The sequence below is a fragment of the Arachis hypogaea genome, chromosome 18 (genome assembly GCF_003086295.3).
Source record: "Arachis hypogaea cultivar Tifrunner chromosome 18, arahy.Tifrunner.gnm2.J5K5, whole genome shotgun sequence".
In the NCBI taxonomy this organism is placed as follows: domain Eukaryota; kingdom Viridiplantae; phylum Streptophyta; class Magnoliopsida; order Fabales; family Fabaceae; genus Arachis; species Arachis hypogaea.
In genome coordinates this window covers 124962406-125034494 of record NC_092053.1, presented here as the reverse complement: position 1 = coordinate 125034494, position 72089 = coordinate 124962406, and the positions used below count along the sequence as shown (strand labels likewise).

The 72089-nt window shown below is 32.0% G+C and overlaps 3 protein-coding genes and 2 long non-coding RNA genes across 8 annotated transcripts; 4 read left to right on the top strand and 1 right to left on the bottom strand.

Moving 5' to 3' along the window:
* Positions 1-14978: 14978 nt before the first annotated feature.
* Positions 14979-21483, top strand: LOC112771248 (E3 ubiquitin-protein ligase BIG BROTHER). The gene is made up of 8 exons (XM_025815930.3): positions 14979-15456; positions 15955-16154; positions 17184-17412; positions 17795-17829; positions 19311-19355; positions 20210-20337; positions 20865-20973; positions 21057-21483. Exons 2-8 carry the CDS (start codon positions 16011-16013, stop codon positions 21105-21107), a joined length of 741 nt encoding a protein of 246 aa, XP_025671715.1. The 5' UTR covers positions 14979-15456; positions 15955-16010; the 3' UTR covers positions 21108-21483.
* Positions 21484-27559: 6076 nt separating this feature from the next.
* On the bottom strand, positions 27560-29274 carry LOC140181169 (uncharacterized). The gene is made up of 2 exons (XR_011875945.1): positions 28522-29274; positions 27560-28193 (listed from the first exon to the last, which is right to left on the bottom strand). It is a non-coding gene; the product is annotated as an uncharacterized lncRNA (long non-coding RNA).
* Positions 29275-46820: 17546 nt separating this feature from the next.
* LOC140173108 (uncharacterized) lies at positions 46821-49083 on the top strand. Of its 2 annotated transcripts, none has more exons than XR_011875943.1 (6): positions 46821-47132; positions 47484-47601; positions 47791-47849; positions 48394-48479; positions 48577-48673; positions 48917-49083. It is a non-coding gene; the product is annotated as an uncharacterized lncRNA (long non-coding RNA). The 2 variants fall into 2 exon arrangements; XR_011875944.1 differs by having other exon boundaries at positions 46823-47132; positions 47484-47593.
* A 1026-nt stretch (positions 49084-50109) lies between these two features.
* On the top strand, positions 50110-53913 carry LOC112771247 (uncharacterized). 3 transcript variants are annotated; one of them, XM_072224237.1, is made up of 5 exons: positions 50110-50360; positions 50440-50574; positions 50747-50853; positions 51575-52159; positions 53288-53913. In XM_072224237.1, the coding sequence occupies exons 4-5, from the start codon at positions 51602-51604 to the stop codon at positions 53771-53773; spliced, it is 1044 nt and encodes a 347-aa protein (XP_072080338.1). In that variant the 5' UTR covers positions 50110-50360; positions 50440-50574; positions 50747-50853; positions 51575-51601; the 3' UTR covers positions 53774-53913. The 3 variants fall into 3 exon arrangements, with proteins under 3 accessions (XP_072080338.1, XP_072080337.1, XP_072080336.1); XM_072224236.1 differs by having other exon boundaries at positions 51476-52159; XM_072224235.1 differs by having other exon boundaries at positions 51471-52159.
* A 6633-nt stretch (positions 53914-60546) lies between these two features.
* On the top strand, positions 60547-61566 carry LOC112770454 (uncharacterized). The gene has a single exon (XM_025814808.1). It carries the CDS (start codon positions 60547-60549, stop codon positions 61564-61566), a length of 1020 nt encoding a protein of 339 aa, XP_025670593.1.
* The last annotated feature ends 10523 nt before the right edge of the window (positions 61567-72089 follow it).

Sequence of the window (72089 nt, the reverse complement as noted above, 5' to 3'; positions counted from 1 at the left end):
GTCGGCCAGATTAGAACTAAAATCCCTCCCACACGTATGGTTATTTACAAAAGTTTTGATTTGATAGCAACAATCTCTAGAATTTTATGAGGTATAGATTAACCACAGATATCTTTCTTCAGCACACATCGTCCTAATTCTTTCCGGTTCATTCCTAATATATCGGCATTCCTTTTTCTCATAGACAAAGTAATCCTTCAAGCACTTCTTGAACTCAACCATTGTGTCAAAATCCATACCCAACTCAAAGTACACTTCTCCATAGCCATAAACGGTTTTGTGCTCTAGCCATTAGAGAAAATTTATGTACCTTTCCATCTAAATACTGCAACACCCCATTACTATCCTTCTCAAGTCTCCCACCATGGTTAAACACGAGTACTGCAAAGTTAGACATCTGCAACACCAACAAAAGACAAATTCAGCAGCCATAACAATAGTTAATAGATAGTTATATTTGAAAATAATGTAGATTATTTAGTAATTTTAATGATTGATAGTCATTTCTAACTAAACAGGTCAACGTGAATTATATATCAACTTATCTAAAATTCAGATAAATTAGTTCATACCAAATGATTTCAAGGTATACTTGCAAAATTTTAAATAAAACTATGCAATAAGTTAATAAAAATCTATGACTAATGAAACATTTTTGTGTGTGCGTATGTATGGTGGAATAAACACGATATTACATTGCAAGTAAGATTCAAAACAAACATAACAAGCTTATGAATAATAAGGAATAAGCAAACTTATGGATAAAATGCAATATTGCATTGCAGTAGAATAAAATGCAAACGTATGAATAATAAGGAATGGAAGCATCAACCTCAACAAAACACATAAGATTTTCGGTCAAAATATACAGAGCATATATATATATATAAATTGACAAACCTCCAAATAGTAAATTCAGCCCATCATGCAAAATTTAAATATAAACTATACTCCAAATCATAAATTTCAAAGCATATTCAATAGCAGAGAATGTGAATAAAAGTATATTCAACTTGATCATACACATGCAATGGCAGAGAGTGAATAACAAAGCTTACTTCAATAGTCAGTTCTTCCATCACGGTGCTGTCAACAGCTTCATCGGATCCAACTTCTTCCTTCAAGTGGAGCGTCGTCAACGAATTTTTGAAGGAGAAGATTAGAGTTTTTTGTAGTTCCAGAGAATGGAAGAGGACCTTTATCTCATCAGGGTTGAATCTTCTCTTTTTAATACAATTGTTAGAGACCGGATTGGATAATCCATTAATTTTTCTAGGTTGAATAAGATGCATATCAAAAAGAAGCTCGGATAAATTTCGGAGATGTTTAACCAAGTTGGGTTGGTCTAGTGGTTAGCTCACTAGTCCGCTTAAGCAAGTGTCGGGGGTTCGAATCCTGCCTTGTGCATGCAGCAACCCATTGGCCAGCGGCAAACCCTTAAATGGAGCTCAGTACCGCGACGGATTAGTCCTTGACCTGCCGGGTTGGGGGATACCGTGGAAAACCAAAAAAAAAAATTTCGGAGATGTGTGTGACTCCGGATCCATGATGACAGGTGGAGAGCAAGTGACGAACTCATAGTCGAAGGGTCATGAACGAAAGGATTCAAGTCTTTTGGAATCAAACAAGGCACTTGACAAGAATGATTAATTACATTGACCGAATAACTGTTGACATGTGTCTGTAAAATAGTGGTCGAAAAGATCTATAAATAGAAGTAACGTGAGACTGATGACAACGGGTTAGAACTTTAACCTATACATTCCAGAAACTTCAAACGGTTCACCAAGTTTGATCCTTTGAATAAGGCTCTTTCCATGATTTTATTTTATAGTCTTTATATTTTTGTACTTTATAGTTTCTTGTAAAGTTCTTTTCTAAACATTGTCAAATTCTCTTTTATATGTTGTTTTCGAAATTCTATATATATATATATAACTGAATTGTAACACTTTGAAGTTATTGTAACAACTATACACAAGTTATAATAATAGAATAATTAATTACTAATTCTTGTGTATGCAGTAATTTATTGACTAATAATAAATTTTTAAATAAAATTTAAATTTTATAATAAATTAGTTCTTAATCTGTTTGACTGAAAAATATAGTGAAAAAAGAGAATAATAAAAAAAATAATAGAAACTGTTAATTCATATATCAATTATTAGGTATATGAGTAACATTCCTTTTATTTAAGAAGTTGTCACCTAGCTTGGGGACCAAAACCTATGTAGTACCAATTTTTTAGGTCTACAACTGGGATTGTAAGTTATGGTAATAATTCAGAAAAGCCTTCGAGGACTTGCCAGTTGCCACAGCTGTATGTCACATAGCTAGTGTCTGTCACTACTAACTAGTATTATAGATTACTTGTTTTCTATTCTTTTTAACCTTTTCAATTAACCTACATTTATAACTAATATTAATTAAATGTTATATTAATTACAAAAATTATTTAATATTTTCATCAAAATTTAAGCCCCCAAAGTTTGGTACAGTTAGTAAAGAAAAATTTTATATTTAACAAAAATTTAAGCTTTTTTATTTATTCAATATTTAGAATCTTTCAATAAATAATTTTATAAGTTCAGTATCTTGTGTGGCCTAAAAATTACCTGTGCTCTAATAGAATAATGGACACAAAATTTACGTAAAACTTTCTTTTTACAGAAAATTCACGTAAATATTTGTTTATAAAAAAGAACCAAAATATAGAATTTCATTTTTTTAAAACTAAGTTGTTAATACTACACTGAATTTTGTTCGTACCTGTTTGCTGCCACACTTTACTTCTAGTATTAAAAAAAAAAAAACTAATTATTTTATGTGGCAAAAAGAATGTATAGGTTACGGAATTGGAAATGGCCACTACGGCACTGCGTGGTATTTACTATTTACATTTATTATGCTATTATTGAAATTAATTGATAAGTGCACGCAGACTGTGAAATAGAAAGATGTGATGCAAATCAGAAAGCACCGTTTTTATCAGGAAAAATTAAATTGACGTGCAGGCAACAATTCCATCTGCCTGGTTTAATTAGTTTTTCTCTATAATTAAAATTTTCCAAGATCAACTTTTTTATTTCTTTAATAGAAAAATGATGGATGGAGAAGTTTAGCAAAATTAGGCTTTAATTTTGATGGGAAAGACAAAAGTCGGAGCTTGAAAAAATAACCCAAGAATATTCTATTTGTGTGGCTGTTAATAATTTTTTTATTTAATTAATCTGTTGATTTTATAATTTTATTAAATTTATAATTAAATTTTTATTTTTTAATTAAATTTTTATATTATTTTTAATTTTATAATTAAGTTCTTATCAATGTAAAAATTATTAAAATTAATAGAATATATTTTTATAAATTAAAAGTACTTATAATTAAAAATTTAATTAGATATTTAGATTTAGGTAAAATTTTTACTTTTTAGAAGTATTTTATAAAAGTTAATTTTTAAAAGATGACTTTTTAAAAGTTGTTCATTTATGTTCGATAAATCAAATTAAAAATAGCTCTCAATAAATACAAGAAATAACAATTGCATTTAGTAAAATAGTTTTTAAAATTTAAAAATACTATAATAGACATAAATATAAATATTAAATTTGAAAATTAGTTAATATATGAGATTATATTAGATTTTTAAATTTTGAAAAGTACAAGCCAACTTTAAAAAGTTCTATCTTAGGTGCTTTCAAAAGTAACTCGATCTTTTAAAAACTACAAGTACAAGCACATGGTATTTTTTATTTACCAAACACAAAATGAGGAGTTTAAGCTTTTAAAAAGCACAAATATCTCTTCAAAAAATTTTACCAAACCAAGCCTTAATCATATATTTTTGAGAAGAATATTTTATTAATTTTAACGCTTTTGATACAAAAAAAAATCAAAAAATTAAAATTAGTATAAGAACTCAATTAAAAAAATATAAAAACTTAATTATAAATTTATAAAATTATAAAGACTAACAAAATAATTAAAATCATAATTTTTCACGTAACTATTATAATTTGAGTTAGTAGCCTACAAGAAGACCAATTTAAAATGAATTCTTAAATACCCCATGCCATTTTTTTTGTCATGAATACTTCATGCCATTTAGATCACTCCATAAGTGCAGCGGAGGCTTGGCATAGATGGAGGATTTGTATGCCTTTCATCAAGTTGCACTTAGGATCGATTCCCCGCAATAGTTGGGTATAGTGTGTGAGTGTGTATGTGTAAAAAAAAAATTACTCTTATAAGTGTTCCTTCTTCTTTATTCTTTCTTTCTTTGTTATAGGGACCTGATAACCACAATAATATTAATGCGCACTTCTATTTCTTCACTTACATCCTCATCTTTCAATTGCAGGGACCTGATTAGGATACCGAATTATATTTTTAGCAATATTTGATGAAGATCAAATATGAAAATTTGATGTTATAATTTTCTTAAGAACCACAATAATATTAATGCGCACTTCTATTTCTTCACTTACATCCTCATCTTTCAATTGCACCACCCGATCCTTTTCATCCTCCAAAGCTATCTTGTCTCATTTTCTATCTGCCACGCTCACAATGTGATCACACACAATTAGGATTTCTCTCACAAAATCCTAGCAGAGCACCTAACTAAACCATAGCATCTGGGCAATTTTCTCAACATCAATTTTGCTAAGCAGGCCCTATAACAAAAGAGTAAGTCACGTCACTCACCATGTTACTGTTCTAGTGATGGAAAATGGACATGAGACTAATGTAGTGCACTTTTATGAATTTAGGAGACTAAATTAGAGCAATTAAAATTTTGAGGACTAAATCAGTGAAACTCATGAATATCAGGGACCAAAGTGGAGTTAAAATCTACATATACATGTATCTCAGATACACCACACCTGAAATATGACATATTTGTAAAATTGAGTATAACATTCGACACTGCAAGAAATTCGTTGAATACTATTGGATTTACCGATGGAATAACGAGAAAAATTCGCTAATAAATATATTATTGTCGGATTTTATGTTGGATATAATCCGACAATAAACTCCTTGCCGATAACTATATACCAATGGATTTACTCATTTGACGGTAATTTGTGGTGGAATTAACAGCGGATGTAACTATAAATGTGATGAAAAATCTCTTGATGGTTATCGTTAGATAACGTCCGACAGTAAATTTGGCACCACTCGTTATGATTTCGCACCAGGTTACCATATAAAATCCGAAGGAAGCTTTATTCTTTATTTTTTTAATATTTAATTAAATAAATGTTATCATCGAATTTAGCCGATGTTAATCCTGGTAGCTTTAATTTTTTTTCTAAACGTGATAAAACCCGATAGTCAACAACTAATAGTCAAATCCCAATTAGTAAAAATTAAGTAGTAATTCATCTGAAAATAGTGATCTATATGTAATGTGAATTAAGTGTACAGAATCAAAATGCGAAGAAATAAAATTCTCTTAAACAAATCAAAACAAAACCCTAACGACTATAAGTCTTGATAATCATCGTCATCATCATCGTCATTCCCCTGGTCTTGTTGAGGCGGCGGTCTAGGTGGTGGTGTCGGTGCCTATCCTGACTCCTGTGTAGAGGAAGAGGAGTCCCCTCCAAGGCTCCACCAGCGGCGCTGCCACTAGCAGCACATCTGCTCGTAGTACATCACCATCTGTCATCGCATCTACTGAATCTACTCCAACTCCCGCCTGAGCTCCACCTTCAAGGACTCTGTCTCTGCATCACGAGCATCCCTCTCTTCCGTGCATGTGAGAATCTCGTTATATCTCTCCTCAAACAGATGCAGATGCTGAGCTTGGTCTTGAAGGCTCTTTGGGTGAGGTTGTGAACCAACTCCCACAAATCGACGACCTCGGGATCGGCAGGGCTAGTGCATGAGGTGGATGAAGCTCTCAAGGTCGAGGTGCAAAGGTTGCCGGCAAAAAATGTCTTCAACCCGTAGACACGATTCTTGTACAGCTCAAATGCGATCTCGCGCCACACCGCATCAGGATTGACAACGAAAGCTACAGAGGTGTTGCCGTCCTCCCCACTCCATTAAGATTGTTGGGTCAAGACCTCCAACCTCTGTGTGTAGGATTCCTACATATCACGATATATGCAAAAGTGATTAGGACGACAATTAATTGAAAATGAATATGTGTTATGATTTAAACCATGATGTTGGGATCCATGAAAGGATTCCAGCGTTATGGTATCTGTCACTGAAGGTGGCGTTGTCAAAATAGTGGGCTGCTGAATGAGTGGAGGAGTCCTGGTGAAGCAACATGACGACCTCCCGTAGGCGGTGGTGGCGCAGCAGGACCTACGTAATTAGGGTTAGGGACCGTGATGAACGGCTGTGTACTGGTGCCTATGACGTCCTAAGGGTAACCGAGGTAGAGGGCGATGAGTGAGAAGTCACAAAGGTGCCAATAGTCACCCTTCCTCTACCCTGACCACAAGGCCAGCTCAGGACACCTTTACATGTCGTCATGTCTACCTGAAACAATGTAATTATATCAATATATAATTAAACAATCACGTCACAATTCAAATCATATACTTTCTATAATTATATATTGGCACCTTTTCTTTTTAAAATCATACTTTGACCTATTTACTTTCAATAATGATATTTGAGGTCCATATAATGCCAAAAATCACATTCCTTACTCATTTACTCTTGAATTTGCAATCAGATTTACATACCCTTCAAAGACAACTCAATTTAATCTCATACTATGTTCTTAGATAACTAAACATATCATTCTCTTCTAAATTTTCTCAAATTGACCCAAATAATGCTTAGGTATATCTTAAGAATCAAACCACACTTTACACCATATGAAATCCATTCTTTTCAAATCAATAAAGATATTTCGAACCTAAATCATACATTTAAACTTTATTCTAAGTATGAGTATAAACTAATTGTCAAATTAGTGCCCTTTTAATTAAGTACATAAACTCTTTAAATTACTTTATCTTCAATAGGTCAGCAACCTATATTTTAAGTCCTAAGGATCATAATACCTCAAGCAAGTCACCCTCATCATTGATATTACATCATTAAGATTCTTAATAAGAGAACACTTAAATTTAGTAACACGTTTACTAATTAATTTCACCTACATTTTTTAAAATTTTTTGACAAAACCTCTCCTAAAATATAGGTATATCCACCTTTACGGTTCCCATAAATCCAATGAACCTCTTATTCCACAAGTCTTCAATCAAAACTCAATTAATTTTACCAAATCTTATAAACATAATATCAAATTAGAAAATACAATAATATATCCAAAGCTCAAATCTCCCTTATCAAATTAAAGAACCAAAGTCCCTTGGAGATTCAGATTTTACAAGTAGCCTTTCCTAATTCCCCAAATTCAAATAAAAAATATATATCATGATTTATTAACATCGGAAGATGCCATTTTTTCAAACTTTTGAAATATTAATAATTATAATCAAACTAAATTTATCAGAATAAAACTCAATATAATGCTCAACTACCACATTTTCTTTAACAAATTTAGTGTCAAAGTCTATGTAAATCTCGAAGTTAAAGCCAAATCCTTAACAAAATCTTAGGGTTTAACTACACTAAACTAATCAGTGAGTTATTTGGAGACAGTGGCAGCGTAAAGAACTTTTCTAACATGGTGGTGGCAGCACGGGCAATGCAGTCACCAACATGTAGGTCTGCATTCAGGGTTTTTTTTATATAAATGCAAATGGAAAATAGAAAAAAATAGGAAGAGGGAGGAGGACAACCTACCTGGAGGGAGGAAGGAGGCAGCTCCAACGAGTAGCTACGGCAACGACAAAAGTGGTAGTGAAAAAAGCAGAAGCGACATAGCAAACCACGTGACGCAAGGAGTTCCAACCCAGTCTGGAGGCTGTTAGTGGTGGTCGGTGCTTGCAGAGGAGCTACCAAAGGTGGTTTGGGGAGAGAGAGAGAGAGAGAGAGAGAAGAGGAGGTTAGAGAGACAGAGTGTGTTTCAAAAATGAGGGGGAGTGCGTGGATTTTGTATTTAGGGCAAGATTATGAATAAATCCAATGGTAATGCATTGTAAGTCACCAAAACGCTACATTCTACTAATTGGAAATCTGCCGGTAAATCTAACGCTAATTTTTAGGCCTATTTTTTTTGTTTTCCCTCCAACTATTATTGGTGAATTTACTGTCGAAAATATAAATCTTCCAGTAATAATTTGAATTGACAAATTTATTGCCAAGTCCACCGGTAAATTCGATGCTAATGTGCGACGCTAAATCCAACGAGAAATCCAACGTTATTTGGGAAGTTATCCCACATTGAGGTAGTGGTTGAGTTGTGGATAGTATTTGAAGTAGTGGTTGCCAAGATGTTGCTCGCCCATGCAAGTTGGGTTGAACATGGGTCATGGAGTTATTCAGCAATTATTGGGCTTTCTTAAGATGACCCAATCTTTGGGGCCCATGGTTCTAAGTTATCTTTGGCTAAGATATGAACAATTCTCCTATTGGAAGTCAGACTCAAAGAGGTCCTACTTCAAGCAAGTCGGAGGATCGATCTTCATGGTTGTTTTCTCTTTATACATGGAGATCGATTTGTAAATCTATACTCTTTCTTGAGGAACTCAACTCTTAACGTCCTTGTAAAGTGGTCAGGATTTCGACATGATGGTGAACAAATTAAATTCTCGACATATTTTAATAAAGGTACCGCTTCAATTGTTTGTGCATCTTTTTAGTTACCTTGGTAATTGTGCACAACATTTAAATCAAGACAAAATTACTATTTTGCCCTTATTAGGATTGTGTATATATATGGTTCCTCCCTCGTTTTCTTCTTTCTTTTCTTTCGTATCAATTGTCGCTTATTTTCCTATTTCTTTTCATTCTAAGTTACTTTAACGATTTGTTTATCACCTATATAACTTAGTTAAGAATATAATTTTGATACACTGATAGTGTATATCATCCTATAATTACATTTGTTCTTTTAGGCAACTATTAATACGTTAATGTGAAAAGTAATTATTTTTGTTATGTGACATTATATAATTAAATATATATATGTAAAACTACTTTATGTTGATAGGGTATTAAATTCAATAGTTTTTTTTTTTGTTTTCTACAGTATCTCCCAGCCCGACAGGCCTAGAACTAATTTGCCACGGTACTGAGCTCCATTTAAGGGTTTGCCACTGGCCAATGGATTGTTGCATGTGACAGGCGAAATTCAAACCCCCGACACTTGCTTAAGCGGACTAATGAACTAACTACTAGATCAACCCAACTTAGTTTAAATTCAACAATAATGCTCTGCATCCAAGTAAGTTTTCTAACCAAGTCCAACCATGTTATTTTGTCTCATGCGCCGCGCCACCTTTTCTTTCATGCTTTCATAACAGACTTTTAACGTAAATCTATTAAACGTAAAGCTTCCTTCTTCTCTGATTTCTCTTTAGATTTTTGTTTTCTTTTTCGTTTTCATTGTGTTTCACCTTTGATTTCTTCTCTTTCTCTTTAGATTTTGATCTGCATTTGAATAACGTATTATTCTTCTGAATCGAATAGCGTATTATCAAAACAATGAATGATTCAAGTTCAAATCAATTGAATGAGTGAGATTTAGAATATTCTTCTGAATCGAATCAAGTGGACGAGGTTTGGATCGGTCTTCATTTTATCTCGTTTCATTCTTCAATAATTTTGAATTGAATAGAATGGAATACAATTGAATAAAGTGATCATGAATCTTTTTATTTTTGATTGCTAAAGCCAGTATTCAATTTTTGGTTCATTTGGTATTATACAATAGTTTTGTTTTGATAATATTTTCGGTTCATTCTAGAATGCAAGAGTTTCTGAATTTAAATTTATATAATGGATACTTTTTGGTTCATTTGTTATTACACAATGGTCTTGTTATGATAGTATTTTGGTTCATTCTTCAATAATTTTGAATTGAATGGAATGGAATGCAATTGAATAAAATGATAATGAATAATTTTGTCCTTCTTTGCTAAAATCAGTGTTGTTTATAATTTGAATTTGGATAGAATGTAGGAATTTCTGAATTTATAGAATGCATATGTTTTGGTTCATTGGTTATTACATAATAGTCTTGTTATGACAATATTTTAGTTCATTTTACAGTCCAGGTGTGTTGTTCATGAATAATTTGTCCCAAAAATTTGGATGATTTTCAAGACACTCGAAGAAGCTGAAAAGTTCTATAAAAATTATCCCAAACTTGTTGGTTTTTCTACGAAAATAAGAAACACCACTTGGAAGGGAGATGAAATTAAAAATCAACTAATTACATGTAGTAGAGAGGGAAAATAGAAATTCAAGATATCTCCAACTCTGAAGACAAACCTCTCAACTGGAATAAACTGTTAAGCCAAGATTTATGTACATATATTGAAGGATGTTGGTCTTTGGATCATTTCTAAAGTTGTTCTGAATCATTCACACTCTTGCTGTGCAGATCGAGCAGAGATGCTTAAACAATATAGGGAGCTAAGCATGTTTGTGCGTCGTACCATTGAAAATAACAAGGAAGCCAGAATTAGACTGAGTAAAACATACCAGTCATTTGTAGCAGCAGTGGGTGGTCATCGTGAACTAAGTTTTATTGAAAAAGATGTGAGAAATTACATTACAAGGGAAGTACGGCATGTTTCCAAACAAGATGATGCCAATGAATTTGGGAAGTACTTATTAAGAATGAAAGAGAAGAATTAAATTTTTTTTTTTTGAGATTAACCTTAAAGTTGATCACTCTATTAAAAATGCATTTTAGGCTGATGTAAGAAGCAGGACAACATATGAGCATTTTGGAGATGTTGTTTCATTTGATACGACTTACAACACAAACAGGTATTCGGTTTATTGTGATATAATATTCGGTTCATACGCATAACCAGTTTCGGTTCATAACTGTTGGTGTCCATTTGTAGGTACAATCTGGATTTTAGTTTTTTTGTGGGTGTGAATCACCACGGTCAGTTGACACTTCTTGGATGTGCTTTGATAAAAGAATGAGGATATTCAGTCATTCAAATAATTATTCAAAAGTTGACTTCGTTGCATGGGAGGAAAGACACCAAAAGCGATTTTTACCGATCAATGTGCATCAATGCAAAAGGCTATTGAGAGCTGTATGCCAACAACAATTCACCAGTGGTGCATTTGGCATATCATGAAGAAGATCCTAAGTAAATTAAATGGTTACAAGTGACACGAAAAAATTGAACAAAAGATGAGTCATATTTTTTGGAACTTTTTTACAAAAAATGCATTTGACAGAAAATTGGAATAATTTTCTCACAAAGTACGGTGTTTGAGGCAATAAGTGGCTTTTAGGTAACTGCGGTTTCATTCGAATTAATTGATGTTGTTATTTTTTCGGTTCGAACGGGTATAAATTTTGGTTCAGTTTCGTGTCTGCTTTTTGAATTGTGTCCCATTTTACAGAGCTATACGAAGATCGTCATTTATGGATTTCAGTTTATCTCGATCACCACTTTTGGGCCGGGGTGAGAAGCACACAAAGGGATGAGAGCATGCATGCTTTTTTTAACAAGTTTATCACACACAATAGCTCTTTGATTCAATTTGTGAAGTAATATGATAATTGCCTAGAAAGCAGAGAGCAAAGAGAGAGAGAATTTGATGCTGCAGATTTTCATACCGTGATACCAACAAAATCACCAATAGAGGCTCAATTTCAACACGTGTATACTCACGAGAAGTTTAGAGAAGTTCAAGCACAATTTAGAGAAAAGATGAATTGCATCACAAGATCAATGCATTCCACTCTATGTGTTACAGCATATGAAATTGTAGAGCAGGTTTCTAATTCAACATTCAACAAGTTTGTTGTTACATACAATGCAATATCACGCGAAGTAAAGTACCAGTGTTTGTTGTTTGAGTCAAGGGGTATATTGTGTTGTCATTCTCTGAGTGTTTTAAGCTTTGAGTGAATAGATAAAGTGACACCGGAATATATATTAAAACGTTGGAGCAAGAGCGTAAAGAGGACACACACATCAAGAGCAGTCAAGACGAGCCTTTATTGGAGCCAAGAAGCAAGAGATTTGACAATTTGGTGTTTTGCTCGTACAATATTTATGAATTTCATCAAAATCTGAGGAGTTAACTGGAATTTTGCACCGAACTTTTGATAATGTCATGGCTGAGATGCAAGAATATCAAGCGAAAAGTAAAAGTAAATGTTCGTTATCTTACGAAGACGCTACATTGAATGATGTTAACGACCTTCAAAGTCCCCCACGTGTTAGAACAAGAGGATGTCCCAGGAATTGACTGAGATCAAATATGGAAAAAAGATCGCAAATGCAACAAAGAAAAAGAAAAAGCCCGCTCTAAGTGAGGTAACATTAATTTGCTTTTGATTAGAGAAAAATGCGTTTGTGCATTTTGCTAATATATGATTTATTTCTTTTTGCAGTTGAACCTTTTAGATGATGGATCAATGATTTAGTCAAGCTCCAACCTTGATCATGCACATGATATGAATTATTTCGGAGAGGATGATAGAAGTTTCAGTATTTATTAAAATAAATTTTGCTAATATAATGTTTTTCTTTTGATGAAAATGAGGGTTATTTTCTGATTTGTGTTATGTTTTATTGAATAGTCACATTTTGGTTTTTTAAACTAGTTTCTGTAATTGTGTTGTGGTAAATAGTTTTATGTGTTTATTAGAATACATTTCGATTCATGCATGACTAAATTTCAATTCATTTGAGTTTTAATAATATAATGATAGTTAATTTCTGATTTGTTATGTTTTATTGAATAGTCGCTTTTTGGTATTTCAAATTAGCTTCTGCAATTTGTGGCAAACAGTTTAGGTATTTCTGTAATTGAATAGTCATATAATGATGTTCATTTTTCGGTTCATTTCATGTATAAATTTTGGTTCATTTGTATTTTTGCCTCTCTTGAGGTTTGATAAATACATTCAATCTATTCAGTGTGAACCTAGATTCATTCAAATTAATATGATCTCAATACAACTCAGTCATTTTCAACAAATAAATCAAAAAGAATTTAAAAAAAGTTTTCAAATATATACATTAACATTTACAACGAGTGAAAGAAGTGTTTGCCTCTTTACAATTTCTTACAAATTACTGTTAATTATAGATTGAACTTATTTACTTTCTATATTTTCGGATGAGAATTTACAAAAAGGACTTGAGAGTGTAGCGAATGGCTTTGAGATTCTTATGGCTTCAGATGCCTCAATGAGTTTGTCTCTTAATTTATTTACCTTATCTAAGAGAATGGTTGGACCATATTTCCGCCTGAAAGCATTTACTTCTTCTTACAATTCAATTGAAAGAAATTACTTAATTTGAACCCAAATGAAATAAGAAATGAACTGAAATTTATTAATTTAGAAATTACTTACCTGTTTTCAGTTGTTACATTTGTATTTTCTATTTTTTATCTTTTCGAGATCAATTGTTTCCAGCCATTTCATGACATATATTCCACAATCATAACTAAGAAAGAAATAAGAAAGTAAAATATGATTAATAGGAGAGACACAAAAAAACACAATAAAGCATAGTAATAACAGTACTATTAGATGCCCTAGTTACAGAGAAAAACAAATGTAAAAGATAAAAAGTATAATACCGCCTGAAATTAGACCCAGTGCATCTCCAATTTTGGCAGGGGTTATGTAGATTTTGCCATAACGAGTGTCCAAGAATCCATGATAGAGATAAAAGCAAAGAATTTTTCTCTCAAGAGCTTGTGCGAGCTTCAATTCTGGGATATGTCTCAATGCACTGAATCCCATTTCTTCAACGATAGCTTTCTTTTGTTCACTCAATTCGGCGAACACCCTAGCTATTGATCATGTTGAGTATCTCAAATCGTGAGTTTTTTACAAGGATTTGAAATATTATGTTATGATATATTTATAATACAAAAATAGAGTTGATTTAATCTGTATATACTTACATTGTAATTCGACTTCTCCTTTTTTGAGATGGTCATCTTTTTTATTTTTCTGTAAGAAATAAAAAAATTTGTCGATACTTAACAGTAGCATCAAATGAATCTCAATTAATTCACAAATGAACCGAATTTGGTTCATATTTGAACAAAAAACTAAACAATCCCACATAAAACAAGTTCAGCAAATTCAAACGAAACCAAATCAAATGAACGTAAATTAAACTAAGAAATAAACCTAAATTTCTTAAGGAATAACAAATTTGGTCAATACTTAACAATAGCAACAAGTGAACCTCATTTAATTCACAAATGAACCGATATTGCTTTAGATTTGAACAAAAAGTCATAAAGACTCAACCAACAAGAAAAATACATTTAATTCATTTCTGCATGTAAATGAACTCAATTAAATTAAGAGATGAACTGAGTTATTTATTAGAACTAATAAACTATCAACACAGTTTCATTCAATGCCCTAGTTACAAAGAAAAATAAGAAAAAATGGAATCAGAAAAACTTGATCTACTAAACGAACGAATTCGATCCACTAAACCTTAAATCGAACTAGTAGAAATGCGAGATTTACGAGAAATTAACTGAATATAATGACAATAGTTTTTTCAGTACCTTACGGAATCGTTGTTCTTGTTTTTGTGTATTTTTTGTTGATGAATTCAAACACACTACCAGATTTTGCAATTAGTTTACGCAGAGAATTTGAAATATTTTTGAAAGATTTTAAAAAAAATTTAAAATTTTTTTATTGCGATTTTTAATTTGAGAAACGAACGATTTTTTATATTAGAGCGCGAAGAGAAGTAATAACATTTGAGACTTCTAGTACGCATAATTATTCTTTAATAAAAGTAGATTTTTTTAGTGTCAAACTTACTTGGTTAGATAATTAGACTTAGATGCAATATCATTTGGATGTGTAGCCCAACTATAAATTCAATAGTTAATACTAACTTTTTGTGCCGTTCTTTTTCAAAGTTTAATGTCTGTTGAGCAGTGAAGCAGCAAGTGCAACGACAACAACTGCAGAAAATAAAAGATATATAAATAAAATAAAATAATAATAAAAAAAGGAAAGATAAAAAGCAAAAGGAACCCAATAATCTGTGGTCTGCTTCTTCGTCTTCTTCGTCTTTCTCTTACTCCTTTTCTTTCCTTTGGTTTTTATAGAGTCTCTCTCTCATCTCTCTTTCTTTCTTTCTGTGTCTCTCTGAATTCCTGCACAAAAGAAAATCTTAATAAAAGAAAAAATATATATAAATAAAGAGAGAGAAAGAGAAAATTCCAAAATATTGAAATTGAAACCTATTTTTGTTTTCCCTCTTTTCTCTCTCTATCTTTCATTTCTTGGAACCTAATTTCTCCTTCTTCTTCCTCCTCTTCCTGAACCTAACTCAGTAACCCTTTGCATTCTTCCAATTCCGAATGTGAAACGAGGTAAGAACACCTTTTCCTTCTCCTCCGTCTTGTTCCCGAGAAAATTTCACCACTCACACACGCCAACATTACATTTCTCCCAATTTTCTCTCCAATCTCATCACCATCTAGGCAATCTATCTACAAATGAAACTTGCTTTTTTTTAAAGGAAATTTTGTATAATTATGTTTGGTTTAACGGCAAAAATTTCCAGTTTGGTTCTTATTTGTTGCTACCTTGCACCTGTTATGTTTAATTGTTTTCTATTTATTTATTTATGTTTGTTGGAATGAAAAGAGGCTGATCAAGTAAGGGATATGAATGATGCTATTTTGATCTTTAGCTTCCAAATTAGTTTTTATGCAGTTTTTACATTGTTTAAGGGTGTGTTTAGAAGATGATATTTAGATTGAATTTAATGGTTTGAATACGGACATAGTTTATGATATGATATTATTTGTAATGTTATACTAAGGTGGTGTCTGGTTTATGTGTAATAATGTGGCTCTTTTTTGCAGTTATTGTTGTTGTTGAAGAGTGAAAGTGGTGATTTTTTTTCAAAATCTTAGCGAAAATGAATGACGGTAGACAAATGGGGTTGCATTACATGGATAATGGCTTCCCTTATGCTGTTAATGATAGCAACTTTGTGGATTTCTTCCAAGGAGTGTCGCACGTTCCAGTCAATTATGCCTTTGCTGGCTCAATGCCTGATCAGGTTTCTTGCTTGTACTTGTAATTGTCAACTTGTTCAATGTTTGTAGTTTTGGCTACAATCTTTTAGGTTCATACTGCCCTGTGTATTGAGAATGCAAAATGAGTTTGGATGCAGGAACATTTGAATTTTTACTTTGTCATTATTTATTTATTATTTATTTTTTAATTTGATTTTTACTGGATTGAGTTTTATCCCGGGATGTGGGAGTGAAAGCATTAACTTTTATCCTCTAATATATAATTTAATTTTGATGCATTGTAAGTGCAGAAGTTTCTATAGAGACATTCAATTATCTATTGTCAAATCATCATATGTGTTTGATTTCTGCAATAATTACCTCAAAAGATGTGCATAAGATGTTGTATGATCTGGGGATAGTGAAAACACTCTACAATAGTAGTTTATCAAAATTAATATCTAATGTTATTATTATTGTACTGGTATTTAAAAATTAAAATAACCCTGCTGGCACTTAACAGTTATGTAACTGAATAAGGATGTTTGAAAAGGATCTTGGTAGGTATATGTTTTTAGTTGATTGGAATAGTAAAGTCAAGTTCAAAAATAGTGTGATAATGATAGTAACTTCTCTATTATTTCAACTGTGGCGATGGATGGATAGTTCTATAGTTTCATAGAAACTCTATTCAATAGTTGACATATATGCTATTATTCCTAACAAATGCTTGTTGGTGTATTCCTAACATAGATTTGACAACATCACATGCTTAACATTGAATGGAGTGTCTATGGTAGGTAGTTGCCAACCAAGAAGTACTCCTGTGTTGAATCTTGGAAGCAATTATGTTCTACAGAAATGTCTCCCTATGATTAATTTATATTTGTTTATTTTGAAATTTGTTGTCCCATTTGTAAGTGTATCAAACTACATATGAAAAGAGTTATCTCTTTTTTTTAAAAAAAAAAAAAAAAAAAAACTTATAATTGACTGTTTGCTTTATGTTTTGTGTATGTTCAACATTACCTATCAAACATGAAATATGACTTTGTATCATATGCACTGTCCAGGAATGCGTTTACTGGTCGATGAACATGAATCAATATAAGTTTGGATTATCTGGTCCAGGAAGTACATCCTATTATGGTTCTTATGAGGTAAATGATCATTTGCCTAGAATGGAGATCAACAGGGCAGAGTGGGAATATCCTTCAGTAACAATCACTGAGGAGCCAGCTACAGCAGATTCTCCACCCATAAGAGAGGGAGTCACAAGCATGCAGACCATCCCTGAAGAATGTTAGTCGATATTCAGTTACTTTTACGGTTTTACCATAAGAATGTATCAATGTGGTTATTATAAGTGAATCTACCTTTTGAATTACTTTTTAGCTCCATGCAAACACCACATTAGTTTATTTTGTACATATTTGAACACTGATGCTTTTGGTTGTATTTTTATAGAGAAACTGGTTTTTTTTTTTTTTTTTTTGGGGGGGGGGGGGGGGCGTAAATTTCTAAATTATATAATGGATTCTATTCTTTTAGATCTTTACAAAACCTTTGACATGAAAACCTTATTTGTTTTAGTTGAATTGAAACAAGTTTAGTTTCTCATGGATCAGGAAAATATGATAAGAATGACGCTATATATCTTATTTCATTTTACTTCCGTTTGCAGGCAGTCCAAATCATCATGAGTCCGATGGCAGCCAGGTAAGAAGCTTTATTATTAACAATGCCTAAATTTTGGACCTTAACTTGTTGATTGCTGTTTTGATATTTATCATTTGTCCCTGTTTGAAATATGGGACATATTATTTCCTATATGTTGAAAAATTTGGGGTTAAAGGCGCATAGTTGAAGTCAGGAATGGGGTAATTTGCCACATATTTTAAGCTTAAGCGAATTAATTGTGAACAAGAAATAGAAAAAAAAAAATCCAAATGCAAAAATGCTTTTCACAACAAGTGGACATTCAAATGGCATAATTTTCCTCTTAAGCATGAATATTCAATCCCAACCCTAACATTGGACTTAAATTGAACAGAGGATTGCCTATAGAATAACCATGTCTTCGCTTGTTAGGGTATCTTTTTGCGCATAACTTCAATGAAGTTAGAGAATAAGAACATCTAGTGATGAACACGTGCTTTAAATATTATTCATCACTCTCATCATCCACTGAGTAGACTAATTTCTTTTAATTGCCAATTTCCCTATAACTTGAAGTTTTACTTTTATTATCCACGAAAATAAAGGGAATTTCAAGTTTGAGCTTCATTTGTTTATTTCTTTTTAGATCATTTTTTTATTTCCTTTTAGATTATTTGTTCTATGTAACCGAGCCTCCCAGTGGGACAAGACTTAGTAATAATAGTAGTTGTAGTAGTAGTAGGAGCATTCGGTATTGTATTTCTGGATAAAAATGTCGAGACCCTTTAATATACATTATCTCGTTCATGTGGACCTTTGCTTGTTCCCACCATATAACCTTCAATGTATACCAGACGTTTATATCAAGAATTGACTCTATCATTTAGCTTTATGAATGAACTGACCAGTGATTCTGACAAATGAAGTTTATAGAAACATGACTAGCTTAGCCAATGGTACATAAAAAGAAAAAAGAACTAATAATTATGGTAGTTATAGCTCCTATGATGAAACTTTCTATTATATGTAAAGCAAGGCTGTTTTGACTGGATTTTTTTTTTTTTTTTGTGGGGTGTATGTGTGCTTGCGTTGGGGGGGAGGGGTTTGATTCAAAATGTGATGCAAAAAGATGCTATTTGAATACTGCAATACTATTAAATCGTGATACAACATTTTTCTTTTATACTCGCTCTATAAAAATCAGGTTGTTTATGATAAAGGTTTAAACTTAGATCTTGGATCAGTCTTGCATTTTATTTTTTATTCCTGCTCCGGTGAGGGTGCATTCAGTGATGCTGTATTAGGCACGATAGGGTAAACTGATACACCATTCTATGCTGTTATATGTCTCTTTTGGTTCATACAAGTACATATTGTACAAACTTACCCATAACGACCCTTTTATATGTCAAAATCAAAATGCCACATCATTTAATCATGCATGAGTTTTTTTTTTTTTTGGCTTAATTTTAACAAGTAAACCTGTAATTTCTATGTTGTTTTCAACTTCTATTTCAGTTGCTTTTGTTGCATTGCTGCAGGTCATATGGCAAGATGACATTGATCCTGACAATATGACATACGAGGTGCGATGTGCTTAGTGTTTCACACAAAAATACTGATGTATGCTTGCATTCTTTATTTTTTCCCTTTTAATCCATTGATTATCATGTTTAATTGTGGTTTACTAAGTATCAGATTCTATTAACTCATGCTGAGTGCATACATAGTTTAGGGTATACGTGAGTATATTTCAGAGAATGGAGATTATTTTGTAAGCTTTGTATCAATAAAAAAGAACATTATCACTAATATAGTATAAAGAAGATAGGAGAGCAAGAGATGCTCTTTACAGAAACAAGATCAACTAAGATAATAATATTGGATTTGGATCTTCTAAATTTTGGATTTCATTTTAAAAGGTAAAGTGTGATCTCTCACCGTTTATTTCATAAGTGGGATCAAGAGAGAACATGAGAGAGAAAATATTTAAGGATGAGAGATCACATTTTACCCTCTAAAGTGAAAATCCAAAATTTAGAGGATTCAAATTCATAATATTAATAATACTTGATAAAGAAAACTATTAATGAAGTATTCCAATCCCTTAACGTTTCTGAGGGGGAAATTCCTCTTAAAAGATCATGCTTTATTGCTTTCACCAAATAGAGGTCAACAGTCTTGTCCTATTTGAATTAGTACTAAGAAAACCAGAAAGAAAGATGGTACTGCTTTCTAGATTAAAGAATGTCAGCATTATTGGTAAGAGCAACTTTGAGAAGGTTGCTGCTTTGTTTCACAATCTAAGCTGTGCATATTATATCTTGGAACTTGGTATGTTTCGTTTTTGTAAGTGGTGACCTTTGATTGGTATGTTAAATACAAGCAGAATTAAGAATCATGGGGATTATTAACCCAAATAAAAATCTATATATTGTAGGAACTACTGGATTTGGGGGAGGCAGTTGGAACTCAAAGCCGAGGTCTCTCGCAAGAACTTATTGATACACTTCCAACCTCCAAGTACAAATTTGGAAGTTTATTCAAACGAAAAAATTATGGTAAAAGGTAATTTCATGGATCTCAACCTTTTTTTTTTTGGAGTAGGTGAAAATGTGGGTAATATGGATGTGAATGAAGAATATTTAAAATTACAGATTGATTATTGCGATGAAAATGTATGATAAGAGAGAGATATCCAAACTCTGGAAATAGATTTCTTCTGTACTGTTTGGATGAGGATATTCAAATTCCTAAAGTTTGATCTGTCATCTCTAACTTTATCTTTAGCACTTCCACATATTACTGGGTTCTGTTTCTCCTTTTATTTATTTATTTGTTTTGACTAGTCAAGAATTTGAAAATTTGAAACTTCTGCTTTCTAGTTTTTAGGATCCAGCAACATACTTGTTCTTGTCCCTTTTATCTGTTATTGTGGTTTTTGGATACATTTTTATACCAATATAGCTCTGGATACATTCATAAAAGAGAATATATGGAGTATACAAAATGCTATTTCTGTGGTGGCATATACATAGTCTTCCCGCTCTTCCTGTTTTCATCATATGATATTAATCGAATTGCATCGACCCCAGGTGTGTCATTTGTCAGATGACATATAGAAGAGGTGACCAGCAAATGAAATTGCCATGCAGCCATGTCTATCATTGTGAATGCATTACCAAATGGCTTGGCATTAACAAGGTCAGTCCATGGTTTATTGTCATCTAATATGTGCACAATTAGTTGTCTCCCTAACTCCCTCTCATGTCATTATTTTCTTTCAGAAATGTCCAGTTTGCAATATTGAAGTGTTTGGTGAGGAATCAACCCATTAGCATCAACATGGGCAAAATGGAGATTTCCGCTTTTAAATCCTTACACATAGCCATAGGTAGTTGGAGTAGAAAGAACTGTGGCAGCGTGTCACACTATACATGTTTTTGTTTACTAGAAACAACCAAAAACAGTCACATATTCTAGCGGTTAATGTTAGGTTGGTTTGTCTTTTTTCTTTTTCTTAAAAAAAAAAGGTTATTTATTCTTAGTCATGTCCCTTTTTGTTCTTGTCTCGAGGATTGGGAGTGAGAAATGTGCTTCTCAGCCATTGGTTAACAGAACTGAAGAGCTGTGATATGTCTTCCAAATGTTGCTCGTAACTCTTCATATGTTAAAAATACTTGAAAAAATGAAAAAGAGAGAATGATGTTTTTATTGGATCGTTTATTAAAAGGTAGATAGAAATTAGTTGCCTAATGCCTATTTGTGTAGCCTGCATAAGCCCATCTGTTCTACCTAATTCCATCTTTATCCATTCCAACCTAACCTATTTCTGAAGAGGTTGACTTAAACTTGAAATTCTTTTGGGAAAGGACGGCATTAGTAAAGTGGGAGTTTGTACAAGCTTCGAAGAAGATGGGCATATTGGAGTTGGTGATGCGTTATTAAGGGACTCAGTTTTATTGTTCAAGTGGTGGTAGAGAATTTTGAAGGAGGACTATCCTCTTTGGAAGAGGATAGTGTGTTCTTGGTAATAATTTAGACCCCTCTTCTATGAATGATCAAATTAGAGAGAAGGTGATTAAGGCATATGAATTAGAGATGCTAGAGGAGTTACAAGGGTCTTCATAGATAATCCTTTGGGTAGAGGGAGAGATGATAGGGTTATTTGGAAACATGACAAATCAGGAGTTTTTCTAATAAAATCTCTAGTTATAGGTGGTGCAAGTTATAGCTTCACATTGGAAGCGTGGAGAGGATTAGTTTCGCCAAAAGTTGAACTACTTGTTTGGTTTGTACCGGTGGAAAAAATTTAACACAAGATTATTTGTGCATATTGAACATTTTAACCGAGGAGAGCAACGCATTTTGTGTAATGTTTGAGTTATGGTGTGGATGGTTGTTGCATGGATTTTGCCTTCGAACATCAAGGGCTGTTTTATTCGCTGCATAAAGCATGAAGGGAAGAAAACACAGCAAGAGAAATGATGGACGATATTGGTGAGTGGCATTGAAAATATTTGTAAAACAATCAAAATCAACACAGTAAGACTTGATTGAGTGGTTCAATCTTTGAATCTTGTAGTATATGCACTAGGGTTTGAATTTGGTTTTACCCAAATCATTACAGAACACTTTAGAATGAGTGTTGTGATATAGTATGACCAAATAAATAAATATATTTGTTGCTTCAAGTATATCAATTTTTTTTAAAGAGACAAGCATTGTGAGGATGCATTATGAAAATATTTTAGACATTAATTTTAATAAAATAATAAAATAACAAATAAACGGTATAGGGAAGCATTATAACTATATATATTCGACTATTCGAGTATTAATCTATTTTTTATAAATTAAATATGGATGATAACAATAAATTTGAAATTAACCAAAATGATATGTATGTTATACGAAATGTGATAACTTTCTCTGATATTTACATTATATATAATGGATAAAATGTGATATTTTTTGGTGAGCACTACTAGCGAATTGACGTGGTTTTTGCTTGTCCCAAATGTTCTAGGTGCATTTTAATTATATTTTGGCCTTTTAAGAGCTCTTCATTGATTTAAGCCCCACTTTAGTCTCTAAGACTGACGAGTTGCATTGATTTAGTCCTCGAGATCCTAATTGCACCAAATTAGTCCTTCAAATTCGAAAAAATGCACCACGTTAGTCCTTTCCCCAATTTCCGTCACCGGAGCATTAACGCCGTCAGTGACGTGGCAATTTCTTGCCACGCTGGACAGAATGAAACGACGTCGTTTCTAATTTGTCACTAAACATCCCTTTGAACGACGTCGTTTGTATGTAATGCGAAATAAAACGTTAGGCACCCTTTTTTGTTTCTACTCTTCATCTTCTATTTTTCTATGAGTGACGCAGAGAAAAAAAAAACTTCTCTTCCATGAGTGATCCAAAGTAGCAACAAGTGGCTGCAATAGGATTTGTCGAGACCATTAGAACACAACGTTCGCTGTGCAACTATCGGAAGAGTTCGTTTGCCACTACAGGGATCTTCTATGTCGTCACTGAAGTTAGTGAGGATCAAATTTTTTTTTCAAATTTAATGGAATGCTGTGATGGTTGTTAATCATGATTAAGTGTTTTGTATATTGTCAGTTCACAAGTTTTAAAGTTGATTTTGTGTTAGGATTTTGTTTTGATGTTTTGTGGGACTGTGTTTAGGGGTTTCTTTTTATGCTCTGTTCCAATGGTGGAAGAATCAGTACCTTCGCATGAGTGATCATGTTTTTTTTTATAATATTTTTTATGACTTTTATGAATGTTATTGATGAAAACTGTCTTAAAGTTATCAGTGTGTGTTACTGTTGATTAAAATAAATTCTTTTGAACCATGCAGATGGATGCGCAGTTAGATATTATGTTCCAACATGGGGGAAAGTTTCAAAAAGATGAGAATGGGATAACTATTTATTCCCCTGATAAGAAGGCCTGTGTTGGTGACATTGATCAAGATACTTTGGATGTATTCTAGGTGAGGAATTATTATAAAGAACTAGGATATGATAAGATAGAAGAATGTTGGTGGCATGTTCCTAGGAGGAGTTTAGACAGTGGTTTAAGAGCTCTAAATTCTGATAATGAATTAAGAGAGATGTGTTTCATGGCTCAAGAAAATGATGGACTGATTGATATTTACTTTGAGCATGCAGTGTCATCACCAGAATTTCTAGAGGGGAAGGAGATTGTTCTGTATGTTGAAGATGAGCATGATGAACCCACAAAAGATAGCCCTGCCAAGCCTAATGAGAAAGATGTAACAATGCCTGGTAATAAACCCCTAGCAAGCAAGATCCATGAACAAGCTATCTGCCTTCTGTCTGACAACAATGAACCCAAAACCACATCCAAAACAAATGGTGCTTTATGAATGACATGCAAAAGGTAATAATCTTTATTCATTCATTATCTTTATTTCCTTCCATGGTAAATAGTGTAAATGAACTTGTTGATTTCTTGTATGATTTCTTGTTGGTAATAATCTGAAGGGATTCTAGATTATAAATAGTGTGAATGAACTTGTTGATTGGTCTGAATTGGACTTGCCTTCTGCTAAGAATTTCTGGTATGGGACTGTCAGTATTAGGTGTGAGTAGTGTAATATAGGGACCAAAACAGGGAACGACGTAAAAGTGGGGGACTATTATATATTCATTAAAGAAATGTTAGGGACTATTATGGGTTCATTAATTGTTATTATGTATCACGATAAAAGTGAAATAAGGCGTTGTCTTCGCATGCAGGGCCTTATCACTGCTGTCCAGGAGGTCATGCCACATGTCCACCATAGGTGCTGCTGCTGCTGCTGCTAAGACTAAATCCAATCCCAAGGAAATGCATCATCAGGATCAACTGTTGATCCAAATACTGTCACACCGCCAAGTCAACCTCCTCCAGATCCTGCACCCCAGGCTGTTGATGTGCAAGAAGTTGAGATCGACATTTCTCAACCCAACTTCTCAGATGCACAAGAGTCTCAAGAGGTAAATCATTTACTCTATCAAACTACATTTCAAATTTTTGTGCACAATCAGCCTCATCTTGGATATTATTTTATTGGAATAGGCACTACCTCAAAGGCCATCCAAGTTGCAGATCAGGAGGAAGTCCTCACCACCATCAGGACTGGTTACCATGGATCCACTGCAAGGAGCAAGCTCAACCACATCTTTCAGATTGGCCAACTTCTTGAAATTTGTCCCAACACCCGGCTTCAAGCCTCCGAGAAAGAAGAAATGAAGATGTAGTTGAATTAGAAATCTTTTTGTGAATCATACTCTTATTTTTTGGCTTCAGTATATGACAGTAGACCAATTGTTATATTTGAAAACATTGTAAGGTTGATGGCACTATCTATCTTTGTTATTGGTGTATTTTGGATCAAGAACTAGCTTTTAATTAGGTTGGGGAGGTGTCACTGATATGACAGTTATTTTGCTTGTTAATACTCATGCTGGAAACTCATTGTTAAGTTAGCATCTTATTATTATAATGACAAATTGTTCTACCTTTAATTATGCTACTAACAGGTTCTTCTTTATAATACTTTTTCCATCATTTTGTTGGATGACAAAAACAGAATTCTTGGTTTATATTTAGAGCAAGACTACCAACTTCAAACAATTCACAATGACACTTTTTTTTTTGTCTACTTTACAATAATCCTAATCACATTAAAACATAATCATCCTCAAACCTTAAATACCAACATGAAAACAGCAACAAACATTATAAACAGAGCCAACAATAACATGTACAATTTATGGGTCCTAATTTCAGCTTCTAACTTTCCAATTCTCCAGGCCAAATTGACCCTCAGTTCATCAACATTCTCGGTAGCAGTCACCCTTTCACTGATGTCTTCTTCTCCAATGTCAGCCCAGACAAACAAACCACACCACCTTTTTTCACTGACATTGTAGTTAGGACACCCAAAGAATGGCTTGTTAGGGTTAGCCTCTGTTGTGGACCACCGAAGAACAGGCGGCATCCACACCCACACCACTCTGGAACACTCGATGCTCTATTGGTTCTTCTGGAGATCCTTTTGCTTGACCGCATGGAACTGTGCCTCCCACTTGCACTCATGATCCTAAACCCAAAAAACTGCACAGCGAGAAAGAAGACGAAGAACTAGAAAAAGTGGGTAGAAGAAGAAGAGGAAGAAGTTAGGGCAGAATTCTTGGTTATAAAAGGGGACAAGGACTAAATTGGAGCTAATCAAATTTATTGACATGTCATCTAACTGTTGCTGGGTCCAGCGTGGTAAGAAATGGCCACGTCACTGACGGCGTTAGTGCTTCGGTGACGGAAATTGGGAGAAGGACTAATGTAGTGCATTTTTTCGAATCTGAAGAACTAATTTAGTACAATTGGGATCTCAAGGACTAAATCAGTGTAATTTGCCAATCTCAGAGACCAAAATGGGACTTAACTCGTAATAACAACTATTAGCGAAAAAAAAGTGTATTTGCATTTTTGTAGTGGCAGATTCTTTTCAAATCTTATCCATTAAAAATTTAAATAACAAATGAAATTAAAGAATTTTTATTATATAAAATAATTTTATAAAACACACTTCCATTGAAATATTCAAAAGCAAATTTTACTTTGAAATTTCTATTTTATTGTTCTGAATTCTTCTCTTCCACTACCCTTGACTTCCCTCTTCTCCTTTTTCACGTCTACTCTTACAATTCAACTTCTCACCTTGCCACTTGCCTTTTTTGAGCTTCCATTAATTGCAAGCTGTTCCTTTTTTTATCCTTACAGTATCTTTTAATTCTTTTAATCTGGAAGACTAAAAGCTAAATAGTTACTATTAAAATTTTATTTAATAATTTATTATTAATTAATAAATTATAATATATATAATTTAAAATTTAAACTCTTAATATTTATTTAAACGAAATAATAATTATCAGATCAATTTTAATTGATCTTTTTTAAATTACTTTATTTACTTTATTTAAATTTTTTTTCAAAGAATATGTGAAAGAAATTGAAGACAAGATTATCAAAGTTACAATAATATGAACGAGTTCTTTATATAGTTAAAAATTATTGTCTTATGTGTATCATCTGCACATATAACAACTTCTTTAAATATGTATCTCGTCTATATTAAAAAAGAAATACTTTTAATCCTTCTTTATTTAGCTCATCTATGTTAGGAATGAGATACGTTCATAAAAAAATCTTCCATGCTAAGAACGAAATAAATAATAAAGTATAGAAACGTAAATTAACTCAGGCATGACTATAGATATAAATTTAATATTTATTTTATTTATTTAAAAAACCGAAGAAATGTTATTAAGTAAATATGATTTTTTTGTACTTTTTTTAATTTTTTTAAGAGTAATTAGCTATATTTTTGTCAAAATAGATCCCAACATTTGTTTCTGACAAAATAAATTCCAAAAAATAGGCACCGTTTAACAAAATAACTTTAACGTTAACAGAGTTAACGAAAATGTCTAGATGGCACGTTAAGTATTTACTTGGAGGGTTAGATATAAAATTACAATATTATCTTTTTTTAGATAAGAGATTATTAAAATTTTCATGTGTTCTTCAATCACAGATGACCTCATACCATAGCTATGTACCTTATAATGACTTTTTATCTCTTGGCTCCTTTTAACATTCAGTTTAATTTTTTTAATCTCTTTTTCTACTTCATCAATCCAAACAAAGTATTCACATCTCATTTTCAATTTCTATCAAAATAAAAGAGAAAAAGAAAAAATTCAACAAATCAAAAGAATCACAAGCTCAATTTCAATGAGTTTCATTCAAAACGACATACATGCCAAGATGGACAACGAAAAAACCAATGCCTAAAATTGGCCTAAATATTCAATTTTAGTATCATCACCTCCTAATAGCAGACGCAAGTTCCATCAAATGGTTTTTCTTTTGGCGCAGTCCTTATAATTGTTCTTGCAAATAACAGCGTCGTTCTCTGTTAATAAATTTTTTTTTTCCATTTTTGCTCTACCATCTACTTCGGATTTTTTTCAAATTAAAATATAAATCAACCCCACATATATCATTCTAACTCTTTAAGTAAGCACTTAACGTGCCACTTAGATATCTTTATTAATGTTCAGAGTGAAACGTTAACGTTGAGATCATTCTGTCAAATAATGTATATATTTTGAATTTATTTTGTCAAAAAATAAAAGTTAGAATCCATTTTGACAAAAACATAATTTTTCCGAGTCAAAATGACTATTTATTTTTTTATTTACTTTTTTTTTTAATTTCTTAACACCAGCATGTGATCTACAAACAGGTGGCACTGTCATTGTGGTCCGTACCTTGTGGAAAAACAAAACTTAGGATCAGCATACCAAATCCTTTGTATCAGACAAAAAAAAATACCAAACCTGCAAACCAATAACATACAAACAAATGTAAACATTGAAGACAAAGGCAATTTTCCCATTTTCCAATAATATGACAAACCACAAAATTCTATTACTTTATAATTATATACCGCCATTGACGAGGAATCACTATTCATCAAATGTTATTACCCAAAAAAAATTCATAAACAACTCACAAAGTTAAACATAAATCCCGCAACAAGAGGGCAAAAATAATGCCTCCAAAAACAGAATAAACTCGCAAACATTAACACCACCAAAATCAAAAGGAAAAAACTAACCCCCAAAAAAAAGTAAAAATTAAAATATTTACAATAAGATCTAAAACCTTGTTCAAATCAGAAGCCATTATTCTTCCTCGTGAAAAAGTCTTCTAGCTTGCGTTGTTGCAAAGAACACAATCCATGATCCTTAACCAAGCTACACGAAGTCGAGGGTAAACCCTGTTGGTGTGAATTCTTGATTCTCTCACCATGTCTTCCATGGTTTCAACAAAAAGATTCAAGCTTCTGAGTGGTGGAATATAAAGTGTTAAAGGGATGGCAGAAAAAGCCACAGAGAAGAAAAACTGCAGCATTTTTTTGTGTGCTTCTTTTCTTATTTTCCTCAAAAAGCTTCTGATGATGATGATCAAGGAGGCACACCCAAAAGAAGAATTCTGGAACCAGAAACAAAGTTTTATACTTTAGATCAAAGGGTATCTGGATTTGGTTTTTGTTTATCAAAACTCTTGGATCTCAAAGATTTTCTCAAGAATTGACTCAAGAGGAAAGAAAAGAAGACTTAAAATTCTCACTCTTCTAAAGGGTATTGGTCTTTTAGAAAACACAAAGGGCAAGAAAGAGAAAGAAAAAATAATACAGTAGTAAAGAAAAGCAAGTTCTGGATCCCTAAAGATTATTGAACCAACCGAAAATTGGAAGGTGGAGAGTATAGTATATATCTAAATCATCAAACCAAATTTTCAGAGGGAATTAAAGTTGTTATGGATGGTTATTAATGATAATCACATGATAGAGATATATATGAGAGAAATTTCTTTTATTTAAAAAAAAAATGGAAATTAAGAAAGGGGACGTATAACGTTTTCAAAGACCTTTAACTTTATGTTGTGTTGTGGTTGAGATGCGTCCTCTGAATTGTGGGGTCAATTTGTTTATTTTGTTTTTTTATAATTGTGAAATTATTAGCTTTCTAAAATCTAAATTATTCTCCCAATCACAATCATATGGGCTTGTTTGAATGAGTTTATAAGAAAAGATCTTTTTTCGAGTTATCTTTTTTTAAAAGATTTTATAAAAAAGTAAAAGTAATTTTATGTTTGGATATCTCATCTAAAAAGATCTTTTTATTTATCAATTATGTTTGGGTATAACAATATAAAAGTATTTTTTTTATTTATTACATGAAAAACATATTTTTTCTAAGAAAAAAAATCTTTTAAAAAAAGATATAAATTACAACTTCTCAAAAAAAGATATTTGGAAAAAGTCTAGGAGACCAGTAACTTTTTTAAATTCTGGCCAATATGTAACCAGTAAAGAAAAGTGAGCTTGAATGAAATCTCACACCAATCTCACACCATTAAAATCATCATTGATGGCTACAAATCACAAAAGTTGCTGGTCTCCTAGCACTCCTTTTTTTTTATTTTTTTAGTGTTTTTATTTTTACTACTAAAAATTTGCTAAACACACTAAAAAAATAAAAAAAGATATTTTTTATTAAAAAAAATCTTTTTTTAACAAAATAATGACGCCCAAATAAGCACGGTATTGTTTTGGTTTATCCAAATGCTTTGAAAATATTTAACGGATAAAACATTTATGTATTGTTCTTGTTTAGAATTTAGATGAATATTTAAAAAGAATTTAAAAATATATATTTTCTTATTACAAAATTATCCATCATATTTAAAAAGTTTGAAAAATTTTAATGAAAATAAAATAAATTAACAAAAAGTAAAACAAAATTTTAAAACGAAAATAAAAAATTTATTCTCTTCAAATCAATTTTGATTTTATTCAAAATTTAAATATATAAACAAAATTCAATTAAAAAATAGATTCTATAAATTAAAAAAAAATGGCGTCAATGAATGGACACCTGTGCCCGCTTGTTCACAAAGCTATTCCAAATTCCTTATTGAAAATTCTGGTTGTGTAACGTGGTTTCTTTTCTTCTAGTGGACACAAAACAAGAGAGTATATCGCATTTATTTATTAATTTATAGATAACCTTTGGTACATATCTATTTATATTTAATTAACGAGGTGTGAGGAGATGATGCAAGTAACTGCAGCTGTAACAACATTTCAGTTTTTTTTTTTTAATTTATGTTCATTATTTAATAATTAATTAATTAAATTTATAATAATTTTAATTTTAATTTTATGATAAAATATTAGAAGATAATGCATTTAGAAAATTAACATATTTAATTTAAAATATAAAAATATTAATTTTAGTAAATTTTTAACTAACAATAAACAACTTTTAAAATATAGTTATAACTAATTTTATATTTATTAAATTTGAATAATCTTTAGTTATATAAAAAGATAAGAAAATTATCTTTATTTTTTGAGTTCAGTGTAAAATCAAATTTAAATTCAATTAGGTAGATAAATCTAAAGTTTATAATAGAAAATCGTATTGTAACCATTAATTATTCAGCTTGACATACTAAATTACTAACAGTATTTTATGAATATCTCAAGTTATACTTATTCGATTGATTTCGTTTAAAATGTGTTGTAAGGCTAACTCAATTATCTATAGATTTGTATCTAATAGTTATTTTCAAATTCAAAATATAGAAAATTTTATAGAATTTTCAAAGTAACAATTTAGATTAAAGATTTTATCCAAACACGAGTTAAATTCTCCTAATGCAATCTGCAGATATCTAAAAACCATTTGAGTCCTTTTTTAATTCTATTCTCCTTTTCTATATAAAAATTCTAAGTAACTTATCTTCTCTGTCTTCTATTATATCTACAAATTATTATTCATATACCATTTTCACTTCATTATAAGAAAAATCCTTATTTTTTCTTAGTTTTTTTATTTTTATTCTAAATTATTCGCCAAACTATTCACAAATTTTATTCATATATTGTTTGAGAAAGTATCTTTTTTAAACTATGCTAAATACGGAGACTAGAAATATGGGAATTTTCTTTCTACGATAAAGATAACATGGACTCAAAGATTTGTATAGGATTCCTATCTTCTGCAATCTCAATATTTATATTGAGTTTCATCGAAAGAATGAAATCTATCTCTTAACCAAAGATTTATACCTGCCTACGTTGAAACATGCATCAAGTCTAGCTATGGAACAAATCTCTCTTTGCTCACAAATAGTATCTATTTATATTGTAATATATATATATATATAGAATTTTTACAATTTCACTGGAAGTAAAGATTTTATACTACTTTTTGTGTGTGTGTTATATCTTAAATATTTTTTAATATAGAAACTAGCATCGCATGTCATGATATAATGTCTTTTAATTGCATTCACATTAAATATTATAATAACCATCTTATGTGCATTAAAGAGATGAGAGAATTATGCTTTAGTAAAGAAAAGTGACCCCAAAGACAAGATAATTAAAGTGATCATTCAATAAGGAAAGGTGATTGACAAACTTTTAGGATAAGGACTTTCGGTAAAGGAAGAGGACAGCCATCAATTTTATACACAATTTGAGGTTAATACCCTCCAAAGTCAAAGTAATGTTAAAAGAGTGCTTAAGAAAAGTTAAGGTCAATTTCATGCATCGTAAGAGTTTATATCAACAAGAAATCGTTTTCTTTTTATGTACAGAGAAATTAAAAAAAATGTCAAAAAAATTCAAGTCAAGGTTCATATGTTTGTATTCTGTATATTTGATAACATTATAGGCATTCAGTCATGAGTCACATGTATAATAACATAACTAAATGAGAAACATCTAAAAGTCACACCACTCCAACTAATTGAAAATATTGCATCATCACTATTTTTATTTTAAAATTCAGAGTAATTGGAGATAGATACGATAATACCAAACAGATAAACTATTGAAAAACTTTTATTTCTCGTCCTTCTCTTCGTACCATCTTCAAGAATGACGCAGTGCAAAACCATATACTACTCAATTGAGTTAAAAAAACCAGTACACTATAAAATGATTAGTAGCGAGATATCAAAGACATAGATAGAGAATATTAAACACTTGCTCAAATTCATATTAAAAATAAAAAATAGACGATTATTTTAGTCATAGAAATTCACATTAAGGGAATTAAGATTCTTTATGTGTCTTATTTAACTTTATTGAATTGTTACAATTGTGACTATTATATTTGTTTCTTTTTTTATATGATTATTTGATATGTATTGTTTTGTTTATAGTCTAGTAGGCTCATTTTTTATGATAATATCACTAAGTTCACTTATATTTCTCAATTATTAACAATTTTAATAAAAATTAGTTATTCATTATCTTTTATAAATTATTTTATATAAAAAATTTATTTTAACGATTTTGTAAAATTTGAGTAACAATAACTAATATAACTCAAATAAGATTTAAGTTTAGTTTAAAAATATATTAAGGTGTTACAATAATTATTTTAGTGAGATTTAAATAAGGCTAAGAGAATAATAATAATATTCAAAAAAATTTCTCAACTATGTCATCGGTTCTTTAACTAATCCAATTTTATTTAAATTAATTAATTTCTTTTTTTTTATAGATTAAATTAGGGAATTTTTGTCTAGTGGTATAATAAATTAAATTTCGGAGTGACAAAATTATAGCTTTATTAGAGTTTCATTTGCTTGTTTGCTCTTTTCTTCTTTTCAGTCAAAAGAAAAGAAAAGAAATATTTTTTTTTTCAAAATGGCTTACTTTTTTTTGTTGAAATGACGGGCCAAATTTGTAAGTTAAATATTTATAGTATTTTGTTTTTCTTTTGATGATTTAGCATTTATTTACAAAATAACTATATCACGTTAACTATTTTTATATTTGGAAGTCATTGAATGCTTCATATATTCAATTGTCATATATTTCAGGAAGCCTTAGGTTAAGAAAAAGTGAAGTACTTAAAATTTGTCAATATATTCATAATCATATAATATAACCCGTATAAAAAATGTAGTCATGATTTCTTAATCACATTGCACTCCCAAAAAATTTCTTGATCACATTGACGGTTGAAAACCGTACCATACATGTCGTTTCAACTCCAAAATTAGAATAAAAGGGTGCAAGTTAATTATACTTTTTGTTTATCTTTCTAGTAATTCCCTGTTAGGGGTTTACATAGTTAAGGTTTTTCGAAAATCAAACATGATACCAGGTTAACGAGAAATATAATTAGTTTTAGATGAGTAAATCAATCTGGTTTCAAAAGATCAAACTGGTTATTAACAAGTTTTAGAAATAATAATTAAACTGCTTTTTAATTGGTTTTAAAAAAATCAAATTTTATACTAAAAAATGATTTAAAAACATAAGAATCGTTCCCCCCCCCCCCCTTAAATTACTAGTTTTATACTCTAAAAGAATTTTGAATTGGTTAACCGGTTAAACAGTTAGTTTTCACCAATTTTATTAAGAGTAATGTTAGAGAGATAATATCATAAAATTATTTTATTTAATTTAATATTTATAATTTTTATATATAATATTTATAATTATATGTTTATTATATTTAAAATAATTTATTTATTTAATGATAATTAAAGAATTCAAAATAAAAAAACTAATATATTAAAAAAAAAACTAAAAGTGATACTAAGAAAAAGTTACAATAAAAGAAAGTGCTTTGTTACTAGAGTTTGGTAGGTGCTTTGCTACAGTTTTGGTGTAAAATTCTTATTTTGTGTGATAATATTAATGAGTTAGATTGGACTCTCATGGCAGCATCTGTTGTCTCTGCTGATCAGAGGAGGACTACAGAAGTAAAAGAGGAAGAAAAGGTTGTACGGTTCGAAGATGAAGATATGAAGGAAGATATAGAGAAATGTTCAAAAAGCTTAGTCGAAAGGATCTTCAAAGATTGCCAATTCAGCTTAGGAACTATGGAAGCAGCTCTATATACAATTTGGGAATAACCGGAGGGATTAAGGTATTGAATCGGGGGGATATTTTTCAGTTGTTTTTTTTTTTTTTTTTTTTACAAAAAAATTGATCTAATCATAATTGAGAAAGGGACACATTGACTATTCAAGAACTATATTTTGAATGTTAAACGTTGGAAGGAAGATACGGTTATTGCAGATGTAGAATTTGCCATAGTCCCTATATGGATTCAATTTTGGAGATTGTTGGAGCAATGCAAAACAAAGAGTCTAGAAAAGAAAGTAGGGGAGGCAATGAGTAGAGTTATGAAATCGGACCTCTTTTAAATTAGGGAAAAGGAGGAACGGCTTCTAAAAGTTAAAGTGAAAATGGATATTACAAAACCGATTAGAAGAATTTTGAAAATCTCATGTAGCAACCAAAAAGTAATTGAACTGCAGCTGAAATATGAAAGAATTGGCAATTATTATAATTATTGTGGTTTTGTAGGGCACGAAAAATATGAGCGTGCATACAGAATTTAGAAGATTCGGAGAAAGGGAAAGTAAGGGATATGTGGGGGGATTGGTTGAGAGCTGAATAGGTAGGAAAGAGAATTGGAGACAAAAAAAAAAACCACAATCCAAAATCAGTTTTCTAACAATGAGGAGAGGAAGCACACAACAACAAAACTTACACCAGTTAGTCTTATTCGTGTTTTGTAAGCCTATCTGTCTATAAAGGCAATGTTCGGATTGACGAAGATAACAATGAAGTATAGAGCAAATTATAAAAGAGCACGAAAAATGGAGGAAGAAAGTGGTTGAAGAATGTAGAGGTGAATTGGAGGAGGTTGAGAAAGAGAAAGAAGCTAGGCAGCAAGTTAACTCTAAGAAAAATTCATAGAGCATATTCTCATTTGGTGCTTCGGCGGAATTAGGAAAAAGGAAAGGAAGGAGAAAGATCAACTTGAAAAAATTGGTAAGGAAAGGAAATGCATATAAACCAATAACAGATCTCAAAAGGAAGTCAACTAGCAGTGAATATAGATATAATTTGAAGAGACACTACCAAGAGAACACCATTTCAGTGAAGATAGATATAATTTATATAACCTTTAGTACATACCTCTTTATATTTAATTAACGCGGTGTGAGGAGGTGATGCAAGTAGGCAACGGTAACAACATTTTAGTTTTTTTTTTAATTATGTTCATTATTTAATAATTAATTAATTAAATTTATAATAATTTAAATTTAAATTTTATGATAAAATATTAGAAGATAATATATTTACAAAATTAATATATTTAATTTAAAATATAAAAATATTTATTTTAGTATAGTCTTAACCGACAATAAATAACTTTTAAAACATAGTTATAACTAATTTTATACTTATTAGATTTGAATAATCTTTAGCTATATAAAAAGATAAGAAAATTATCTTTATTCTTTGGGTTTAGTGCAAAATTAAATTTAAATTTAATTAGGTAGATAAATTTATTACAAGTTTATAGTAAAAAATTGTATTATAATTATTAAACAAGAGTAAAGTATCGTTTTTGTCCCCAACGTTTGGGATAAGTCTTATTTGTGTCTCTAACGTTTAAATTGTCCTATTTGTATCCTTAACATTTATAAAAGTGATTCAATGTTATCTTACTATCAATTATACTAATAAATTAGATTATATTTTCAATTATTCTTACTTGGATGTATTCATTTTCAATTAGGTCTCACTTGGATGTGTTTAATTTTAATATTATACCCACTATTTGTGTTTAGATTTAATTATGTCCCTAGAAAAGTGAATTATGTAAATGTTGTAAGAATTAGTTTCAACTTTTGATGAGCTATTTTTCGGAGTGGATCATCGATTCTATCCCAGACATTTGTATTCTAACTTCAAGAAGAGATTTTTAAAATTCAAACTAAAGCGCTCATGATGTGTAATTGACGGCAGGATAACATTGAATCACTTTTACAAACGTTAGGATACAAATAGGATAATTTAAATGTTAGGGACACAAATAGGATTTACCCCAAACGTTGGGGACAAAAACAATACTTTACTCTATTAAACAGTCAGCTTGATATATGAATAGTATTTTATGAATATCTCAAGTTATAGTTATCCAATTGACTTCGTTCAAAATTTGTTGTAAAAATAACTCATTTCTCTATAAATTTATGTCTAATAACTATTTTCAAATTCAAAATATAAAAAATTTTATAGGACTTTCAAAGTAACAATTCAGATTGAAGATTTCATCTAAACACGAGTTAGATTCTCTTAATGTAATCTGCACATATCTAAGAGCATAGTTGTCAAAATCGAACCGGTAATTGAAGTGATCAGGTAACTGAATTACTGAGTTATTGGTTCAACCGGTAGATCACTGGTCGAACCGGTTAACCCGGTATAATTAAATAATTATATAAATTTTAATTTTTTTTTTATTATAAGTACTTATATTTTGTTTTTATAAAAATAATTATCATTTTTAAATTTTAATACTTTATAGTCACAAAAAAAAATTAATACTTTATTAATTAGTTTATATTTATTGTATTATTATATTATTATAGGTGAAAACTCACATATGGTCGTTTTCATGTAAAGATATTTAAAAATAATTAGATGATTTGACAAATTTGACTAAATATCATCTAAGGATTTTCAACTATCAAATTCATATGAAGACAACTGCATGTGAGTCTTTACCTATTATTAATTATATACTATAAGTATTTATTAAAAAATAATATTAATAGATATCATATAATCATGAAAAGAAAAAAAAATTGGGATTAATAAATTTTTTATTTATCTTTTTAATTTATATATATCTAATAAAATTTATAGTTAAATAAAATATAATTGATTTAAAAATGAGTGACTTTAATTAAAATAAAAATAAATTGAATATAAATAAAATAAAAAATTGCTATATATATATATATAGCATTACTAGCTTGGTGGTAAGATTGTTCTTGCATGGTGGACTTGCAGAACTGTGGTGCGTCATAAATTTGTTTTCAACTAGATCGAGCGGTTCGGTCCAGTCTAATTTTTACCATATTTGACTGGATTTGGTCGGTTCACTCTCGGTTTGATCGGTTTGTGACGGTTCTCTACTTTAAGCAGTCCTAATTTTGGACTAGATTGGTATTGGGTCTGATTTTCTGATTGAATCAACTGGTCCAGTCCGATTTTAATAACTATGCCTAAGAGCCATTTGAGTATTTCCTTTTTCATTCTATTCTCTTTTTCTATACAAAAATTCTAGGTAACTTATTTTTTCTGTCTTCTATTATCTGTACAAATTATTATTCATATACATTTTTCACTTCATTATAAAAAAAAGCCTTATCTTTTTTCACCTTCTTACTCTCGTTATAGATCATTCGCCAAATTATTCACAAATTTCATTCATATATTGTTTGAGAAAGTATCTTTTCTGAACTATGCTAACTACGGAGACTAGGAATATAGAGATTTTCTTTCTCCGATAAAAATAACATGGACTCAGAGATTTGCACAGGATTCATATTTTTCGCAACCTCAATATTTATATTGAGTTTCATCAAAAGAATGAAACCTATCTCTTAGCCAAAGATATATATCTGCCTATATCGAAACACGCACAAAGTTTAGTCATAAAATAAGTCTCTCTTCGCTAACGAATCGTGTCTATTTATATTGGAATATATATAGAATTTCTACACATTTCACTAGAAGTAAAGATTTTATGCTACTTTTTTTTTTGAATTATATCTTAAATGTTTTTGAATATAGAAACTAGCATTGTATGTCATGATATAATATCTCTTAATTGCATTCACATTAAACATTATAATAACCATCTTATGTGCATTAAAGAACTAAGAGAATGATGCTTTGGTAAAGGAAAGTGACCCTCAAAGACAAGATAATCGAAGTGATCATTCGATAAGAAAAGGTGATTGACAAACTTTTGGGATAAGGACCTTCGGTAAGAGAAGAGGACTCCCATCAATTTTATACACAGTTTGAGTTTAATACTCTCCAAAATCAAAGTAATGTTAAAAGATTGCTTAAGAAAAGTTAAGGTCAATTTCATGTATCGCATAAGAGTTTATATCAATAAAAAATCGTTTTCTTTTCATGTACAGAGAAGTTAAAAAAATGTCAAAAGAAATCAAGTCAATGTTTATATGTTTGTATTCTGTATATTTTAATATTATACGTATTCAGTCATGAGTTACATGTATAATAACATAAGTAAATAAAAAGCATCTAAAAGTCACACCACTTCGACTAATTGAGAATATTGCATCATCACTATTTTTATTTTAAAATTTGAAGTGGTTGGAGATAGATACGATGATACCATACAGATAAATTATTGAGAAATTTTTATTTCTCATCCTCTCTTCATACCATCTTCAGAAATGACGCGGTACGAAATAATACACTACTTGATTGAATTGAAAAAATCAATACACTATAAAATGATTAATAGTGGGATATCAAGGACATAGATAGAGAATGTTAAACATTTGCTCAAATTTATATTAAGACTGGAGAATAGACAATTATTTTAATCATAGATATGCACATTAAGGGAATTAGAATTCTTTTATGTGTCTTATTTTATCTTTGTTGAGGGCTACAATTGTGCCTATTATAGTATTATGTTTGTTTGTTTTATTTATATGATTATTTAATATGTATTGTTTTGTCTATAATCTAGTACGCTCATCTTTCATGTTAATATCACTAGCTCTACTTATATTTCTCAACTATTAACGATTGTAATAAAAATTAGTTATTCACTATTTTTTATAAATTATTTTATATATAAAAAATTTATTTTAAAAATTTCGTAAAATTTGAATAACAATAACTAATATAATCATTACTAGAAAACTAGTTATTACAGACGGATATTTCCGACGGATTTTATCTCACAGAAATACAAGGGAATTTCAGAGAGGTTTTTTGTCAGAAAACAAAAAAATGAATTAGCATAAATTACAGACGAAAAAGAGAATCCGTCGGTAATTTCGTCAGAAAAATTAAATTTTTTTTCCGTGGAAAATAGTTACAGATGGAAAATCCGTCTGTAATTTAAAGTTTCCGTCGAAAATATTGAGATAATCCTAATTTTATCACACTCCATTCGAACGTTGCCAGCAGCCCTCATCTCTCGAACTCTTCTCCTCCGGTAGAAGGTGTTGTCGCCGCCGGCGGGGACAGACCGTGGGTGCCTTCGTCATCTGGGGAAGCTCTACTCGGCCCTCTTCGCATCGTTACTCCTCTCCTCGCCGTCGTACGAAGTTCTGGGTTCCTCCCCTCTCTGACCTTTCGATTTATTTTTAATTTGAAGTTGTTTCTGATTCTCTGCTCCTCGCTGTTTTTTATTTAGGATAAAGCTAGCGTTTGCCTTTGATTTTGTGATTTCATTTCCGATTTTGTGATTTAATCTCTGCTTCCTTTAATTCTCAAAGGGGCTTGATCTGCGCTTTTGCCTCTTATCTCTCTCTCCTTTCTCTCTCTGAGTAGCCAAACAACTTGTTCTTGTTCTTGTTCAGGTAGTAGTTGCTGCGTGTATTGGCTTTGATGTTTGTGCAAAGGAGTTGACGATTGACCAGCCTTAAAGTTTGGTAAATGTGGTGATTTATATCTTCAAAATTTGCTTCAGGTGCGATTCTTCACCACCACCGCTTTCAGTTTTTCAAACCTAATTTCTCTGTTTATTCTTTTGTTAATTGTTATAATTACTGTTTTTTTTATTTTTTATTCATATTAATTTTTTGTATTGTTTGCTTGATGGAGTATATTTTCTTCTACGATAATAAGCTTTTTTTTTCTTTTTTCAACATTTTTATTTTCCGATTTGATTTGATTTGTTTTGGGATTCATGGACAATAGCTTTCTTCTCAACCATCAATTCTGCATCATCCTTGGTGTGAATAAGAGAATCAATCAGAGAAACATAGTTGCAAATGTTATTGAGAAGCTGTTGAAGTATGTTATTTGGTCCAATGGTCCTGAAACCGAAAATCCCAGTGTTTCCAACAAGCAATGTGCTGGGAAGGATTTTGTTGTGCTTGTTTCAAGGCTTCTTGTTGTTGAACTCTTCCTTCGTTATAATTCCTTTGAGATTCAAGTTGGAACTTCACCCTTGGGCTCTAATATTACCCTCACTTCTCTTAAGAGAATTAGCTTCTAAACCTTCTAATAATACAATTTTTAATTCTTGTATTTATTAGGATCTTTATTTTTTATTTTGAGTAAAGTATCGTTTTTGTCCCCAACGTTTGGAGTAAATCCTATTTGTGTCCCTAACGTTCAAATCGTCCTATTTGTATCCCTGACATTTGTAAAAGTGATTCAATATTATCCTGCCATCAATTACACATCATGAGCGCTTTAGTTTGAGTTTTAAAAATCTCTTATTGAAGTTAGAATACAAATGTCTGGGATAGAATCGATGATCTACTCCAAAAAATAGCTCATCAAATGTTGAAACTAATTCTTACAACATTTACATAATTCACTTTTTTAGGGACATAATTGAATCTAAATACAAATAGTGGGTATAATATTAAAATCGAACACATCCAAGTGAGGCCTAATTGAGAATGAATACATCCAAGTGAGAATAATTGAAAAATATAATTTGATTTGTTAGTATAATTGATAGTAAGATAATATTGAATCACTTTTATAAACGTTAAGGATACAAATAGGACGATTTAAATGTTAGGGACACAAATAGGACTTACCCCAAACGTTGGGGACAAAAACGATACTTTACTCTTTTATTTTCATTTTGGTGTTAATCCTATATATATTCTTATGGTATATCAGTGGCTAATTAAAGAGATGAAGATTTAAGCTATTTCTTGTATTGATTTTACTTGAAGTATCTGAATATTATGTGTATTCAAATGTACAAGAAATCATCTCTTTATAGAGTAATTACAAAAATAGAAATAACTAGAAAATAGAAAAAATACTAGCCTAAAATAAGAAAAGATTTCTAATCATAAAATCCCTAAAAATAAGCTAAACTAAAGCTGGAAAGGATATTATAATTAATTCTATTTACAGAAAAGATTCATGAAATAAATTAGGAATCTGATTTTGATTTGATTTAGTCAACACTCCCCCTCAAGCTAGCTTGAAGATATCCTTCATTGACAGCTTGCTTATTATGCTATCAAAGGTCTTCTTGGGTAATCCTTTAGTTAGAACATCTGCTAATTGTTCCGTGGTCGGAACATATGGGATACAAATCTGTCCTCTCTCAATCTTTTCCTTTATAAAATGCTTGTCAACTTCAACATGTTTAGTTCTATCAAGCAGAACTGGATTATGGGCAATCAAAATTGCAGATTTGTTGTCACAATTCAACCTTATTGGTGGAGAAATGGGAACCTTTAGTTCTTGTAAGATTTTCTCTACCCATAGTGCTTCACATATTCCATGAGCCACTGCTCTAAACTCAACTTCTACACTACTTCGTACCACAACACTCTGCTTTTTACTCCTCCAACTAATCAGGTTTCCTCCAACAAAGGTGCAATATCCAGATGTTGACCTTCTATCCATGACATTCCCAGCCCAATCTGCATCTGTATAGGTTTCTACTTGAAGATGTCCATAGTTTTTGTAGAGTAACCCTTTCCTAAGCGATCCCTTCAAGTACCTTAGGATTCTAAAGACAGCATCCATGTGTTCTCGGCCAGGTGAATGCATAAACTGGCTTACCATGCTCACAGCAAAGGCTATATCCGGTGTATGGGATAAATAGATTTGCCTCCCCACTAAGCACTGATATCTCCCTTTGTCCATTACATTTTCTGGTTCAGCTGGCTTCCATTTTAAGTTAGGCTCTATAGGTGTTTCAACAGCTTTACAACCAAGTAATCCCGTCTCTTTTAAAAGATCTAGGATGTACTTTCGTTGGTTCATAAAAATGCCTTCCTTAGACCTTGCAAATTTAATTCCAAGGAAGTATTTTAATGAGCCAAGTTCTTTGATTTCAAAAGCTTTGGCAAGCTTTTCTTTCAAGTCTTTTAGCTCCAAGCTATCATCACCTGTCAGAATAATGTCATCCACATATACAATTAAGATGGCAGTTTTATTAACTGCTGAATGTTTATAGAAAAGTGTATGGTCAGCTTGGCTTTGAGTATAACCAAGTCCCTTCACCACCGTTTCAAGTCGTTCAAACCAAGCTCTTGGGGATTATTTTAATCCATAGAGAGATTTCTTTAGTTTGCACACTTTATTCCTCCCTAGTTCTGCCTCAAATCCAGGTGGAAGTTTCATGAACACCTCTTCCTCTAGCTCCCCATTCAAGAAAGTATTCTTTACATCCAATTGATGTAAAGGCCAATTGTAACTCGCAGCAAGAGATAAAAGAATCCGCACAGAGTTGAGTTTAGCAACTGGAGCAAAGGTCTCTCGATAATCTACTCCATAGGTTTGTGTAAATCCCCTAGCTACTAACCTAGCCTTATACCTCTCTATGCTTCCATCAGCATTGCACTTGATTTTGAAAATCCACCTGCAGCCAACTAATTTTGTATTCTATGGCAGATCTACAATCTCTCAAGTTTCATTCTTCTTAAGTGCATGCCACTCTTCCATCACTGCTAATTTCCAATTGGGATCATCTAGTGCTTCCTCTATATTCTTAGGCTCAAACAGATTTATAATTTTAGAAGTAAAAGCTCGATGTTTTTGAGAGAGATTTTGGTAAGAGACATAATTGGAAATAGGATGGTTGGTGCTGGTTTTGAGTACCTTTTTGGTGCATGTTCTAGTTTCTTTCCTAAGTGCTATTGGCAAATTATTATTAGAAGTAGCAATATCAGATTTACCTGGAAGATCCTCAGGTACTACAGTTGGGCCGTCTTCCGGATTTTCAGATTGGGTTGGTACAGAGATGATGGGCTGGTCTCTATTCTTCTTGGGATATTTCCGAACATAACATCGAAGCTCCTTTTCTGATTGTGGTATTTCTTTTTCTGTTTGTGTTTCAACTAATTCTGGCACAATTTCAGAATTTATTTCCACATCTTTTTTGGCAATTATTTCAGAATTTGTTTGATAAGTGAAAGTTGTATCCTCAATATGTAAGATAGGAGTGGGTAAAGGTTCATGCAAAAAATTTTCTTCACTTAAACTCTCACCCTGAAGAAATTTTTTCAGAAAAAATGTTTCATGTTCCAAAAAAAGTAACATCCATGCTTACATGACATTTCTTTGTGTGTGGATTGAAACATTTATAACCCTTTTGACTTGGGAAATAGCCAATAAAAATGCATTTTTCTGTCCTTGGATCAAGTTTACTTCGGGGTAAAGGTGTATGCAAAAATACAGTACAACCAAATACTTTTAAAGGTAAATCAGAATGCAACCTACATGCTGAAAAATTCTTTTTAAAAGTATCCAACGGTGTGCAGTAATTTAACACACGCGTAGGCATTCGATTTATGAGATAGGTTGCTGTTAGGACAGCATCTCCCTATAAATACTTTGGAACATTACCCTCAAACATAATGGCACGTGCTACTTCAAGAAGATGTTTATTCTTCCTTTCAGTAATGCCATTTTGTTGGGGTGTATTAGGGCATGTAGATTGATGTTGAATACCTTTTTTTTTAAGAAATTCACCAAGATTTTTGTTAAAGAATTCAGTACCATTATCACTTCTTAAGATTGAAATTTTTGTGTCAACTTGAGTTTCTACCATTTTTGAAAAAATACTGAAAAATTTTAGAAACCTCAGATTTTTCATGTATGAGATAGATCCAACATAGTCGCGTGTGGTCATCGATAAAAGTCACAAACCATTTCTTTCCAAATTGAGTTGTTATTTTCGATGGACCCCATACATCACTATGAATCAATTGGAAAGGTTTAGATGCATGATAAGGTTGAGAGTAATAAGGAACTTTATGACTCTTTGCACGAATACAACTTTTACATTTAAGTAAGGAAGAATCAATATTCTTAAACAAACTTGGAAACAAATGTTTGAGATATGAAAAATTAGGGTGTCTTAGTCTATTCTGCCAGAGCATTATTTGGTCCTTTATAGGCATAGAACTAATACCACTAAATCCTTGAGCTACTTTATCTTCCAAAATATCCTCAAAATGATAGAGCCCGTCCATCATCTTAGCACTGTCAATCATCTTCCCCGAGGTCCGGTCTTGAAAAATACCATGAGTGTCAAAGAATGTCACAGCACAATTGGAATCCTTGCAGATTTTACTAATAGAGAGAAGATTACAGGAAAACTTTGGTACATGTAGGACATTTCTTAGGTCAATATTTTTGAACAATTTAATGGCACCTTTTCCAGTAATGGATGAAAAACTACCATCAGCAACTCTAATTTTCTCATTTTCAAAAGAAGGAGAATAAGTTTTAAATAAAGGAGAAAGGCTGGTCATATGGTCAGATGCACCTGAATCGACAATCCATGGTGCATTCAAGTTTGAAGTGCAGTTAAGGGATATAAGAATACTAAAATTACCTGTTTGAGCCAAAGAACCACTAGGAGTACTAGATAAAGAACTGGAATTTAACAGCCTTATGAGCTGTTCAACCTGTTCCTTACTCAAGGATGATTTTTCAGCCTCATGAGCAGTTGGGGTAGCACGTATTTTGGAACCAGGTTTGCTGCCTTTAAGATGTGCTGATTTTTCATGAATCTTCCAGCAGATTTCTCGGGTGTGACGAGGTTTATTGTAGTGGTCACACCAAAGATTGGAGGGATGCTTCTGATTTAATGAACTTTTAAGTGCAGCAGATGCCACTAAGAGTGCATTAGACTCCAAAGAAGTCTGTTCAGTCTTGCCTTTTCCAATCATCACAGCTCTACGAGTTTCCTCTCTTCTAACCTTAGCAAAAACTTCTCCAATTGAGGGTAGGATTGCTCTTCTAATAATTCTGCCACGAACTTCATCTAGCTCCACATTGAGGCCTGCAAGAAATTGAAATATCCTCCCTTCTTCCACTGTTTGTTGGTAGTGTTTGGTATCAGCGGCTGAAATTCACTTGTAGTTATTGAAGTGGTCAAGGTCCTGCCACACCCGCTTCAATGTGTGGAAATATTTGGTGACATTGTCACTCCCTTGTTAAATTTCTCTAGCTTTTAGAGTAAGTTCATAAATTTGGGATTTATTCCCAAGATCAGAGTACATCTCCTTGACACTATCCCACAATTCTTTGGCAGTGGTATAGTCCATATAGTTACTACTGATATCCTCCTCCATTGAGTTCACCAGCCATGTCATCACCATGGAATTTTCGGTATCCCACACATTATATTGTGTGTCAGTGACGTTAGGCTGGTTTCGCTCACCGGTGAGATATCCAATCTTCCCTCTTCCACGAATGTACATCTGAACTGATTGAGACCACCTAAGGTAGTTTGACCCATTTAGTCAAAATGTGGTGATCTGAACTGAATGGGAGTCACCACTAACTAGTACCCGTTGCTCAGATTTTAAATCTGATGGAGTAAGAGCTTGTTTGGGTGAGCTTCTAAGAAAAGATCTTTTTTGGAGTTATCTTTTTTTAAAAGATCTTATGGAAAAGTAAAAGTAATTTTATGTTTGGGTATCTCATGCAAAAAGATCTTTTTATCTATCAATTATGTTTAGGTATAACGATATAAAAGTACTTTTTTGTTTATTTATTAGATGAAAAACATCTTTTTTTAAGAGAAAAAGATCTTTTAAAAAAAGATATAAATTACAGCTTCTCAAAAAAGATTTTTTATTTTTTATTTTTCTAGTGCTTTTACTTTTACTACTAGAAATTTGCCAAACACGCTAAAAAATAAAAAAAATCTTTTTTCATTGAAAGAAGATCTTTTTTATCAAAATAATGGCGCCCAAACAAGCGCTAAGAGTGGTGTTCTCCTTTTGTTCATGATTAATGACTGAGGAACTGTCAGCCATATCTATAAATCAGAGGCACAGTGCAGAGATTCTGCTCTGATACCAATTTGAAGTGTCTGGATAGAGAAAGTCTAAGGGGCCAGCAATTTTGTTAAAATTTGGCCAGCACTTAACCATCAAAAGTAAAATAAGTAATTTTGCACTATTAGATGTAATCTCCCACCATTAAATACACACATGATGGTTGATTGATGGCTATATATTACAATTTCTGCTGGCCTCCTAGCACTCCTCGTCTGGATCTTATGTGTATTTAAATGTATTGGAAATTATCTCTTTATAGAGGAATTACAGAAATAGAAATAACTAGAAAATGAAAAAAATATTAACCTAAAATAAAAAAAAAATTTCTAATTATAAAATTTTTAAAAATAAGCTAAACTAAAACTGAAAAAGATATTATAATTAATTTTATTTACAGAAAATATTCATGAAATAAATTAGGAATATGATTTTGATTTGATTTAGTCAACAATTTTGTATAATATTTTAATTTTTTGTTATTGAATTTGGGGTTAATGAATCTAAAAGGCATGGTCCCATGTTGGATTTTTAATATAGATATAGGGAATTAGATTGGAGTCATATTGGAAACTATTTTGATATGTTCTTCTATATTCTGTATCTCTTTCTTTCATGTTCAGCTAACTATATCCAATTATTTTATTTATTATTTAAAAAAAAATTGAAAAAAAAAAAAAAGAACTACCCTCTTCTGCTGCTGCTGTGCTGCATGTTGTTAATCTCAAGCTCCTTACTTGTTTTGATAATCATGTTTGCTTACTCAACAATTTGTCTATTCTTTCCTCAATTTCATTTTTTGTACGCATGAATCGCGCGGCTCTAGCTCCTAGGGTTCTAAAGTTTCCCTCTTCAGCTAGTTTTAATACATGCATGTAAGGTGTTGATGTGAGCTGTGTTGTAATTATCTCCACATCCATAAATCCTTGTCTTTTTCATGGCATTCTGCTTCTGCCCTAGCTACATTTGATTTTCCATGGAATATAGTATATATTAGCATCTTATATTATTGTGGGAAGGTAGATATTTAAATCTGAAAGGGGATTAAATGTTAATTATTTAAATTTAATTTTGATTTAGGACAGGATACTATGGCCTTGTTTTGTTTGGTTCATGTAGCCATGCAATGTTTAGTAGTTGTTGTTGTAGTGGTGGTGGTTTTTATGGTGACACATAACTACACTTTTGATTAATAATATTGATGGAAGAGGTGAATTTTCTTTCAGATTTCATGCCTTTGAAAATGGATCCTAATTTCAACTCCAGTTTCCTCAATGGATTTAGATTCAGCCAAGTTCCCACTATCCCCAATGTAGAGGAACAGTGCCCTGATCCTGTAAATGGGTTGGAAACCATGAACATGTGCTTCTTTTCTTGGCTGCGTGTTCTGCTTAATATTATATTACTCTAACTTGTCTTTGCTTGCTGCTCTTGCTTATTGCCACGTTGTTTTCTTTTAGATGAGTTATATGAATCTCTGACTTTGTTTTCTCTCTTGTTTGGCTAATGTATTACTTCTACTTTTACTACCAGTTGCAATTGGGCCTCAAACTGATCTGCTAAGGACTCAAATATACTCAAATAGCAATCTAGTGAGTTTCTCATCCTCTTGGTTAGTTTGGTTCATTAAAGGTTATCCTTTGCATTTCACTTGTGTTTTCAGCTGCCTGGATGTTAAGTATATTGGTTAGAAGAACTGGGCCATTTCCAGCAATTTTCTGTCTTAGATAACTGATACTTTTAAAATATATTCTTAGAATTTTATGCTCATTTTTTATTTTTGATATAGGAAGAAGGCAGTGTTTTACAGTGTTATTGAAGTATATTGTGTTTAACTAAGATGTAGAAGACACAAATCAAACTATCAGATTTGTTATTAATTAGATTTGTGTATCTATTTTTTTTTTTTATTTTATTAATGCATAAATCTGACTCTCAATTTGTGTAATAATCCAAAGTAACTTTCATTTATATTTTATAGGAAATCAATACTACTTTATCTATGTATGTATCTGATATGTTTCCTGCAGCCATTTCATAGGGTTATGGTTCCGTGGGAATTTGAAGTTTTAGATCCATTTGGTTTCTCTTGTTAAATTTCAGCACAAATTTTTTTATATATTTGATGTGTCGCAGGAGATATCCAGAAGTTATTTGAACTGATCGTGATTACTTTGATCCTATATTGATTTCATTTCAGAACATTTTGTCCCTTGAGGGTGGTAACTGATTCTTCTGTCTTGTGAAATACATTAGCATGGAAGTCTCATTCTTTTGTTATTTGCAGATAAATACATCCTTCAAATTTTTTTGCTACAGTTTTTAAAGATACAGAAGTAGTTGAACTTTTGCTTCAATTCTGACATCTTGTTTTGTCATCTACAAATATACAACCGTTTTGAACTTGTGGTTACTGGTTAGTGATATTCTTTGCTGAACGAGTAATGATTATTTTTTAATTACTATTTAATTATTATTAACGCAATGGCCTAACTTGTGTTTAGTGATATTGGGCTTTGCTTGGTTGTGGCCTGAGCTGAGAATATGTTAGAACCCCTTTGCATGAACTACATTGTTTTGAGGACAATACTGTTTTCTGGTACAAAGCTTCATTAATGGCTGTTTTGCATGAACTACAACTTATTTGTTTGTGCTGCAGTGGAGCTCAGGATTGATGGCTCCATTAATGGTGAGACAATAGCACATGCTACCATAGGAGAAGTTAGCAGTAGCTTTGCTGATGAAGATAAAATTGCTAGCAGTTCCTTTGATCCAGCTTACAAACAAGATCAAGATGGTAATATAACACAAGATTCTTCTGGAGGGGACACAATCCCCTCAGGAATTCCTGCTGTATCGGTTGTGTCAGCTGATGAGCCATACTTGGGTCAGGAGTTTGATTCAAAATTGTAAGGCAAAGGGCAGAGACAAGGGTCGGTTGCAGGGCCATGATTTTGGTGAGGAAAGTTAGTTCCGGTAAATGGGTTGTCACAAAGTTTGTAAAGGAGCACACACACCCTTTGACACCTGGAAAAGGCAGAAAGGATTGCATTTATGAACAATATCCGGTTAGTTAATGTTCTTCCTTTACTGAAATATGTATATGATAATATGTGAGTTCTTGGTCTATGCCTGATAGAAAGATTGCATCTGGAACAGTGCTATCAACTATCTGCGCAGCCCTCACAAGAGTTTGAATTCAACAGCTAATACTAATGAAGTTCCCATCTTATGCCTTTACACAGTTGATCCAAAATTACTTTTGAGTGAACATTCTCAAATACAAGATTCATTCTTTCTAAAGTACTTCATGTTTTCAGAGTGAAAATATAGTTTCACAAAGATGCAAAAATTAAGAATATATATATATATATATATATATATATATATATATATATATATATATATATACTCACCTTATCCCTGAATTATTAAGATGTTCCAGAGTCATAGTCATATTTGCAGTACTATTAGTAATAAGATAAACTTGTCTTTTATTAAAAAGAAAAAGGAAAAGGCTCTTATAGATGCATTTGTTTTTCTCCGTTAAACCATGTCCTATGAAGAAACTTAAGTGATCTTTTGAATAATCTCTGATACTCGTATTTGGGCTTTCTCCACTTACTTACCTCTGTTTTTTTCTTTTGCAATTTTCAGAATGAACATGATAAAATTCGAGAACTATCTCAGCAATTGGCTATAGAGAAAAAACGGTGTGCAGCTTATAAAAGGCAACTTGAATTGTTATTTGAACACATTGAGGAGCATAATAATAGTCTTTCAAAGAAAATACAGCACATAGTACGCAATGTGAAGGAGATTGAAGCTGAAGAACAACAGCGTCATAGATAGGTTCAACTATTAATTTCTAGTATTTGAGGTATTTCACCGGATGAAACACAATCAATGACCAGTGTTGAAGGTGCTACTAGGAAAAATCATGCAAGAAGTATATTTGCTGACCAAGGCATGGATTGATCATTTTAAATAGTTATTATGAACAACAGGGGCACAGAGCTGAGCTATATGCTGCTCGTGTTGCAAAGTGCTTAGCTGCTCTGGAGGGACGTGATAAGGTTTATGTGGATGACCTGAAAAAAGCTGTAAGGTTTCTTTAAGTGCAAGTTTCGCACATCAATGTTACTTTCTGATAACTTATTTAACATTTCTTTTTTGATACAGGTAGAACTGGTTATTCTTCCCCAGTCAATTGTTAGTGAGAACCCACCAGAGCAGCAAAATCAGCAGCCTCCCCCTCCACCTCCACCTCCCCAAAACCAAGAAGGCGATGAACAGAATGAAGAGGAAGAACAAGAGGTTGAGTAAAGCATCTTTCAAGTCAACAAAACTTTGATTACAATATGTTTTTGAAAGCAATAGATGTTGGCCAGAAAATATATTAGCCATTCCTGTCCAGTGGGTTTCCTAATTCTTTTAGTATCCACCTTGTTGTTCTTATACAATTTTAAATATTTTTCATTCTGCACAGGATGAAAATGATAAAGAGAATGAGCAGCAGCAAGAGCAATTACTTGAAGAGTTTATCTTTGATGCTGAAGATGGCTTGGTAGATGAGATGAATTGTCGGGCAAAAAGGTAATATAAAAATCAGGTGAATTTGTCGGGCGAAAAGGTTTTCAAAAATAAGATTTAAAAAAAGATAAGATAAATTGAATTTTAATATTATATGAAATTTTTTTTAAAAATAAAACTAAATTATATTTTTATATCTTTAATTAATTTATTTATTATATATTTAAAGAACATGCATTAATTTTTTATATATTATAAATTTTAATTTTATTTTTTTTTATAATTTCACATATTTATTTAATTAATTATGAGAACCTCAGCAAGTTAAATTAATAATTTGCGGTTAAACCCATGATCTCATTAAAAAACTGTTAAAATTACTTTGGAAGTGGCGGTAAACTAACATCTTATTTTGACTTTTAAAAGATAATAAGATTAATTAAATATTATTATTATTATTATTATTAAAATAAGATAAGAAATAAGGATAAAAAGATTAACTCAATCATATCTAAACGAAGAACCTAAGATAGCATGTTGAGTTGAATAAATATATAAAATTTCTCAATCTTTTCGGTGTTTTGCTGCTAACAAAGACAGATTTTTCTTTAAATTCATGCTTATTCGCAAACCTTTTATTAAGAGTCAAAACTCAAGATGTTATTGTTCTTTTGAGCTAGACCAGTTCGTTAGCTCTGGGGGTGGCAATCTCATTCTTCCTGCTCTAACCGCTACCAGTCATCAGAACCATCCGGACTAGGAATAATCCATTTTCTTTCTTCAGATCACCTCGTCTCACACATTCACTGTGATGGACTCTTGTGACAAGATGAATGGAGGAGCTGTGAATATTGTTTCTGGTGGTGGTAACAAGAAAGGGAGTGATAATGGCAGCTGCTGCAACTGCCAAAAAAGTCGATGCTTGCAACTTTATTGTGAATGTCTTCGTGCTGGAAATTTGTGCAACAATTCTTGTACTTGCAAAGCGTGCGAGAATAATGAGAATAACAGGGATAAAGTGTATGAGAAGAAAAAAGAAATAGAATTACGTGATCCAGAGGCGTTTCAATCCAAGATTATTATTGGTGGGAACGAAGCAGCAAGGCACAGAAAAGGATGCAACTGCAGGAAATCAAAGTGCAAGAACAAGCACTGCGCTTGCTTCAGTGCTGGAGTTGGCTGCTCTAATCAGTGTAAATGTGACGATTGCATGAATGAGTATGGAATCGTCAACAACCAACAAGTACATGTTTTGACTAATGATAGTAATAATAATGGCAGCAACAACAATGGCAGCAACAACATCACGGTGGATAATGGATCATCTCAATTTCAACATCTATTTCCCGAGAATGATGACTTCTTACAGGTATAATTTCTACTAGTATTGTCCACAACAGTTTAGTGTGTGTTTGGATTAGAGTTGGTTAAACTGAAGTTTGAATGAAAGTGATTTTGTAAAATTGATTTTGGATAGAAGTGAGTTTGTGCCAACATGATTTATGTTTGGCAATTTTATACTAAAATTGATTTTGATAAAATGAAATTGTTTGGATAATATTAATTAAAATCACTTTTAGATAGATAATTAGTTAATTACTAAAAAATTATAATATTAAATTATAATGTTATTTTTTAGTATATTTAATCCTTTTTTATACTTCTTTTAGTATATTTTTTATATAGTATTTTTTATAAAATTCTATTTTAGTTTGTTATAATTTTTTATTATTATAATAAAATTAATATTTATTTATTAAATTAAAAATAATATATAAAATAACATATTTTAGTACTTTTTATGAGTATTTTCAATAATCTTATTTTGTTTACTGTTTTGGGTTCTAACTTTTTACTAATTATGTTTTTATTATTATTTATGATTAATTTTTTATTTAATTTATCATTTTCAATAGGAACAATAATACAGATGATAACAAATTAGAATAATAAACAGTGAATAAGAATTATAATAATAAATTTTACAATGTCAAACAAAAAAATATTTTATAATTTTTTTAGTATTCTCAGTATTCTTTTATTTAGTATTATTTTAGACTGTAAAATTTTATTACTTATAATTCTATTGTTATGTATGATCAGTTTTTTATTTATTTTATTATTTTTAATAAGATTAATAATTCATATTATAACAAAATTGCAATAACAAATTTATTAAAAAATCAAAATATAAAAGAAAATACTAAAAATTGAAAAAAAAAATTAAAATATTTGAAATAACTTGAAACAAAATTTGAAAATTTAAAATCACGTTGAAGTGAACGCAGAAGCAAGAGTTTTTCTTCCAGTAAACATGCTTTTAAGCTGCAAAATCACTTCTGCGTTTAGAGGAAAAAGGTTGCCAAACATAAAAAACAGCATTCAAAGAACTTCAACGCACTTTTATCCTCTCCAACACATTTGTCAAGTACATTACCTAGTTATATTTAATTAAATTGCTTTACCATCAAATTTAATTTTTATATATGTATATCAGAATATGCAGAATTCTGAATCAGATATGGATAGAATTTTTAATGAGGTAGAGCAGGCGGCAGATTATTATTATCATGGTCAGCAAATGTCACTGAGCAGCCACAGCGAGAATGAAATCAACAATAACAACGTGAATTTGCCATCAAATCAGCAAGATAGCCATGTTCCTGCTGCTGTTTGTTATAACTATAATCTTTATGGAAACATTATTCAAAACAATGTTGCTGCACCTAATTATATTCAGCATCTTACCCCAAGGCAGATTTCTCCAGTCGAATACAACAACAACAACACTATTGATGATCTTGATTTGCAGGGACCATCATCATCTTGGTTCTATGGTGAGCCCTCTTCCCTTCCTAGCTTCTTCACTGACACAACAATTCAGGATAGTAATCAGCAGTATAAACCGACAATGAATCAGAGTGCACAGCATCTGACAAACACGCAACCACATAGTCATCCTAATAATAACCGCCTTCCATAATGCGAAACTAGAACAAGGGTATGAGTTTAATTATTATGTGTGGATTTAAATTTGTACATCATGAGTTTAAAGTAATATGTGATCAAGACGACTATTGTTCATTATTTCTTGGTTAATTATTGAGAGTTGAATTTTTTTAATTGGGTTTTAGTTAAAAATTGAGGGTGTGTTTGGTTAAAAATTGAGAGTTGAAAAAGAGAGAAGCGCGTTTGAGTCTTTTGAATGTCTTAGGCTTAGTTTGGTAAAATTTTTACTTTTCAAAAGTAACTTATAAAAGTTAACTTTTAAAAGATGGCTTTATAAAAGTTGTAGCATTTATATTTGGTAAATCAAATTAAAAATAGCTTTCAATAAGCATAAGCAACAACAATTGCATTTGATAAAATAGTTTTTAAAATTTAAAAATACTATAATAGACATAAATACAAGCATTAAATTTAAAAATTAGTTAACATATGAAGTTATATTAGACTTTTAAATTTTAAAAAGTACAAGCCAACTTTAAAAAGCTCCTTGTTAGGTGCTTTCAAAAGCATCCCTAATTTTTAAAAGCTGCAAGCACAAGCACTTGGACTTTTTAATTGATCAAACACAAAATGAGGTGCTTGTACTTTTTAAAAGCACAAACACCTCTCCAAAAAACTTTACTAAACCAAGTCTTAGTTTTATGTTTGGTAACTTTTTTATCCTTTGAATGCAGAAACCCACTGATTATCAAAAGTTACAAATCCTAGTTTTTGCGCTTTCTTATGTTGGACTGAAATTTATTTTTTATATACCAATTATGTTTATGTTTATTATTTTTTTATAATTTTTTTTCAATACTCTTATGCATATTATTTTTTATAAAATTTTTATTATTTTTTTTATTTATGAGTTTTTTACTCTTATTGTTATTTATTTTTGTATGGAATATTTTTTTTGCTTTGTATTATGATTTTGTTAATCTTATCAAAGTATTTAAAAAATTAAAATTTATTTAAATATCTAAAATAAAATTATAAAATAATATAAAATAATTATTTAAATTCATTTTTTTTTATTATTTTTTATTTAAAAGTGATTTTGAATAATGTAATCCAAACAATATTTCGTTTACCAAATATAAACTACGTTAATACCAACTCATTCTTAATCAAAATCAATTATATATAAACTTTTGCCAATGAAGTTAAGATTTTGACATATTTAATAAAAGCAACACCCTGACTATCGATAATATTATCAAAAAGCGATGACATCTTTGTCGATATAACTATTAAAGTACCGACAAGTCTTTCGTCTATTTATTTTGTTCATCTTATATTAAAAAATCGATAATATAGCTGTCAATTTTAATAGTTATATTTTTTTATTATTTTTTTCACTTGAAAATAATAGACAATGCAAATAAACTTTTGCCTATAGTATATAATATGGTGAATGCTACCCAATCCCCTCTAAAATAACATGTAAGTTACCCTTCATTATGTGTCACATTGTAATTGGTCCTTATCTTAACCATAGTTGGGACGTCAACGTCATCGCCATCTACTGCCCTCCCACACAACCTCTCTTCCCAGTATAGCCAGCGCCTCTTTTTGCCATGGATCACTTCTTACCCACATAATTAATGGTTAATTTGGTTATTAAATTTTTTTATTAAAAAAATATATCTTTATTTAATTACGTGATGGAACATATATTTATATGTAAAATATAATTAAATAATAAAGTACGAATAAATTAAAAATTAAAAGAATAAAAATACTATAAAAAATACTTATAAAAAAGTTAGATTTTATCATTTTAAACTTGTGTTATTAATTTTAACAATTTATTTTTTTAAAATAATTTATGTACGATAAAAAATATATTTTTTTCTGATTTTAATTATATTTTTAAGTACTCTAAATAGAGTTATTATATTATATTTTACATATGAATATATGTTCTATCGTGTAATTAAATAAAAATTTGTTTTAATAAAAAAATTTAATAACCAAACTAAACATTACTTAGGTATGTATTTCATATTTATCTCTTAAATATTTATACAATTTATTTTTTAAACTGTTATATTGGTCTCTTCTCTAATATAATACACAAAATAAATTTTTATAAAAATAATTTGTTTAATTATTAATTAAATAATAAAGTACTAATAAATTAAAAATTAAAAATATAAAAATACTATAAAAATACGGTAAAAAAGTTGAATTTTATTATTTTAAATTTCTGTTATTAATTTTAATAATATATTTATTTTTTAAATAATATATGTATGATAAAAAATATGTTTATTTATTTGGAGTACAAATTTTATTATTATATTTGTATGTTCATGATTTTAATTATACTTTTAAATACTTTGAAAAGATTTATTTTATTATATTATATTTTACATATAAATATATGTTCCATCACGTAATTAAATAAGGATATGTTTTTTTAATAAAAAAATTTAATAACCAAATTAACCATTAATTATGTGGGTAAGAAGTGATTCATGGCAAAAAGAGGCGCTGACTATACTGGGAAGAGAGGTTGTGTGGGAGGGTAGTAGATAGCGATGACGTTGGCGCCCCAACTATGGTTAAGATAAAGACCAATTACAATGTGACACATAATAAAGGGTAACTTACATGTTATTTTAGAGGGGGTTGGGTAGCATTCACCATATAATATCTACCATTTATAAAAAGTATCCATATTTTTTATCTACGGTGATTATTTTTCACAATTTCATATGCAAATAGTGTTTTGATACAAACCATACAAAAATGAACTAAAATGATTGCTTATTTACCAAAAGATTTGTACATGGTAAGCAACATCGAAAAATGGAATGTGGTTCTTGTGTTGAATTACATCTACTTTTTTTTTTTCCACTGTTCAGGTGTTGGGTTAATACCAGTAGGGTTATGAGCACATCCATGAAGTAGCACAAAAGTTCCTTCGGAGGCTGCCTATAAAAATGGAGTAGCATACAATTAGGCAAAATAGCACTTCCATACAGAATAGAATTGAGCTTAAAAATTAAATGAGAAAATTTGTGTTTCTATTTCTTATTCAAATTTCTATCACTAAATCAATTACTTGACAAACACAATTTTACAGTGCAACAACATATCTTAATCAAAAGAATGATATTGATTATATACTTCAAGTGAAAGTTAAACTTGGAAACAATATATTAATTTTGATAATAAAAGAAGAAAGCATAACAGGCATAAAAAACTAAGATAAATGAGCAAGAAAGGAAAAGATTAACTAGAAATTACAACAAAACACAGTTCTTAATTCTGAATTAGGATATAACCTTAATAACTTCTATCATGCCCTCAAAATCCAAAACCAACTGTCCGGGATCAAATAACGGTACTCAGTTTCTCAAGTTGTAATAGGGTGTCCTATCCTTACAAGCTGCAAAATTGAAGTTACTAGAGAAGGTTCTGAAATCTAAACTGATGTAGATCCAATGGTAACACTAGAGAAGCAACTAGTTTGTTGAAGCAATGGTTTCCCTTAGCCTTAGCAAATTGGAGATTTCAAATTGCACCAAGAATGTTACCACTCTTCAGGGAAGATTACATCAAGTTTGCATCATTCAGATCATTACAAACCACATGTGCCAATTTTAGTGTTTTGTTACTGTGACTATTAGGCCTTTAAGTGTGACTATCTCAATTTTTTGTTACATCAAAGTGAATGTATTTTTCTTTATCAGTTAACTTGTACTGTGCTATTCTGGTTATTACTAGCTCCCTTTTTTAATGTTTCATTAAATCATCAAGACAAGGAGGAATCTGTTTTATCTTGCATTCATTCGCACTAGAAGAAAATACGTTTGGTACAATTGGAAGATGAACATTGATACTTGACTAAAAACTGACAAAGAAAATTCAATAGGACAATAGTATAAGTTCAATATTTGGTGTATTGTACCAAAAGGTTTCATTGCTCTGATTGAGCCTCAGTAGGCTAAGTACTTTCCTGTAAAAATAAAATAAAAAACATCTTGTTCAATATTGCAATAATGCAAGGGCTATCTGTGACTTATACTTAATTGCTTGCAGACTAAAGATGGTTCTCCCACAATTGGTGAAGCTGTATTAAACACCTTTGATCATGATGCTCCTAAAGAAGCATATTGGTATTGGATTGGTTTAGCAGCTCTTATTGGTTTTACAGTTTTGTTCAATTTTCTCTTCACCCTTTCACTAATTTACCTTGATCGTAAGACCTCACACTCTAATTAATCTTAATTTCTATTTAATTACTTCTATCACTTACTCACTAACTAACTATCTATTTTTCAAATCTTTTGTTAGCCATTGAAATTAAACAAAATACTTTTTAATATTAAATGGAATTTTACATAACCTAATCACTAAAATTATAATCATTTAGGCAACTGATTTTTTATTTGCTCTCTTATTAATTCTATTTCTTAGACAATTGATTCTTGCCACGTAATATCATTAGAAAGTAGTTCTTCTACTTTACCTTCACTCATAACGGTATTCTTATATGTGGTGAATAGTAATAAAATTTCAATTCAGAATAATCTTGATGGCAATGTTAAAGAAATTATTGTGTAGATAGTGTTTGCTGTTTTATTGTGTATGATATAGTAAGTGATAATAAAAAATAAATATAAAATGTGTGTCAATGTATATTTTGTTGCTGTTTTTTTTTACTCCTATTAGCTTCCTCCTTTATTGATATCAAGAATTTGTTATAATTAATTATAAAAACAATAGCAAGCTATATAAAAAAATCACATGTGAAAAAAATAAAATTAAAACTGAGATTTCATACCACACACAATATTAAATATAAATTTAATAATAAAATAGAGTGATAAAATGATAAAAAAATGGAAGAAATATATGCAATAGGTGATTCAGATGGAACATTGTTTTAAAATGATAGTGAAGGGTCAATACTTCCAACAGATGGAATATTGCATGAAAATGATGGTGGAAGGCCAGTGCTTCTAACAGATAGAACCTTGCGTGAGAAAATGGTGGTGGAGGGCCAGTATTTTCAGCAGAAATAAAAAACATTTTCACAGAGCCAAAAATGAAAATAAATATTTTTTTATTTTGAAGTCAATTTTTTTAGAGAAGTGATAGAATGATTTATCAAAGAAGAGAAGTCATATATTTCTAATTATTAAAAAAGTTGTGAATTAACTTCTCCAAAGCTTAAAAAAATTTTGGGCAATTTACGCGTCTAAATTGTTTGACCCCAATATTACGCAAATACATTGTTTCCAAATTCAATACGCAAATGCATTGTTTCACTATTTTATGTAAACCGCTACTGGCAGTAGCGGTTTACAGGTGTGCATAAACCGCTACAACCAGCCGCGGTTTATGTGTGTGAGTGTGTGTGTAAACCGCTGCTGCCAGCAGCGGTTTACGTGCGTGTGTGTGAGTGTAAACCGCTACTGGCAGTAGCGCTTTACGTGTGATGGGCTGAATGGGGCTGCCTATATAAACCATAGAGGGGCCAAATGTGGAGAGGTAGAGTGTTATTCACAAATGGAGGGGGAGGATAGTTTTGTGGCTCTGGTTCACTGCTCTGGAAAAATTCAAAAGAGCAAAAGGCATGGTGTAAAATTCACAGATAGAGAACCGCTTAGTGTTTTTATCCGATCGTCGAATACGTTGGCGGAGATTAAGCAAAGCATATTACGAAAGCTCGGTACCTGTGGGACGAAGTGGGTAAAAAAATTATTTTACAAGATTCCCATTGACGTTGTCTCAACTGGTGTGAGATATGAGACCTTCGTGATTGGGTCGGATGAAGACTTGCAGGTCTTGTTTCACTGCAGGCGTAGTTTTCCGGAGGTGAGGATAACTGAGCTGTTTGCGAAGTTGGAAGATGGTGTGGATAGCTCTGGAGCATCGGCACCTAATCCTCAGTCGACCCCAACTGGTGGTGCATCAACATCGATGCCTGTGGTAGCAGTGGCCGTTCCGAATACGGAGCCCGAACGTGTTGGGGCTGTTCATGCATATATTGGTCATGTTGTTCCTGATTTTGAATGCGATGCCGGACCGGATCGAGTTGAGAATGCACTGTTTGACGATGATTTAGATGAGGAGCCTGTCGATATTGGTGGGGATAGTGATGATGATATTCCAAGAGGTGGACGTTCAGCCCATGGAGGTTCCGGTTCTGCATCACAAGAGTACCCTCCCCACCTCTCTTCTTTGAACTTGGAAGTCGTCGGCCAACAGCAGAATGTAGATGCAACATTCGATGGGCAGGGCATGCATGATGGGACACCTATGACTGAATTTCAGATTGGCCAATCTTTCCAGAGTAAAGAGGAAGCCGTGTTGAGTGTAAAAGATTACAGTATTCGGCGTGGAGTTGAGTACAAGGTTATGGAGTCCGACAATCTGAAATACCAAGGGAGATGCAAAGAGTTTGGTAACGGGTGCACGTGGTTGATTCGAATAGTCATGCGGAAAAGGAAGAGCACATGGGAAGTTAGGAGGTACAACGGTCCGCACACGTGTATGGCCACATCGATATCAAGCGACCACAAGCAGCTTGATTATCATGTCATTTGTGCGAGAATCTATCCGTTGGTTCGAGCTGATGCGTCGGTGTCGATCAAGGTGTTGCAAGAGGCAACATAGGCGACTTATGGATTCCGGCCTAGTTATCGGAAGGTGTGGTTGGCGAAGCAGAAGGCAGTAGCGCAAATATATGGCGATTGGGAGGAGTCATATGCTGATCTGCCTCGGTGGATCCTTGGGGTCTCATGCACGATGGAAGGTTCCATTGCTCTACTAAAGACGTCCCCGGTTAGGGTGGGTGACCAAGTTGATGAAGATAGAGTCTACTTTCATCGGATGTTTTGGACATTCCCTCCGTGTATTGAGGCATTCCGCCACTGTAAGCCGCTCGTAAGCATCGATGGAACACACCTCTATGGCAAGTATGGCGGGACATTGTTGTTGGCGATCGCTCAGGATGGTAACTCGAATATTTTGCCTGTTGCGTTTGCACTCGTGGAAGGGGAGAATGCAGAGTCTTGGTCGTACTTTCTTTCGAACCTTAGAAGGCATGTCACTCCACAGGAAGGTATTCTCATGATATCCGATAGACACAACGACATCAAGGCTGCACTAGAGTCTCCCGATAGTGGTTGGCAACCTCCACATGCTTATCGGGCATTTTGTACTCGGCATGTTGATGCAAATTTTGCCCTCACTTTCAAGGGACGGGATGCGAGGAGGTGTCTGGTGAATGCCGTGTATGCGAAGACAGAAGCAAAATTCGACTATTGGTTTGATATAATGAGGACGGAGAACCCGGCCATGTGCGACTGGGCAAACAGAATGGAGTATGAGAGGTGGACACAGCACAAGGATGGGGGGAGAAGATATGGTCACATGACCACCAACATTTCTGAGTGTGTGAACTCTGTCTTGAAGGGCACAAGAAACCTACCGGTGACGTCTCTGGTTAAGTCGACATATCTCCGATTGGCGGAGTTGTTTGTTGTCAGGGGTCAGACGGCAGAGGCACAGTTAGGGTCCGGGCACCGGTTTTCACAGGCAGTAGTTAAGGCCATTGAGCGTAACCTGAAGGATTCGAGGTGCTTCACCGTGACTGTGTTTGATAGACATCACCTTGACTATATAGTGGCTAAGACGACGCCCACCGGCAAATTCTCTTTGGGTAGCTATCGGGTTTCTCTTAGGGATCGCACCTGCGATTGTGGATACTTCCAGGCGCTGGACTATCCCTGTATTAGTCTTCGTGATTTAGTTCGTTTGTATTAGTCTTCGTGATAAAAAGTGTGTCTGTTTGTATGAGTTATGAGTTTTAAGTATTCTTCGACTAAATGTTAATGTTAATATAAGTAGTTATTTATCAGTTTACTAGATATATCGTATTTTATTTCCGTTATAGCTGTACTTTCGTTCAATATAAAGTAAAAACTAACCAAAATAAAATTCATCCAATGACAATCAAAATAAAGTCCATCAACGTTAAAGTAAAGTAGAAACTAACCAAAATTAAAGTCATCCAACGAGAATAAACATAAAGTGCATCGACATAAACATAAAGTAATAACTAGCCAAACTAACTGTCATCCGAAGAGCATACACATAAAGTCCATAACCAGAACATAAATAACATAACGAGAAATGAAAAACAACAACACACGGTCTTAATCATCGCGATCATCCCTAGCTGCATCATGAAAGTCACCAAGGAGATGAGATCCTGTCCCACATCGGGCGGGACGCCTGACTTGAGTCGGTCGGGCCGCCTGCTGTCCAATGTCATCACCTGGATGGTCTAGACCAATCGCGGACTGGGGGGTTCCCCCCATGGTGAACCACGTATCCAACGGGCTACCTGCAGGCACATTCAAATCTACCACATACTCACCCTGATAATCAGCTGGCTGGGAATGCATATCCGTCATGTGTGGCTGGTAAGCTGCGGTCTCCAAATGCACCTCGGGCATCTGCGGCTGGTAAGACTGGCCACCAAACTGCACGTTGGACGTGCCAGCATCATCCCTAATCAAATCAGCAAAATCTGCGTAAAATCGTGGACTCACCAGCTGATTATCTAAATCCATAGTCATCGTCGGCGTCTCAGGCTGCGCATACATGTGAGAGCTGGGCTCTGGCATCGGAGAGTAAGATCTGCTGGTGAATGTCCCCCCTCCAGCCTGAGTCGCTGCGGTCCCACTAAACCCACCACCAAACTGGTAGGATCCGCTGTTCTCCCGCGTCTGGCACTAGACCTACGAACACGGTGATCGACCTCAGCTCTAACCTCTCCGCCTGCATCATCCTCCTGCATCGCATCATGTAACCATCGCCACTCTCTCCCGGTGTCCCTAGTACCAACACGACGGCGTCTCTCCACACGACGGTTATCCGGCATATCAGGTAGCTGTGATCTGCATGGGACCTGGGAGGATCCTCTCTGAAACGCCTCTGGAGGTATCTGGGTGCCTCTGGGATCCGCGAATGCAGCCCCCGGACTAAGGAACCGCTGAGCCTCGCGGAACCACCAATCTAGGTAATCAGCAGATGGGCCAGGATCTGCCACTCGATCAATGGAAATGACTGCATCAACTCGGTTCCCCTAGTGCAAATGCCAGACCTGATTGTAATGGGGGAACCACCTGTCCCCTCCCCTCCCGTCCTTAGCATGCAGCCAGTCTACGTTCAAAGCGTCCTCGGGGATATGCTGTACTCCATCCAGCTGTGGAACAACCCTGTCAACCTGATGCCACTCGATGACCGCAAAGTATATCAAACTGGTCACCGCTCGCCATAGGCGACTATGCTCCTCTGTAAGTATCTCTGGATGGACAACGGCAAGTACATCAAGTGCGGAGTAGGGCTCCCATACAATCTGAAATTTCAAAACTCATCATACATTACAACAACAAGTATATATCTAGTCACGACTAGATAGCAAAGCAAAAATGAAACTCTAACTGCTATAAAACTTACATCACGAGCAGTCAATCGATCCAATGCAAGCCGATACCTTATGACTCTCTGCTCCTTTCCATCGTTAGGAGGTAAGTAGGCAGACCACCTAAATTTAAGTCATATGAGACACAAACTACCATAAAAACGCCAAAGAAATTTGTTAACAGTAAAAAAACATAACGCATACCTAGATGCCAGCGGGAAAGAGAAAGCCTCAAACCCTTCCGGCCTCAAAGATGAAAACCGCCAGAATATCCAACTCTGTAGCAACTGGAGCGGGCCCACAAGATTAGTCACATTTCTGTTCGCTACCCGACACATGCATCGGTACAGCCATGCCAGAGCGGCCGACCCCCAGCTATACCTCCCCATGTCATCAAGGTTTGCCACAAATGGCAACCATCGTATATGTACCTGGTTCGCACTCTTGTCCCCAAATAACTGAGTCGATAACAGCATCATGATGTAGGCCCGTGCGTAGATGCGGACAGTCTCCTCGGTCGCATCTGCTGGTAGCACCCTAAACCTATCGCGAAATCATGTAAAGTGTACTGTCATCTGCTTGACCTTATTCGGTGGAGGCCGCTCACCAAATAGGTCCTCAAACCACTCCCAAGCTGGTCGGCCACCCTCCATGTATGTCTCAAACTCACCAAGGCAACCACTCACAGCCTCCCCATCCACAGGCAGCCCTAGCTGAAATGCCACGTCCTGCAATGTCACTGTGCATTCTCCGAAAGGCAGGTGGAACGTATGCGTCTCAGGACGCCACCTCTCAACGAACGCACTCACCAGTGGCTCATCCAACCAGAACCATTCGCTGTTTAGCCTTGCCAAATGGTACAATCCAGCCCTCTCTAAATACGGGATGATCCTATCATGCTTTTAGTCTTGAGGAATTGGAAATACTTGAAAATTCTATGCAAAATCTTGCTCTAAAATGCATCAACACCACTTTTTGACAAAAGATGCTTTCATGGCTATAATTTTTTATACACTACGAATAATTAATTTCTTTACTGCTATCCTCTGTGTAAAATAAGTATGATAAGATTTTAGAGTTAATTTTTTATGGCTATAATTTAGTTAATTTTTTGTTATAATTTTTTTTAACTTTTATTTTTTAGAGAGTAGTTAAAATTTACAATTTAATTAAAATTTAAAATTTAGAGTTTAAGAATTAACAAATAAGATATATAATTTATAGAACAAAAATAATTTAAAAAAATGTTAATATTGACTATTAGTTAAAAGCAACTATATTACACGTATACCAAAAATCAGTCTCTAATTCTTCACCCGTATATATATATATATATATTGAAATATAAAATATACATTTAAAATGAATCAAATCTATAAATACATAGCCAACGAACTATAATTCAAATGGCATAGTTTTTTTACTAATTTTATCTTTTATTTTCTTTTTTGTAAGCTCTTTAATTGTAATTTTTAATGAATTTTTTTTTTGTTTATATGAGTTTTTTCCTTCTATTTTTTATTGTACTTTATTTTTGTTTTGCATAAAAAAAATTTATTTTTTGTTTGAGTCTATTAAAATTTGTAGGTAATTCTTGTATATTATATTTATTATTATAATTTTGTTATAATATGAATTATTAATTTCATTAAAAAATAAAATAAATAAAAAATTAATTATAACTAATAATAAAATCATAAGTAATGAAATTTTATAATCCAAAATAGTACTAAATAAAGAAGTATTGAGAGTACTAAAAAAATTATGAGTAATATAATTTAATAAAGTATATTTTGATATATTATTCATATATTATGTTTATTTTTTATATAAAGTATATTTTGTTAATTTTTATATTTTATTTTTAATTTAATAAATAAATATTAATTTTTATTATTATTTAATAAAATTTGTTTAAATATTCATAAGAAAATAATATAAAATAATTATTTATATTCATATTTTTTTGTAATTTTTTATTTAAAAATAATTTTGAGTAATATAATTCAAGCGATATTTATTTTATTATAATCTATTTTGATATAAAATTACCAAACATAAATCACGTTAAAACCAACTCACTTTTAATCAAAATCAATTTTACAAAATTATTTTATACAAACTTCTATTTACAAACTTCAATCCAAAATTTCAAATACACATAGTAGTTAATTTTTTGTATGCACGTAACATTTTTGAGCTAAAAGATATTTGGTTGCTGATTCTTAAACACAAAATTTTATGATTGTTGTGGCAAGCTTGAATTTAAGAGATGCTATATAGCAAAAAGAATCATAAGAAGGTAAAACAAGAAGGAGAAGATGAACAAGAAGGTAGCGTTTGGTGGAGAGACAGAGACGGAAAGACTGAGACTAAGAGACAAAGACTAAGAGACAATGATTGAAATAAATCTCAGTATTCTGTTTAGTGCAAAATGGGAGACAGGAATTGAAACAAGAATAAAATTCAAATTTAATTTGCACAAAAGATAAAATTGGAATTAATTAATTGAAATGAAAGTATTTTACGTATAAAATGTTATTAAAGTTTCAGTCTCCATCTCTAAAAATTTCAGTCCCCTGTGTCCCTACTTTTTGGAGGTACTGAAATACTAAAATTTTAGAGACAGAGACAGAAATTTTAGTATCAGTCTCTGAACTAACAAACACAATATTGAGTCTCAGTCTCTCAGTCTCTGTCTCAGTACCTCAAAACAAACGCTACCGAAAAGAAAAAGAAGACGATGATCATGATGATGAAGAAGAGGAGAAATAGGAATTTTGAGTTATGCAGAATTTATCAGAAAATAACACCGAAATTTTTTAACCGTTACACATAAGTTTTTCAATTTTGACACCAAAATTTCTTAATCTCGACACAAGTTCTTGTTAAAAGGGTGAAACAAGAATTATGAGCAACATATTGATGACTTTTCTGAATATAAAATTTACATTCATGTATTTTTGCGGATAATTGAATCTAGTTTGTGTGCTTGTTTTGAACTGAGTTTGCTTGTGTGCCGTCATTATTAAGTTATTTTGGTGTATTCTGGATTTAAATAAGGTGCAATTGATCTATACTTGTTTTGAATTGTATTTGTTTGTGTATCATCATCATTAAGTAATTTTGGTGCATTCTGAATTTAAATAAGATGCACTTTGTCTCATTGACTTGGATTTAGTGTAATTAGTTCATGCAAGATAATTATAGTACTTCTGCTGTCATTTAATCCATATTGATGACTTTTTATTTAAAATTTACATGAATGTATTTTTTTTGTAGATGATTGAATATAGTTTATGTGCTTATTTTGAATTGAGTTTGTTTGTATGCTGTCATCATTAAGTAATTTTGGTGCATTCTAATATTCTATATTTAAATAAGGTTCACTTGGTATGTGCTTGTTCTGAACTGAGTTTATTTGTGTCGCCATTATTATGTAATTTCAGTGCATTTTAAATTTAAATAAGGTGCACTTGGTCTTATTGACTTGGATTCAATGTAATTAGTTCATGCAAGATAATTGTAATGCTTCTGGTGTCATTTAGTACATAAAAATTGCAAAACACATGAAAGTTATTATACGTATAAAAAAAAGATGACGATGATAACAATAACAATATTAATAACAATAATAATAATGGCGATGATGATGAAGATGGAAGAGAAGGAGGAGGAAAAGGAAGCTAGGATGAGGAGAAATTCAAATGAAAAAAGGAGGAGGAAGTAGAGGTAGGATTCAACGGCAACATGGGTGAAGAATAGCGTATGCATGAATTTAAAACTCTTGAAACAACTTATTGGGAATAAGACACCATTCCCCCTTGAGAAAACACCTTTGACAAAGAAATAAAATAGACACAATTACAACACAAGAATTTAACGTGGAAACTCCAATTACCGGAGAAAAAAACCACGGCCGTTGTCAAATGACAACCAGAGAATATCACTATGTGAAAATTGTTACAACACATAGACTTCTTTCTCTCTAATACCGGCACCCCAGTACACCCACACTCTCTCAAAGCAAATATCTAACTACACCTCACAACACTCTCTAATCAAAGAGTACAGAGGAAAAGAAAAATCAGATACAAGCTTAAAGTATTTCTGACTGGTGCAAAAACAAATGGAGAACTTAGCCTCATATTTATAGCCTAGGCCACCCACTCCATTTGCTATCATAAGCAATGTGGGACTAATTCAACCAAATCCTAACAATCTCCACCTTGATTGAAATAGTCACACATTTTCAGCTTCCATTGTCAACACCGACAATTCTTTGCTGCCATTGTCTATACCGACAATCATAGTTCAGAGAACTATCATACTCCACCATGAAAGTATACTCACTTGGAATTAGACCACTCCAAGCATTTCGTCTTGGTACAGATCGAAACCTTGCTGAAAATTCATGGTGCAACTTCCAAATTGGCTTTTCCTGGAAGTTCTTCAGCAATCGACCTAACTCCGCCACACACCTTGCATCTCAACGCCAACCAATGCCCGTGTGCAATTGTGGACCCGATTGCCACAACTTATCCTTATCCATGGCAGTGCGGTAATACCATGAGGATACTTCTTGTTAGGGGTGTGCATGGGCCGGGTGAAACCGGGTTTGATGTGACCCAGACCCGACCCGAAATATATACCGGGTCTATTTGTTAGACCCGAACCCGATCCTAGACCCGATAAAACCTATACACTTTTGGGCCACGATTATACAGGGTAAAAATCGGGTGAAAACTGGGCCGTTAACATTATATTACCTTGATACCTTCTTGTAAGTTAGCATGTAAAAATATCCAAATTTTCAAGACTCCAACCATTATTTGATATGGTAAAATTCACTTAGAAAAATATAATAAGAACTAACTCTTCTCTAAAATTAAAGTATAACCATAATCAATACTAATATTGCCTAATAACACCAAATATTTAAATCAATACAAATAACACAAGATTATGTATTAGTCTAAAGTCTTATGCATTTTAAACATAAAACATTAACTTATAGTCTTATATATAATGACTAATAACACAAAATATTAAGGTTTACAATACTTAAATTTCACATAATAATAGCCATCATCCATCACTAATAACACAAAATATTAATTGTGTATGATGACCGGGCCACCGGGCCGATTTCGGGTGACCCGAGCTATGGCCCGGACCCGACCCGAAATAATGACCGGGTCTACTTTTGAGACCCATACCCGGTCCTAGACCCGATGAAATCACATCAAATTAGCCTCTAAAGTGTTCGGGACCGGGCCGGATCTTCGGGTCGGGCCGGGCAATGCACACCCCTACTTCTTGTCTTCTAGAGAACATCATCTTCTCTCATAGAGAGAGCAACCAGAGATCTTCTCCTTCAACGCCTTGTGCAAACCTGATTGTATCAACACATCCTTGACTTGTATTTGCCACAAGCCAAAATTGATTCTTCCATCAAATTTCTCTATTTCAAGCTTCACAGCACTTGAATATCCTGACATTGTTGCAACCGTATACTGGAATAGTATAACTCAACTGTAGACCGTGCACTAGGAAGGGTCCCCAGGAAAGAGAGGTGGGTCACAATGGACACACTTAAATACTAGGTCTTTCCTTAGCCAGAACCTTTCCAAACTGCACTCTCACAGTGTCACACTGCCTTCCAGCAACAACAACAACAACCAAAGATCAACCTCAAGCCACAAGACAAAATTCTTTTCTGATGTGGAAGGTCAGACTAAGCTGCAACCACAGAGCATACTAAGAATAAATCCCACCAAACCGAAGCTCTGATACCACTTATTGGGAATAAGACACCATTCCCCCTTGAGAAAACACCTTTGACAGAGAAATAAAATAGACACAATCACAACACAAGAATTTAACGTGGAAACTCCAATTACCGGAGAAAAAAACCACGGCCGTTATCAAATGACAACCAGAGAATATCACTATGTGAAAATTGTTACAACACATAGACTTCTTTCTCTCTAACACCGGCACCCCAGTACACCCACACTCTCTCAAAGCAAATATCTAACTACACCTCACAATACTCTCTAATCAAAGAGTACAGAGGAAAAGAAAAATCAGATACAAGCTTAAAGTGTTTCTGACTGGTGCAAAAACAAATGGAGAACTTAGCCTCATATTTATAGCCTAGGCCACCCACTCCATTTGCTATCCTAAGCAATGTGGGACTAATTCAACCAAATCCTAACACAACTTAGTTGAACTTGATTAAGTATTTTATTTGATTATAGAGCTTTATTCTATGAGTTTCTGATTGACGGTTACATTTAAGATTTAGAATTATAATGTAAGATATAGGGTTAAAGTTTGTTATTTTTTATGTTGTGTTTTTTTTAATTTAAATATATTGAATTTTAGGGAGAATGATTTTGTATTTTAAATATAGAAGAGATAAAACATGAGATATTAAATTTAATATTGTGTTTCTTATCTTTACTCTATTTGAGTTGAACCCCAAAATGGTCTTTGAGATTGACGTTGTACACCAAAATTATTTTTGAAATTTCAATTGCACCAAGTACGTCTTTGAGATTGATAAAAGTGCACCATATTAATCCTGGACTCATTTTTCATTAACAGCATGATGACATAATTTGATGATATGAACTATTAGTGACATGTTATTATATTGAACTGTATTCTGAGATATGCATCATATTCTAAAATTGCATGCTTACAAAATCCATTTTCATTCTCTTTTGTTAGATTGTTTTCTAGGTAAATAAGCTATGATACAAGAAAATATTGAATTAGTATAATGAGCTAAAGTGATCAATTATGTGCATATATCATGAAGTAAAAGAAACCATTCATTTGTTCAACTTTTTTGCTTAAGTTTGAATGCCTTGATTAGTAAATTCAATAGAATTTTTGGTGCTTATGGTGAGGAATAATCGTGTAAACTTTTTGAAAACTTTGACAAGGATCTAAGAGTTTTTAATTTGAGAGGAATATATTTTAGTTTTAGACTTTTGGTGACTTTCACTACTACATATTTGATTTTCACTAACATTTAAAAAATGTTACTAAATCATATTAAAATGTTACCTATGTATATTAGCAACATTTTTACAAATGTTAAATATACTCTATGTTACTAAAGAATTTTACTGACATTTTTCTAAAGATTTAATAACATTTAATAAAAATGTTACAAAAGATATTCTATAGTAATATTACAAGAAATGTTACAATAGATATTTTTTATAACACTTAAGAAAATGTTACCATAGATATTTTTTATAACACTTAAAAAAATGTTACTATAGATATTTTTTGTAACACTTAAAAAATATTACAATAAATCTTCTATAACAACACTATAATAAATGTTACGATCTATCTTTTTTGCTAACATTGAAAAAATGTTACAAAAACTCTTCTTTAAGAATAAAAAAATATTACCATAAATTTTTGGTAACATTTATAGCTATAATATCTATTTACTATTCATATTTTAATATGTAACCATTTATTTATTTATTTTTATATACATTAGAAGGGTAATGCCACTAATTTAAATGCACAAAACATTGAAGATAAATTCATAATAAACACAAAGTATAATAAAAAGAAAATTAATAAGCCAATTAAATTTCTTTTCTTTAATATTGTCTAAATTTACCACAAAACAATTCTAAAATAAACAAAAGATTATAAAAACCAAATCTTCTCTATTTTTTCATCTTTAATCAATATTAACAATTCAAACAAACAAATTAGAACATAAAATCTAATCTTTTTTAGTTTGTCATCTCAATATTGGTAACACACTACTTTCTTCTTCTTTAATCTTTTCTTATGTTGATCATGCTTCTTTTTCTCCAATTTCAAGTCGAGAATCTCTTGAGTAGAAGAAGAATAAAGAGCCTGCAAAAAGATAACTATTTTAAGACACCAATACTAATATTCTCATTGAACAAGAAGGAAAAAGTAATATCAACTTTATTTAAAGGTAAAACATGTCACTTTAACTAATCTCAATATGATTATTACAAAATATGAATCACAGATGCTATTTTAACTTCATTTTAGTTCTAAATATACCTTCATTTTAGTTCTAAATACACTACAACAAACGCGGCAGATGGCGGCGGCGGTTGACCTTTAACCGCTGCAAATCTGAAACTAGCGAGGTTGAAGCGGCGGCTACACGGGGTGTTGGTAGTCGTTTGTCTTTTAGCGGCGGTTTTTTTGTAACCGCCACTAATTGAATACAATCGGTGGAAGAAATGCTAATTCAATGTTTGCTGTTTAGCGGCGGTTTCAATCCAACCGCCGCCATCTTTAATATTTCTATTAACTTCGATATTCGGACGTTATAACTTTTTACAGACTAACAGAGTACAGACTACTTAATTTCTCACTAATTTCTTGACCCTCGTAATACAAAAATGTTGTCTTTCATAAAATTTAGAGTTTTCCGTTAGTAATTAAATTGAGTTTGCCTGTATTTAAATTTTTGATATATTCTAATAAGTTTATTTTCACAAATACGTTTGATGTTAAGGGAACATCAACCGTATCACTCGTTTTACGTTACAAAAAGTTTATTTTAATAATATATTTAATGAGGTGAACAATCTTGAAAATGAGATTTTTTCATTTAGTATAAGAACTTCTATGTTTGTATTCAGGCATAACTATAAAAGAAATACGTAAAATATGTATAAATTAATGCTAATTTCAGTTTAGCATGTGTTTATAATAGGCTTCTTCGAACTTAGACCTTACTAATCATAAATCAATTAATTGTAAAAGTAGTGAAATAGGTAATACTGCAATCCGACCATTAAATTAAAGGACACAATGTAGTTTGTTTGAT

What these genes read in the sequence shown, in the direction of transcription:
- LOC112771248 (XM_025815930.3), top strand. Translation starts at nt 16,011, where the DNA reads ATGAATGACGGTAGACAAATGGGGTTGCATTACATGGATAATGGCTTC. An exon ending in CTGGCTCAATGCCTGATCAG is followed by an intron (nt 16,155 to 17,183) that starts GTTTCTTGCTTG and finishes TGCACTGTCCAG; the next exon opens with GAATGCGTTTACTGGTCGAT. An exon ending in CTGACAATATGACATACGAG is followed by an intron (nt 19,356 to 20,209) that starts GTGCGATGTGCT and finishes TATATATTGTAG; the next exon opens with GAACTACTGGATTTGGGGGA.
- LOC112771247 (XM_072224237.1), top strand. Translation starts at nt 51,602, where the DNA reads ATGGACTCTTGTGACAAGATGAATGGAGGAGCTGTGAATATTGTTTCT. An exon ending in AGAATGATGACTTCTTACAG is followed by an intron (nt 52,160 to 53,287) that starts GTATAATTTCTA and finishes TATGTATATCAG; the next exon opens with AATATGCAGAATTCTGAATC.
- LOC112770454 (XM_025814808.1), top strand. Translation starts at nt 60,547, where the DNA reads ATGGAAGGTTCCATTGCTCTACTAAAGACGTCCCCGGTTAGGGTGGGT.